Source organism: Lissotriton vulgaris, chromosome 1_1 (genome assembly GCF_964263255.1).
Source record: "Lissotriton vulgaris chromosome 1_1, aLisVul1.2, whole genome shotgun sequence".
NCBI lineage: Eukaryota > Metazoa > Chordata > Amphibia > Caudata > Salamandridae > Lissotriton > Lissotriton vulgaris.
In genome coordinates, this window is record NC_141685.1 from 1,202,277,348 (window position 1) to 1,202,349,436 (window position 72,089).

Genomic DNA, 72,089 nt, shown 5'->3' on the forward strand with positions numbered 1-72,089 from the left:
CGGGGTCCGGCGGAATTTTTTCCCTTTTGATGACTCTTCCATTCTGGACCTTGTCCCACAATCCGTTTGACCTGAAGACACGCTGTCGTGGGGCGCCCCTTTACCGTTTTAGTTGCCATTCCGCACGCTTTTGGTACTCTGTGCCTCTTCCGCCATTCAGCTGTTTACCGCCCGCTCTTGCGACTACAACGTCTCGCTCACCATGTAGTTGAGTTGCTCCCGCTCTTAAGATTTAACCGAACTTTTTGGACTGCTGAAAGCGGTTGTATTCCGACCGCTGGTTGGTGGAGACATTTTGACTATATTCTGGACCTGCATTGTCGCGTAATGCGTCATATGACGCGACGCGTTAGCGCACCCGGAAGTGCTCCGGTGCGCAAGGCGCAGCTTCCCGGAAACGATCCAGAGCGCGCCGCGCAGCGCGTAACGTAAGCATAACAGGTCATGTGACTTGTTAATAAAACTTTTCATTGGTTCATTTTACTTTTGTTTTCCTAATGATGTAAGACTAGGTCATGTGACCTAAAAATAACACTTTTCATTGGATTAAAACATTTTTTTTCCCAAACGATGAAAGCCCCACCTTGTTTCTGGAGGTTTCAGACTGAAGCTGGCGTCACCATGAGAGCACCACCATCTCGTAGCTCCGTCGTGGCCATTCCGCAAGCAATCATGGCAGCCGCTCCCCACCGGAAGCCTGCGGGAGTCGACGGCCCCCAAGACTTTTGTACAATCTTCAAGGCTGAGGGGACGCTTTCGAGAATGGAACCCAAGCCCTGGCAGACAAGCGTCCGAGTTCCAAGGTGTCCCAGGGCCATTTTACTGGACCAGGCCCAAATCCGAAGAGCCGGCCGCCATTTTAAGAGTCAGGTGGTAGCCGCCTATCGCTGCACCGCAAGAGTGGGAGCAACTCAACTACATGGTGAGCGAGACGCTGTAGCCGTAAGAGCGGGCGCTAAACAGCTGAATGGCGGAAAAGGCACAGTGTAGCAAAAGCGGGCGGAATGGCGACTGAAACGATAAAGGGGCGCCCCACTACAGCAGACAAGCCTCCGCCATGTGCTTCAAAACTGCATATGTATCTCGTGATATCAAGGTTGGGCAACCAGTACACAACAAGCAGTTACGAGTCCCATTTACACCGGCACCATTTTGGGCGCGGCCGGGCAGGTCCAGGATCTAGTCAAACATAACATATGAGGCTGACGTCTCTGAAGCAGTTGACGAACAGCAGGACATAGCAAATAAACATGAAGTCTCTAAAGCTGTTAACTCACTGCAGGACAAAACAAGTAAACCTGAAACCTCTGGAATAATTGTCGCTCAAAAGAACAACACACAAAACTCTGTAGAGCCTGAAGAAAAAAAAACAGAAGGGCACTGTAGTTTCAGACACACTTAACACTAATGACTAAACAAAGATATCGTCTGTTTATGAAGCAGTTATCATCTTCACAGAATTGACAAAGAAGTGTGCAGACACCAATGCTATTAAGAAACACAAGGAAATCCTAACGCATCAGCATTCTCGGAAGAGGTTGACACAGATAACATCTTAAGGAACAAAGAAAGACCAGTTCACTCTTGACACCCAGGTGCTGTGTATGTTGCACTATAGTGCTGCATCGAGAAAACGGACAACCCTATTGATGTGGATTTTTCATTATTGATTATTGTAAAGAAATGGCGACTCCCCCCTTTAGCAGATTAGCTAAATGTTTGCGTAATTTAGGCATAAAAGTTATATTATTGTTGTTGTTGTTATCGTTATAGTTCTGGTTAATTTCAAAAAATGGTTAAATATATTTACAGTTTTTGTTGCGTTCGTTATATTTAAAAGTTAATAAAGTTTTAAAATCTAACTTTGTTGGAGTGCTATATATGTTTAAAAAATCGGGTGAATGGGGCCTTGAATCGGGTTATTGTCATGTGTGGGCTTTGCAAGTGTACTGCTACAAGATCGGACATTTCAAACTCAAATGCACGTTCTTTTTCTTACCTTTCCGAAGCATGGAGCACAATAGCAGGCAGAGAAAGGGTGATGCACGTGTTGAACACTGCCTGGCCTGGCAAGTTGCTGGCAGTGCCCCCCCGCCCGCTCCTGAAAGAGGGCACACACACACCGCCGCCCCGAGTACTTCACAAATCTTTAAAAGACCATGCGCTTGTTCATGAGGCTTAAATGGTTTATCACCCCTTCTAGAATCCCTGCATCGACCCTCTGACGTTTCCTGGAAGAATTAGCACGTAACACAATACCAAGCCCTGTCAGCTGAAACCCCCGAGAAATCATGGGGCATATTATCAAGGGGGTTTATTTCCGCTTTTTTGGCTTTAAAAGCCAAAAAAAAAGAAATAAAATTATCTCCCTATTACCAAGCTGTCGCTAACACCAGTTAGTGACAGCTAAAAGGAGATAGCGACCATCTTGGGCCCCGCTTTGCATATCAGTGATATTTATCACTAATGACATGCAAAGTGGGCGTGCCAAGATTTTAGCGACTGGAAACAGTCCCTAACCATCGCTATCTCCTATTACCAACTTTTGGAGATATTCGCGCTAAGCGCGAATATCTCCAAAACCTAACACCTGCCCTGAGCAGTTTTTAGCCATGTTATCCAATGGGAAGTGGATAACATGGCTAAGAGCATTTGCTGGATAATGCATGAATATCGCTGACTTTTCAACGATATTCATGCATTGCGGCCGTTTTTTATCGCATTTGCGATAAACCTTGCTAATAGCAAGGTTTATGTGCGATAAAATTCGCCGATGTGCGGCGATAATTTTTGTCTCTAAACAAGTTAGAGACAAAAATTATCGCTAGTTGTTGGTAATATGACCCCGGATTTTTCCTTGCAGGAATTGGGAGGCGAAAGACTAGCACTGAAATCAGTAGTCTCACGCCTGAATCGGGAGGGTTGGCATGTCTGGATACTCTACAGCTGGGGCCATAAACTACATCCGCAGGGCTAGGTGATAGCCTAGGTCCGGCCTGGACAATCGGACACAGAGGAAGAGGAGTGTCAGAGGGTGCGTTAGTGAATAGGGTGAAAGGGAGGTGTCGGGCGGGCACAGGGTGTGATTCTCAGAGAAAAGCAGCGCAGATGGGGGGAAGTATATGGCCCATGCATGAGAGAGAGAGCGGGGGTGACCAGTGCGTGGGGGAGATGCTTGCGAGGGTGGGGAGCCATGCTGAGGATCGGCGGCGTGCAGAGAGTGGGCCTGGTCAAGGCATCTAAAATGGCTGCCGTGCACGACAAAATTGTGGCATTGGACAAAAATGCAAGATGGCGCAGACAATGTTTATCAATAAGGATTCATTTATAACAAAATATTTACTTGCAGTGACAAAATGGTGGTCAACACTTCCTGATTTCCATCGAATCGAACGTTAACAAACGTCACGCAGCAAAAAAAAAAAAAAAAGCTCACGCACAGAGCAGTTTTTAGCCATGTTATCCAATGGAAGGTGGATAACATGGCTAAGAGCATTTGCTGGATAATGCATGAATATCGCTGACTTTTCAGCGATATTCATGCATTGCGGCCGTTTTTTATCGCATTTGCGATAAACCTTGCTAATAGCAAGGTTTATCTGCGATAAAATTCGCCGATGTGCGGCGATAATTTTTGTCTCTAAACAAGTTAGAGACAAACATTATCGCTAGTTGTTGGTAATATGCCCCCGGATTTTTCCTTGCAGGAATCGGGAGGCGAAAGACTAGCACTGAAATCAGTAGTCTCACGCCTGAATCGGGAGGGTTGGCATGTCTAAATACTCTACAGCTGGGGCCATAAACTACATCCGCAGGGCTAGGTGATAGCCTGGGTCCGGTCTGGACAATCGGACACAGAGGAAGAGGAGTGTCAGAGGGTGCGGTAGTGAATAGGGTGAAAGGGAGGTGTCGGGCGGGCACAGGGTGTGATTCTCAGGGAAGAGCAGCGGAGATTGGGGGAAGTATATGGCCGATGCACGAGAGAGAGAGCGGGGGTGACCAGTGCGTGGGGGAGATGCTTGCGAGGGTGGGGAGCCGTGCTGAGAATCGACGGCGTGCAGAGAGTGGGCCTGGTCAAGGCATCTAAAATGGCTGCCGTGCACGACAAAATTGTGGCATTGTAAAAAAGGCAAGATGGCGCAGACAATGTTTATCAATAAGGATTCATTTATAACAAAATATTTTATCGCAGTGACAAATTGGCGGTCAAGACTTCCTGATTTCCATCGAATCGAACATTAACAGACGTCACGCAGCAAAAAAAAAAAAAAAGCTCACGCACAGCCGCTGGAAGAGATGTATCAACATATATGAGCCTCCTCAGCCACCCTCAGGAAACATAGGGGATTAGGATACGTCTCCCGCACCCCCTTATACCTAGTAATTTAATTAAAACGAAGCACAAAATGGCGAATTCCCGTTTCGCTACCAGTTTGCGGCCCAGTTCGCGGCCCGTGAAGCGCTTCTACCGTGAAAAATCATTTTTTTTTTATTTTCCCCACGGGACCCTTTAATAACCCCAACAACATTCCTAGGGGGTCAAGAGGGGTATACCTTGCCCCCTTTCAATAAATTCCCCCTTCGTTTTTCACCTCTTCTTCTCTCTCGATCCTACCGAGAGATAAGATGGCGGCCGCTCCGGACTGTTTAAAATGTTGACAGACACCGGAGAGCCAATCAGCTTTCTGCGCACAAAGTTCCGTTTCGCGAAAAGTAAGCGAACCGGACCGCAGCCCGGAGCGCTGTTACAGATATATATCTTGTTTTGAACGTTAATTTCTCAAAAACTACTGGAGCACATATATTGAGACCTAGCAAAGGCACATCGGGCTAACAGAAAGAAAGAAGGGTGTTCCTACAGTGGCCGTATCATTCAATAATGTGTGTACATCTCTAAGTGATCAAAGACAGTGACAGAAAGAGGTAAAGTATAAACAAAGTTCATTCAAAAAATATTTATTTGTTCTGTTTTTTATAGATATAAATTCATATAAATACTGTTGTTAATCAAAAATCTTTTTTATAGTGGACAATACATATATTAATTGAAAAAGTTCATAAAGGACACAAAAAAGTCATAAAAACAGCAGCAAATTAGCAGGTCCCCTGAAAAGCAATCATACACAGCAGCTCGCTCACGTGCTAACAATCATTCTACATTCACACCACATACATAGATGGAGAAGGAACTGGATTCCAAATAGCAGGATGACAAAGCTAATGTAATCCAAGGGCACCAAGATGTAATTGTTGGCCCTTGTGGCGGGTCTACGCGCGTTTCGGTGGATCAAGCCACCTTCATCAGGACCTTGTTCATCATATTGTGCAGATATCAGGGGATCAGACAAAAGGGAGAATGGCAATGTGATAGGTCAGCTATCACTAGAACGAGTTCTGTTTCAAAATTTAGAGGTAAAGTCACATCAAGAGCACCGCATCCATCATGCCAAGTCGGATGTAGTATGTGACCCTCAGAGCTTCATCTTAATATTTTGGATACCGTATTCCATGTAGAAAGCGATACGTACGTATTGTTTCCGTTTCGATACAAGTTCTGAAGAGATGCTTTTATTTCATAAAATCAAGGGGAGGGTCTCAGAATATGGCAGTCCACGTAGAGGGTTAACTCCTGTTACTTCCCAGTCTATTTATCAATGAAGATAGTATATCCTATGAGTAGATATTCTGTAGATGAATTGACACTATTCAGCCACCGCAACCCTTAGTATCCGGTGTAATACGACGAAGTGTCTCAGGAACGCGGAGGGACTATCGAAACGGAAACAATACGTACGTATCGCTTTCTACATGGAATACGGTATCCAAAATAGGTCGCCAGTAGGTATATATAGTTAGGATTTTTTCTCTATGGGATTTTTGAAAATTCTATATCTAATAACTTTGGCGTTTGTGGACGGAATTGGCTGAAATTTTCAGGAAAATTGAACATTTTGTTTCTGAGCAGCCCCTCAAGGGGGGGCCGAGAAAAAAGGGGGGTCCCAAAACGCGTTTTTCCCATGTTAATTTCCATAGGGCGGTTGGCCTCACTTTTAGCTCGAACGGCTGAATGGATTTGCACGAAAATTGGCAAAATTGTAGGGACTGTTAGCCCGATGTGCCTTTGCTAGGTCTCAATATATGTGCTCCAGTGGATTATGAGTAATTTAGGTTCAAAGAAAGATATATATCTGGGCGGAGCCTAACCACACATCTGATCTGATTGGCTGTCAGCACTTCATCCAAGAAGTGTTGGCAGCCATCTTGGGACCAATATACATGATAGCACCTCATTAAAAAGCATTGTAGTTAATAGAGGGTTTTAGGACTTTAGTTACATTATAAATCATTTGTTGATGGTACCATACTTGTTTTAGGAATTGTGGTGGGTTCTAAGGTGATTTTACCATGTGAAAAAACCTTCTGCTGTGATATCATGAATATTGTTTGAAAGAAAACTAATATCTCATGATTTTCCCACAGTGGTTTGGAAGGGGATCTATAAGCTAAACTGAAAGCATATTTTCTGTAAATTCACATTATCTTTCTCAGTCATGTGAAAATGAAGTCTGACATTCTTAGTAAAACATGTACATCCAACAAAGACAGAGACTGTCAGTTGATTCCTTTGTGTTCTACTGCAGCCTCCTAGAGTGTTCTAAAGAACAACTAGAGCGCTAACAGTCCTACTTATTACAAAGGTATGGCACACCTGAAGCCATCTTGATTGGAATGAAGTGGTAAGTCTGAAAACACTCAATTTAAAAAGGAACAACATGAGGGGGTTAATTTTGCCATAGAAAGTATGATTAGTGCTTCAGAAAGAAAAATTAGGGATCATTTTGAGTGACTTCTCAAATCCTCTTCTATTTCATTAAAAGAATTCTGACATGCAGACTGAAACATGCACTTTGAATACCAGCAGCAGACGTCCCTGGTGAGCAGTAGCTTTACAACAGTGATCTAATGTGCAACTAGAGTGCTAACATTCAGAATTTATGGCAAATGTGTGACACATCTGAATGCCTTCTTGATGGAACCAAAGTAAACAAGCATTGAAAATGCAATAGATCTCGCCCTCGTTTAAGTTAAAGCCATTCTGTTTGTAATGAGGTGGCTTTTTAGCTTTGCTTTTATTAGTGTTTTTTCAACTTTCATGTAAATAACATGCATCTGTATGCATATAAGTATATGTATGCATGCATTTATGTTTGTATTTATATAGATATACAGTTTATATATGTATGTATATATATATATATATTCACTGAAAAAACCATAGGCTGTAGACCATATATAGTTAGGAATTCGCATTTACAAAACCTTATTTTACTCACACAAAACCATTGAAATTCCATATATAGTTAGTTGCACTAACTATATATCGCGGACCCGCAATCCACTGCTGATGATGTCACATATTACATCATTCATGACATGGTCAGTGACATCACTGATGACATCACTGATGACATCTCAAATGACATCACTGATGACATCACTGATGACAACATCCAGTGACTGTATGTTTCTGTAAAGTTAAAATATGTCTTACATATTGAAGAATGAGTGGATGTATAAGTGTCTGGATGAAGGATTTAGTAGGTGCATGACTGACTGTATGAGTGAGTGATTAAATGTGTCTCACTGAGTGCATGGGTTAGTGACTAAACTGTCTTAATTTGTGCATCATTATGTCTGTTGTTCTGTAAACTGTTGCATGTGTTGATAAGTTGCTATATGAGTAACTATATGGGTTATTGATTGGTTGCCCAAGTATTTGTATGGGATACTGAGTGTGTGTGTGGGTAGCTGGGAGGTGTATGACTCTGTGCATAGATGTGTGAGCAGTTGATTCACTAGATGTATGGTTTCAAAAGTGCATGTGGAAACAGCTGTATGGGCGGTTGACTGTGTGCATGAGTGTATTGGTGAGTGAATGGATATCTCAGTGCTACATGTCAAAGTAAGTACATATGTAAAACACAGTACATGTGAGAGTTGACATATATAAATAACTGTGCATAAGAGCCAGTGAATGTGTGAGTGGTTGTATGGATCATTGTGAACTTGTATCAGGGATTGTATAAGAGAGTAAATATGTGTTAGTATATATTTGAATAAGTAAAGTTTGTATAACTGTATATTTGAGGAAATGGAGGTGTGATTGATTCTTTGCATGACTGACTAGGTGTGTGAGTAACTCCATGGATGAGTGACAGTCTGTGAGTGTCTGTTTACACTGATTGTATCTAAGGTTATATTAGAGTCTGAAGAGGTTCATCGTATTATCACATGAATGATATCATCAGTGATGTGATCAGTAATGTCAAATGAGATGTCATCAGTGATGTCATTTGAGATGTCATCAGTGATGTCATTTGAGATGTCATCAGTGATGTCATCAGTGATGTCACTGACCATGTCATGAATGATGTAATATGTGACATCATCAGCAGTGGATTGCGGGTGCGCGATATATAGTTAGTGCAACTAACTATATATGGAATTTCAATGGTTTTGTGTGAGTAAAATAAGGTTTTGTAAATGCGAATTCCTAACTATATATGGTCTATAACCTATGGTTTTTTCAGTGAATATATATATATATATATATATATATATATATTTTTTTTTAATTTTTTTGTCATAAAAGAGGCGGCACAACCGGATTCCTTATTGAAGCCTTTTAATCAGCGCTTCACCCCACCAATGCGTTTCAGCCACACAAGGCATTAGTCACGGTCAGTTAGTCCTTCTACCATTTCCCTTTAAATACTAGCCCATATTAGCCTTAGGTGGCATTATGGGATATGTAGTTTGAAACAAAATTATATTAAAATTTAAACAATAAAAGAATGACTGGTGTGATTCAACATTTGTGCTGTCATTAGTACATTTGGCTACATGATAATTCACATGGGTAGAATTATTGATTAGAGGTCATTATTAGATTAGTTCCTGATTCCTGTTAGTTCGAGTTTTAGGTATAGTACCCTAAGCAATTTGAACATTTCAGCTGGTACTATCGAAGTCACTCTAGATGTATGTGGAGGTCCTCCCCAAAGTTCATACCTCTCTGGATTTTTGTTCGTAGTCGGATGATGATGCGGGACTCCATTTGTCTTAGTTTTCGAACAGTGTCACCTCCTCTCTCCATTTTTGTTAGCATCTTCAAACCATAAAATCTCATTGTTCTCCAGTCTCCTTCTTGGCAAGCATTTATGTGTTTCGCCGTGGCGTACAGCATGTTTTTGTTCTTCACTGCCCTGATATGTTCCAGGATTCTCTTTTTTAACATGCATTTGGTACTGCCTATGTACTTGATCCTGCATCTGCATTCAATTGCATATACCACATTTTTAGATGTGCAGGTAATTTGTTGGTCAATGTACATTATTTCGCCGTTTGGTTCTTGATGCTTTTCTTACTAGTTCCAATTTTACATGCTTTACAGGTGGAGCATGATTGGAATCCTTTGCGTTGGTCCATTAGCCAGTTTGTTTGTGATTTCATTTGGAAATGGCTTTTCACTAGGAGATCTTGGAGAGAGATGTTCTTCTTATATGTTATTGATGGTTGTTTGCCGACCAGTTCTCCTATATCCGGGTCTCCAGATATGAGATGCCAATATTTTTTCATCTTATTGGCGATGATTCCACTTTCTTTATTATATGTAGTTACAAATCTTGGTGGATCCATTTCAGTGTTTTTTGGGGGGTTTTCTACCAAAATCTCTGCTCTTGTCTTTTTGTCTGCCTTCTTTTTGCATTTCTTTAGGACACGATCTTCGTATCCTCTTGAAGCAAATCTTATCTTGCTTTCTCCCATTTTGATTTCTGCATCTTCAGCTTTAGAACAATTTCTTTTGAGTCTTATGTATTCTCCATATGGTATATTTTGAGAAGCGCTTCGGGTGGAAACTAGTACCATGTAACACGCTATTGGTGGCTGTTTTTTGCGGAACAAGGTGGATTCTATTTTCCCTTTCGAGATGTAAATCTTGGTGTCTAGAAAGTCAATTTGTTTTTTACTTGTAGAGCATGTAAATTGTAGACCGACATTATTGTTGTTGAGTATGGTGAAGTATTTTTGAAATTGTAGGTCTGATCCATGCCATATTATGAACAAATCGTCTATGTAGCATACCCATAGAATTATACGATCCAGATATTGTTGGTTATTGGTGTTCCATGCAATTGTCTTTTCCCACCAGCCCATGGTAGTATTTGCACAGTTTGTTGAAAAAGATATCCCCATGGCAGTTCCACATTCCTGCTTGTATAGTTCTTTGTTAAACAGGAAAACATTGTTCGTTAAACACATATGGAGCATTTTCAAGAGCATGTTTGTACGTTCCAAAGTTGTGATGCTACGTTGTATGCCTTATCGATGTGTATAGCGATACCACATCTATTGTGACTAGAAGATATTCTTCATGGAATGAAGAATATCTTCTAGTCACAATAGATGTGGTATCGCGGCATATGCACATGTAAATACCTACAATTATGATCAGGAGCTGCATGGTGATTGGCTGTCAATACTCCAAACCAGCAGGTAGTGTTGGCAGCCATGTTGTTTGTCAGGAGAGCAAAGTCACAAGAAAACAGTAAAATAAAGTTGAGAAATAAGGAAAGGGGGCAAGGTAGAAAAATTTTGAGCATATAGTCTTGGTCAGGAGGTGGTACATGGATCTCTAGGGTCAATTTTTATTTTTGTAAGAATAAAAAAATGGCGGGGTACTCATGCAGTACTTGTACGCAGTGGAAAAGGTGAAAAAAAAGTAGTAGTCCATTTTATTCATTAGGTCCCGGGGGACAAATTACAGGGGCAATTTTTCTGCATAATGGGGGCTTGTAAGGTGCTCCCAGCACTGGGGAACGGCACTTCTCTGGTTTTATTTTGAAGTATGCGGGGGGGGGGTTACGGTCCTACTCCTCGCTGTCTTCGGGAGCGGCACCCCTCGGGTCTTTTTAAAAAAAAAAAATGTTTTGAGCTCTCCCTTCCACTCTCACCGTACACGTCGCGGGGAACGCCCCCTTTCTCGGGGCAGTGATTTGTAAAATGACCTTCCAGCTCCGGGTACCTGTATTGTCTGGAGTTTTTTATTAATGTTAGGAGGGTGGGCTTGATTATACGTCCTTGTTAATTCCCATAGAAGCCTATGTTCTGGTGTTAACATGGGTTTGTATGGGAAATAACAAGGCCGTATTATGAAGCTCATTATCGCCGTTTTATCAGTAGTTTCCTGCCAATAAAACGGCGATAATTTTTAACACCGGTCCTTGTTGCTGCTCAGAAAAAGAGCAATGGTCCATATAATCAACAAAAGGCGATACATTATCGTCACTTTTATCAGCAGGAAACTGCAGGTAAAGCAGCGATAATGGGTTTGATAATATATCCTTGTGAATTTCCATAGCAGTCCAGTTTAACACAATAACCTGGGCTGACGATAAAACGGTGCAAATGGTCTTGATAATACGCCCTTGTTAATTCTCATAGAAGCCCATGTTCTGGTGTTAACATGGGTTTCTATGGGAATTAACAAGGGCGTATTATCAAGCCCAGACACGGCCCCTGGAGGGAGTTGCGGTGAGACAGGCGGAGCGGGGCAGGGGCAGGGTGAGGGGTGATAAAGAACGGAATCTGGATGATTGTAGGTAAGTAAACAATTAAATTAATAAAACGAATTTCGGGCCACATTATCAACAACATAAAAGCGGCGAGAATGGGCTTGATAATATGCCCTTGTGAATTTCCATAGCAGTCCAGTTTAACACCAGAACCTGGACTGCTATGGGAATTTACAAGGGCCTATTATCAAGCCCATTATTGCCGCTTTATCTGCAGTTTTCTGTCAATAAAAGCGGCAATAATGTATTGCCTTATGTTGTTCATAATATGCTGCTTCGTTCTGTGCCCTGCATGGCATTTTGCGATGCAGGGCGCGTTACGAAATTCGGGCATATTATCAGGGACCGGTGTTAAAATTATCGACGTTTTATCGTATTCGTAGCGTATGCTGAGAATTATTAGCAGTAGAAACTATGGTGCGATCACTCTCTCACTGTCAAATGAGAGTACAGGGCGAGCTATGAGAATAGTTAGAAGTGGTCACTTATTGGAGATCCGATTCAGCTGTGTGTCTAATTGTGCGATGTTAGGCAATGCTTACATGATTACGGTAACTGAGCGTGTGGTTTGATTTAAAAAAAAGTTGTGTTAACTCCTTTGCATGGGAAGATGGATGTTTCCATCTGACTTTTGATTTCGACCTTGAAAGCAGAGTCAACCAAATGAGTCGTATAAGAGTGCTATTGTCTCAAAAAGAGGTCGCTCTTACATCTGCTAGAGAAACATGTGTCCTTCATGTCGCAAACACCCGCATAGAAGTGTATGCTTCGTTAAATACAGACGTGCCCTGGAATTATAGGGAGTTATTTAGAGTAGAGGGTTAGCTTACTTTTTTTAAATTATCAGAATTGGTCTTGTAACTTCTGTAGAAAGTATATTTGGTGTCTTGTCGGTGTTTTTTCATTGTATTTTTTGCAGCATCTTTGGTGAATTGTGCCTAATGGTCACAATAGTTGCCAGTGTAGAATAATTTGTTTACTTAAAAATGGATGCACATCTTGCAGCAGACGACAATATTTCTCGGTTGTTGCTGGTCCGCAAACGAATGCTTAGTTACCATGGCGCGCTACCTCTTGCAACGTTGAGTGCAGTTTATGGATTATCCTTTCGATTCTCCTTTTTCACATGCGTTCAGCCTGTCTTGCCTGAGCTGTGATTTTGACTGGGCCCTGGATTTGTGTCTCAGCAGTACGGTGTCTCCCAACGCGGATTACGACCAGTTGATGAGTCCTTTAGTGGTTCATGATGTGCTCTGTTCTTGCGGCTGGATTATGGCCTTAGCAGCGACACATGGAATAATGGGACGTTGGAACGGTTTTGCAGCTGCGCTTGAGTTCTTGGCACGCAGTTACATTGAAGATGACCCGAGTTTTCCTCCTTTGGTGAAAGAGGCTCCGGTCGTTGAGGAACATGTATGTTCATTCTCACTATTGAATTTGATGGCTGAAATGTTTTCAGATGAGAAAAATGACTTCCTGTTGGAGGCTGTTGCTACATACTGTGCTTACACGCTGTTGGATTAAGACTCTTTGATTTTTCTGCGCATTCTTTATTTTTTAGCTACTGCTTTCTATCAAAGAGCGAATAAGTTAAATTGGAAATGTGAACTTGACTCTGGTTTTTTGTCTTGGAGTGTGCATTTCTAAGTGGCACACATTTATATCATGTGCTTTGATGAAGAAAGGGTGCCGTGCGGCTGAGGCTTTCACTCAAACTCTGTTAAGTTAGCAGGGGTTTATTAGAAGCTTGCACACTATTTTTGCTTTCCTGCTCTGCTTTGCACGTGACACATACTTGTGATATTGTTTAGAGAAGGCTGAGTATTTTGTTTTTATATGAGAATAATTTGGTATGCTAGATTTGTAAAGTGCCACGCTAGTTTTGTGTGTATAGTGAGAGCATGGAACATCAACGTTATCTTGAATACTGTGTCTGTTCAGAATGTTCCTCGGAAGTTCGAGCCATAATACATATGTAGTTGTTTCCACCTTTGATACTTGCGCTTTTCATAATGCAGTGTGAAGGAAAAGTTACACACAGTTAGAAAACATTCATAACTTGATAGTTTGTGGAGCACTGAATGTGATCTATTACTGCTGAGTACCAGAGGTATGGATCTGACCATGTAATCCAATGAGGCTTTCTGTAGTTATAAACTAATCTGTAGGTATATTTTAAATTTGTTTACCTTTAGTATTATAGGATCCATGTCATGAGTGATGTAATATGTGACGTCATCAGCAGTGCATTGCGGGCGCGCGAGTTATAGTTAGCTGGATTAACTATAACGGGGGAAGTTCAATGGTTTTGTATGAGTGATATGTCCAGCTAACTATAACATGTGGGAAACCTATGGTTTTTTCAGTGAATTTGCAAGGTTTTTTAAATGCTAATTCCTAACTATAACGTGTGTGAAACCTATGGTTTTTTCAGTGAATTTGCAAGGTTTTTTAAATGCTAATTCCTAACTATAATGTGTGTGAAACCTATGGTTTTTTCATTGAATTTCATAGGTTTTGTTAAAGATAATTTAAAAATTTACCAATAATTATTTTTTTTTCTTTTTATACTAATTTTTCTTTTTTATAATACATTCTATTTACATATTATTTTTCCCTTCTTAATATTTCACATTTTATAGTTAAATAATTATAAAAAAAGTACAAAAGTAATACATTGAAAAAAAATCTCAAACTTTTTTTTTTTTAAATATGATTACAAGGTCTGCGCACCGTGAGAGCTCCGCAAGCACACCGTTAACTTTCTGTGCTCTTAACCCCGAAAGTTTTTTTTAATTCCAAAAACGTAATATCTACGATTTAATGTACATTTTAAAGGTAGACAATATGTGCTAGAATGAAGAAAATGGGTTTTTAAAACTTTTAAGTACAGTATATTACTTTTTAAAGTAATTACAAATCTCGCGAGGGTACGTTGCACATGCACGCATCGTGAGAGCTCAGTCCGCGCACCGTAAATGCTTCGAGCGCTTACCCCCGAAAGTTTTATAAACCTAAAAACTTTATATCTACGTATTTATTGTACAATGTAAAGGTACCAATTATGTGGAATAAGAAAGAAAAGGTTTATTTTAAACTTTTAAAGACCGTATATTACTTAATTAAAGCAATTACAAATCTCGCGAGGGAGCGTCCCATGTAAGCGGATCGTAAGATGACGTAAGCGCTCCGTAAATAAATCGTAAACGCATCATGAGATTACGTAAGCACTCCGTAAATGCTCCGTGAGAGCAACGTAAGATTACGTCCAACCATGTGACCTTAAAACAAGACATTTTATTGGTTTATAATACTTCCTACTCCAATTGTAGAAAGACCCCTCTCATGTTCATCATTCTTCTTTGGCTTTCAGAGGCTTTCAGAGAAGCAACATCTTTTTTCTACAGCTCCTGGCTTGAGAAAATTGTTTGCAAATAGCTGAACGTGAAAATTCTGAACATTCTTCTTCAGAAGAATTTGTTGAAGAGGACCCCCGCCCAACCAAAAAAAAGGAGTCCATAGTGTGGAAGTTTTTTACCTTCCCAGAAGATTTAAAGAAAGTTAATGCACCGCATGTCACATGCAAAATCTGTCACACGGTATTGTCTAGAGGCAATAAAAACAAAAAGTACTCTTTTGGTACTCATAACATGGAACGCCATGTCAATAATATGCACTCCAACAATTGGGCTAGAGCTGTGGTGCGAAGATCTGATGAGCAGGTCTCTGCTCCAAGTACTTCCACAGCAACAACAGGACCACCACCAATGCCATCTTCCATGGTTGCAAATATCCAGCCGGAACTCAAAAATCTGATGATGCAATGCATACACTGCAATAAATTAATTGCCTTCGGACAACAGTCCATAGAAGTGATTTTGCAAAAAACAAGTTGATTGTTTATTCATGTTGAACAATTGTTTTGGTTAAAAAGTTCATTTTTTTCACCGTTTTTCCAGCAAAAAAAAATACAAAAAAAAGTTATTTTTAGAACTACCTCTACTGGTCAAAAAATGAACTATATTTCTATGTTTGTATGTAAAAGTTTGTCATAGTAAATGTCAAAGTGCAAACCTATAAGGATGAGGTACAGCATCAATCTATAGGGTGTTTACCTATAGTATACTGTAGTACTTCCAAAGCACTGAAATGTAACATATGTATATAAATATGTTACAACTCTATGCTTCAATTTGCACTATTAGTGAAAGTGCGTGAATGAATTTATATGTATTAAGGGCAGTTTTATAATCCCCTTGTGTGTCTTTTACACAACTGTTGCATCACATTTGTGATGCAGCAGTGGTACAAAAGATCCACCATAAAATATGGTTTTTACAATCTGATGTACTTGCAAGGGGCATCATATTGTAAAACAATGCACCAAAAGAAGGCTTGCCTGCATACATGGGGAATGTTCAGATGCAGGAACGCCTCCTAAAAGTGAATAAGTAAAATTTATAATATTTCATTCAGTCACTTTTGGACTTGTACTACGTAAAAATCCTGCACCTGTTTGCAGAAGAAAGCAAAGGGGAGTAAGCGAAAGTCAGTGCAAAAGGGAAGGGGTGTGAGAAACAGACAGGAGGAAGTGGAGTAGGGGAAGTAGAGTGCGAATGAGTGAAGGCTTAGTGACAGTTAAGAAATGGATAAGAGGGTGAGGGGAGGGGAATAAGGGCGAAAACAAAAAATTAAGAGAGAGGGAAAGTGAGTGAGGAAGAAAGGAGCAGTGATAGAAAGAGAGAGGAAAGAAGATTAAGTGTAAGGAAGAGACAGGGAGAGAGAGGGAGAGCAAGGAACTGAGAAAGAGTGAGGCTGTTATTCTGTCACAATAAGAGAGTGATGACAAACTTTTTTTTGTTTCTCATACTTACCTTATAAATAATGAAAACATAGACAGTGATGAGAAAGTATTTTATTTGTTATACTTGCCTTCAAAGAAATAAAAAAAGTAAATTAAATATTTATTATAAATATATCTGTGAAAGACAAGAAAAAAATAAATTATAATATATTGTGAAATATATATTGTATATAAGAGAGAAGGAAGGAGATTAAGAGTCAGGAAAGGGGACTGAGGGATATAGTAGGAGTGAAGGAAACAGAAAGTGAAAGAGAGAAAGAATGAAGCATAGAGAGAGAGAAAGAGAGGGAGAGCGCCAAAGTTTGCCGCCATCTTAGCCCACCAGGAGGAGCTTACATTTACATCAGGGCTCCCGCAGCGTGGGACACACGCAGGCAAAACCTGGGTCAAGGGCAGGCCCATCTGTGCCTATCTTAGCTAGAAAGAGGCTGGGCTGGGCCCCCGCCCCCCTCTTAGTTCTGGTGGACATGCCCAGACTTCTGTTGCAGCTTTTTAAAAATGTACTGTTGCGAACAATATTTTTATCAGCTAAGGACTCTGGGACAACCATTGTACTATGGGTATTTTTTTACTATTTCTACCTTTGTGATTTCCGGAGTACTGGGTAAAGAGTGAATTCTGGGTTTTCTCGTTGAAGCACATATAACTTAGCACTTGTTGCACCTAAATTGATCCAAGGGTATGCAAAAGAGAAAGGTTCAAGATGAGAGTGGGGAAACAACTAAGGGAGGGCCAAAGCAAAACATCAAGAAAAAAGCTAATAAGGCACATAAGGCTATCACTAACAATTGTGTCATTGACCAAAGGTAGAGTTGTGAAGACAGAGACACACAAGGAGAGAGAGAAAAAGAGGGAAAATGAGGGACTGTGAGGGAGTGAGGCAGTTATAGTTACTGAGACACAGAAAGAGACTTACACACAGAAGAAAAAAAGGGGAGTGAGGGAGGGTATAAAGGAAGGGGGGTGAGCAAAAGGGAGTAAGGGACTGAGAGAAAGGGAGTGAGTGAAGGTGAATGAGGGATGATGTTATTAAAAGAGAGTAGGAGGTGAATGAGAAGACACTAAGCAATACACTAACACAAGGGTAGTGATAGAGGAAAATAGGAAAAAGCAATGAGAGACAAACCGGAGAAAGTGGGAGTTGGAAAAGATGATTGAGGGTGAACAGAGAGTAATGATAGTGATAGAAAGACTGTAAAAGTGAATGAAGGGCAGTAAGTGTAGTGGTTGAAGTGGAGGAATAGGACTCAGATTGAATGAAGGGGAGTGACTGTGAGGGAAGGGATATAAATGTAAGGGAAGGGGAGTGATGGAAAACAAAGCATATTGAGAAAGGAAAAATAAATAAGTGACAGACAGAAGGATTTATGGAAAGAGAGAGAAAAGAAAAGGAAGAGTGGCGGACAGAGGGAGACAGTAAAAGAGACAAGCAGAGGAAGAGTGACGGACTGTGAAAAATTAAATCAGTTATAGTGACTGACACAGAGGAACAGACTTACAGATGGATGAAAGAAAGGGGACTGAACGAACGGGAGTGATAAAGTGAAAGAAGTGAAGTGAGTGAAGATCACTCAGGGATGATGTGAAAGAAATACAGTAGGAGGGGGGAAAACAGACTGATAGATACAGCAATACAAGAGTAGTGATGGAGGAAGATAAGAAAACAAGTGAAGGACAGACAGGGGAATGAGACACAATGCACAATGTAAGTGAGGGTGAAGGAAGAGTACTGGTGGTAAAAGAAGGAGTGTAAAGGTGAATGTACGTGAGTAAGTAAAATTAGGAAAGAAGAGTAAGAAGGTGTAAAGGTGAAGGAGTAAGAGAGAAACTGAAGAAAGGATAAAAAGAAAGGCAAGTAACAAAGTGATCAAAAAGTATTTTTTGTTTGTCGTACTTACCTTATATATGTAATATTTGTGGAAGATAATAAACAATAGAGTTATAATGGTTGAGGTTGATATATGCCTTATTTCGATACATAAATATCTTAAAAGCAGTACATACATTAATAAAAAATACATTCTCAAGGCAGACAATAAAATATATTTGTAATTTAAAAAGAATAAAACAATCGAAACTATTACAATAAAGAGTTAAAAAATAATTAAATTGAAATGGAGAGCCTTAAAAAATTTAGTAACACCACAGACAATAGGGGAGGATGTATCAGTCAGCAGGATACGGAGGGCCGCCAAGTGCTGGCGTGTACCTAAAAGTCTACACAATGGTATGAGCCAGCGCCTCCTTGGTGCATAATAGTCCGGGCATTCAAAAAGAATGTGTGCCACCGTCTCCACCCGTGTCGAACACAAAGCACAGAAGGGCGAGGACTGGGAAGATGATTTCCCCCTGGACACAAGGTTGCCTAGAGGTAAGGTACCCACTCTGAACTTAAAGTAGCGAGCCCTGTCCAATGGAATAGAGATGAGGTCCAGATAAGGCTCATATGCCACCACATCTTTGATTCTTAGGAATGCTGCGGTCGAATTGCAGTGTCATGGGTTGCCAATGAGTTTGGAAGATACCCAGTCCCAGTATAGTTTCTTCAGGGTGGCCTTGGGAGGAGCAGATCGAGTAGCCCAAGAATCATCCAGACCCAGCTCCCCCAAGAGACTCTTGACATCCCTCAGCCATTTTATTCGGTGCCATCCCTCCATTGCGATCACCTCAGACAGGCCTGCTGCATATGAGGCTAGCTCAGGGACCCTCCACAAGCGAGCCCACAAGAGCAAGGGCCAGAGTCGCGCCTGGTCCGCGATTGGTCTGCAGCCCAAGTCGAGAAGCACCGGAACTGTGGGTGTGCTCAATGGAAGAGCCATAAGTTCTTTCAGGAATTTACTTTTCGCTTTAGCTAATTCCTCAAGGTTTGAGGTGCCCCACAACTCCGCCCCGTACAGGGCGGCAGTAACCCCTCTGGCTTTGTACATGTCTGTAACTGGGGAAATGTATTGTTTAGAAGATGAGCGATGTTCCCTGAGTAGGACGCCAGCCACCCTTTTGTGGCTGAGCAGCATCTTGTGAATGTGTGGGGTCCAACTCATGGAATTGCTAAGGCGGATCCCCAAATCATCAAACTCACAGACCCTCTCCAGGGGAACAGTATTCAAAATCGGGGGGGCGCCCTAGTTTTTTAGGAGGGTTCATGATCAGGTATTTGGTCTTGTCTACATTGATTGTCAGGCCCCTGAGATAGCAGAACTCCTGGAAGCGGTTGAGGAGCTTTTGGAGACCCTGAGGTGTCTTTGCGCTGAGAAGGGTATCGTCGGCAAAGAGCAGGGTGGGGACCCAAATGCCTGCCAGGGACGGAGCATCTGCTGGTTCTTTGAGCAGGTGCTCTACCACACCATTCACATACAAAGAGAATAGTGTGGGAGCTAACACACATCCCTGGCGGACACCCCTGCACACCGGGATCCTATTGGCTTTCTCCCCATTCGTGCTCTACCGCACCTGTGCATAGATGTCTGTATGAAGTTTAATCAAGAGCGACAGGATGTAGGGGGCAGCCCCAGCCCCTGCAGAACCCTCCATAGCTCCTCCCTGGGTACTAGGTCAAAGGCAGTCTTCAGGTCAATGAAGGCCAAATAAAGACTGCCCTTGCCCAGCACCACTAACTTCCAATACAGGAGCATCAGCCTGAAGGCCTGTTCGATCGTCCCAGTACCTGAACAGAATCCCGCCTGAAAGTCAGACAGTATCTTGTTGTCATCAGCCCATTGGAGGATCCTCCCCAAAATCACCTTCCCGACCACCTTTTGGGAAGAGTCGATGAGACTAATGGGCCTGTAATTAGCGGGGTTGTCCTGACACCCCTTTTTGAATATCGGGACAACCTCCGCCCCCTTCCAGGAATCGGGTACTAGTGCGCCACTCACTATTGCATTTAGTCGCGTTGCGACCAAATGCCCCCATTCCTTGGGATCGGCTCGTAGCAAGTCACCTGGTATCCCATCCGGCACAGCTGCTTTTAATGGGACAAGGGACTTAATTACGGCCTCCACCTCCCTTGCGGTAAAGTCATCTATGACACTAACATTTGCATCATCCCCGAGGAAAAAGACTCACTAAGGTCCCCTTCGGGTTGAGAGTGCAGGGCCTCGAAGTGGGTGTACCAGTTCTGAGCAGGGATATTACACGTATCCAGCGATACATCTGGCCTATTCCTAGTTCTAACCAAGCTCCAGAAACCCCTTGCATCCTTTCCCTTACTTGCTACCGAAAGGTCTTCCCAAAACTTCTCCTCCCACTCCTTTTTCGCTGCCCTTAATGTGTGGGAGTAATCCTTCCTTGCTGTCCTAATTGCTAGTTGGGACTTGGATTTGACTGCCCCTATCTAGGCTTTTTTCATGGTCCTGCATTTTGTCGTAAACCATCCCTGTCTATTCATGGGTTTAGCCCTGTTAGTCGCACCAGAGGAACTACTAGGGGAAATGAAGAGCTTACTTAGGGCCCTAGTTAGGTCACAAAAAATCTGCGTGGCCTCCTCAGGCGCATGAGTCAATGAGCCTAGATTGCTCTGAGCTGCAGCCAGCAATGCCCCTATGGCTGCAACTTTCTCAACAGATAAGACGAGCTTGGCCCACTTCAGTCGTCTCCCACAGTTAGATACACTGACCATCTGAAAGTTGGATGCCGACGGTGGTTGTAACCCAGCCTTGCCCTTGAGCCACTCAGGAGATAAGACAAGAGAGAGAATATTGTGGTCACTCTCAATGGTCTGAATAATCTCCATGTCACTCATAATAGGCCCAATCATACATCTAGAATATATTACATTCTTCTTGACGTATGCTTATGGAGCACCCTAAGTGTGTGCACCAATTGAGTTGGATTTGGAACTCCCATTGACCTCCCTCAGATCAAATTCCATATTGAGTGCATTGATCTGCAACGCCACTTGTGACCACCTTTTAATGGGGGGCAGAGCCAGGGCCGGAATCCCCTTTCTCGAGTCCTCCTCTTCTATGCCTAGCATATCATCAAGGCCTAGGGGCTCGAACGTACAATTTAGATCACCCGCCACCAAAATGCACAATTTTTTTGACTGCTGCCTAAAGAGATCTTCCAAAAGAGCAATGCTGGGCGATTGTACGCCTCCCCTAGTACCTCTAGCATAGATATTGAAGATGTCTAGGAGCAGACATCCCCGAGAATCCTTTAGCGTGATGTTGAGGAGATCAGGTTCTAGGGAGACAGCAACCCAAATGAGGAGACCACCCGAAGGGCGACCCCTCCCTGACAAAGGGGGGACAGCTGGAACAACTTGTACAATATGTTATATGTTTTATTTTGCTGTTCTCAGAATATATTGAATTTAACTAAAAACAGTTACTTCAATACTACTCATCATATGACAGCGGGCAAAAAAACACAATCAAAATGATTATGTTTAAAAAAAAAACATTTCAACACATAATGTCAAAATTATGAAAAAACATATCTTAAATGTTTTCTTCCAAACAACAATTTCCAAAAACAATCACAAACTAATTAAACATTCTTACTTCTTTTTTATACTCTCAAATTAAAGTTATGTATAAACATATATTACCAACATTTACCCGAAATACGCATTTTAATTCACATACTTATCCACATGGCCAAATAGTATATAAAAAAATCTTTTTTTTGAAAAGTACTTAATAGAACTCGTAACCTTCCATTTCACTATCTTCTGAATGATCACCTTCACTCATAATGCCATTTTTAACAGCAGACTAACTTTTATTTACTGCACTAATCTTCCTAGGTTAATTATTTTCCCTAAAATTTTGGTTCTAAAAACACTAGGTAAGAATTTCGTAAGTTGAAAGGCAAACGTTTTCTGAAATTCAATTCAGTATCATTGCAATAAGTCCAGCCTTTTTTACATTTTAAATAAGCTGTATAATGTCCTGATGTTGTAGAAGGACCATCATGAAAAAAAATTGCAACAGTTACAAAAGTTCTTTGTGAAATTGATAATTGAGAAGCCACAGCATTTTTATTTAAAGTTGTCAATTTAGTTCCATCAGGTCTAGATCATTGGAACATTAAAATTACATACTGTCCATATCTTTGTATAAATAATCTTGATAGCATTTCAGCGTTACATTGGGTACAGAACATGTTTTGATTTGCTTCCCTAACTAGATTAATAAAAGACACTGATTTGCAGTCTGGTAAAGTCAAATATATAATCTTTCAGTGTGTACTGTAGTACTACTTGAAAAGGAGCAATTGTCACAGTCATGTTGCCATTTATAAGAAAGGCCAAAAAGATTTTCTACATCTACTCCTTCATCTTGTAAAACAACAAGCATATACATTGTAAATTCCTGACAATCTTGCTGAATATTCTGTGAAAATTGATTTACACCAGAACATATGTCTAAAACATTCCGAATATCAGAAACACTTTCTATTTTTGTTTTATCACTGCTACATTTCTCAAAGACAGAATTCAACAAACAACAAAATCTTTGATCCCGATTTTCAACAATCTTGTAAAGTTTGGAGAAAAAAAACAACAACCACTACATTAGCATAGCAGTTGACACCAGAACTGTTTTCAAACTGAAATCCAACAACATCTTCAAAAGAATCCTTACTGCTTACAATTACTGGTTCATCTACTTTTTTTCTTTTCGCTACAACCTCGCTACCGTTTTTCTCATTTCTTCTTTTTCGACCTACCACACGCTTTTCAAATAAAGGATATTGAGGTAAATTTGGAGCATATTCTCTTCTTAACCTATTATATTCTTTTACACAATCTAGATCTGCACTAATCTTTCTCTCATCAAAATCAATCAAGTATAATCCAGATAAAGTTCTGACTCGAGATAAAGCAACATATGCCATACCCTCCTTGAACACAGAACTTCCAATGTTCACCAAAGCACTATCTACACTTAAAAATTGAAATTTATGAGTAGTCACCGCATATCCCAAACAAACAGGAAACTGTTTTCGGGGGGCATATAAATCTTTGACAAGCAAAAACAGAGCAGACCAATGACTCAATTGTTGTACTTCTTACATTTTATCACATTTGATTTTCAAAAATTCAATTTTATCTCTATTTCGGTAATTCACAAAATCAACAACATGACCCATTGCTCCATTTACCAAACCTCTTTCAACATGTAAATTCCGTCGTAAAATGATACGATAATTTAAACATGCATACAGACTCTTTTCAAAACCAGCAGTTTCAGATATTGTCTTCTCTAAAGAATCCAATTTTGACTTAAACTTTTCCGACAAAATAATAGTAGCTCCTTCATGCTCTATTCTATCAATAGCTTCCAGTTTTATAATTTCTTGATTTTCTAACTTTAACATTTTGTTGTTGAAGACTGAACATTCTTGTAGAGTTGGCATCAAGCATATCACTGATTTATTTTCAGCAATTTTTCTATAAATATTCTCTGGCAGAGTATTTTGGTTTGGAAACATATTTGAAAGTAATCATGCCTGTAAAGCTTCCTTGCTTTGTTCACTTAATGTTCCAATTCTTATATCTTGAGGAATTCTTTTATAATCATCATCCTTTGCCTGACGCATAACACATCATACTCATTCTAAAATGCACAAAAGCAAGCATTACATTTGATACCATGCTTACCTCATCAATAATGAGATGTTTCATTTTTTTGAGGACCCTGGAAACTTCACAACAAGCTTCTCCAGATAGCTTGTGGTATTCTAATTTATTTTCATGCTCTACTGGCAGAATCAACAAACGATGTAAAGTAATCCCTTTAATGTTATGTGCTGCCCACCCAGCTGGAGCGGTAAAAACACAAGAGAGCGATGACTCCGTTCTTTTATGTAGATAAGTTGCAATTTCTTTAATCAGGAAACTTTTTCCAGTTCCGGCTTCTCCACTCACGTACAGGCGGACAGGTTTAAATGACGTAAATGAGCACTCTTTTTTTCTCATGACAAAAACCATGCTCAATCTGCTCTGTCACTTCGTCATATATTTGTTTTTGTTCAACATTTAGTTGTTTCTCCAATTCTTCTAAGTTTACTACATCCTCCTGAGCTTGTTCTATGGCTCTTTCCACCTCATCCATGGCAGGGGCAGCTTCTTATTGGATAATTGGTCCTCCTAGTGGATCCTGACTCAATGAAGCAGAACTCTGACTGTCTTGAGAACTGTCTCTAGCAATCTCTGCTGCAATTGTAGCTTCTTACTGTATTTCGTCATTCAACATTTGCAGATCATTTGTAAAAACAGGACATTCTATGGTATTTTTGGTTGCATTGAATGAATCTTCATAACTGAGAAAATCTCCAAGTAGTTCCTCTTCTGTACGCCATGGCTTAAAGAGTTGCAAAAGAGCTAAATAGTAAAATTCCCTTTTGTCAGGAGTTTTGCAACTCAATTTTCGATGATTAATCAAATGTCCTTTTCTTTGTTTCACCAGACATCCTTCACATCCAATCACAGCATATACTCCTTTATTGATATCTTCTGTAATATTCCTCTTAAAAGTATAGCTTTGCAGTACTTCATAGAGACAATCGTTCTCCAGATGATTACTTCTATTTGGATAGTATGTATCCAACATATTTGTCTTCAAAATTTCTGTACTGTTTGGTTCTTTCGCTGCTAAATACTCAATTTCTTGTACAGATTTCAAAACTCAGTTTTGTGTTGCAGCAAGACCTAGACTCACCCAGATGATTGTCCTAGATTTGGCATATGAACTTGCAGATGATAAGCGATCTGAACATTCATATGCTCCAATTTCTCGATGAGACAACATCTACGAACTGTAGCTGTACAATGTCTTACTTAGGCTCTTATCATGAGAAATTTCTGCCCACATTTCCTTTAGTTCCGTCTTCTCAGATTATGTAATGTAAGACGTTACATATCGAGCCACAGCAATGGTGTTGTCTGCAACATATTGAATATCCATGTTTGCGTTCTAATTTGATAAAATGACTGGGTTATAGTCATTTATGTATTTGGACTCTTCATTTCTTCTTAAGTTGTAGGTATTTTTCGGTGAATTCTTATAACAGTATGTCGCAAAGATGACATTAAATTGTTTACTCTTCCTTTTGATAATACTGGTAGTAGAAATCCAAAACGAAATTTCGTGTAGAACTTGTCCTTAGATTTGAACTTTCGACTAAAGTATTTTCCACAAGGATGGCTTTGAAACCGTAAGACTTGATGTCTTAAATTGTTTTCTTCTGTACTTTTCGGAACAGCACATGTAGAATACTGTTCCATAAAACTCATCACTGTGTCATCCGAATCTGTTCCAAATTTGGGAGCATCTTTGATCCATGGCAGTATATGTATGTGAGGAGCACCTCTTGCTTGATACTCCTTTCTCCAAAAGAAATCAAAAACCTCTCCAAGAGGAGGATTTTTTTTGTTTGTGATAAAAGACATCATAGCTTGAAATCTATGATTGAAATACCTGCATACATTAACTGGATCCAAAGAACACAGATCTCCAGGTGTCTTGAATTCTATATTTTCTATGTTTGCATTTGCCTCTCGAAGAAATTCAAGTAAGTCTTCCCAAGCATACTCAGCACAGCTAAGAGTAAGGAACCATGTAGGAGTTGCTAAGTTTCTTAGCATACATTTCAATTCCCCATGACGACGGAACCAATACTCGTTAGTACCACGCTGAATAGCCATGAGATTAATTAGATGAGATTAATTAGCTGAGAATCCAAAACAGTGTCTTTCTGTTGGACTTTGTCCATAAAGTCCCTTGCCAAAACATTTTGCAGATGTACTCCACTTTTAAGTATAAGGTTCCGTGCATAAGAAAGTCCAGACAAGTCACTTTCAAACAGAAGATGAAACAAATATGGAATGCATTGACGAAACCTTGGATCTTCTGCATATAATCTTGATGTCCGGTATTCAGATGCAGGAATTTGCACAGGTCGGTCATCATATCTTCAACCTACACCTGTTGGAAATAACTGAGAAAAACAACGAGCTTCCAAGCTTTCTTCCCATACACTTATAGGACTTCCTTTTGCTTCTTTCATTTGGAATAACTCAATAGCATTCCCCATTACTTCTTTGGAATACAGAGGATGAATACTATAATGTTCATAAATTTGTTCACTTCTGGACACATCCACTTTTTCAATTTGCGCAGCTGACAAATCACTGTCCTCTTCTACAGTTGATTACTCTTCTCCTACATATACATTTTTGTAGTACTGATTGTTTTTTTACCAAATACAACGTTGCCTTTTTGACTTTCCTAACATCCACTCATTCTTGCCAGATTTTCTTACTCTTTGTAGGAACGCCATTTACTGGAATAACTAGAGGTTCCTCTTCCATTTTCTCTACACCAATTGTGTCAATATTTTTCTTAAAATCTAGAGGCAAATAAACAACTCTTTCCTTTAATCCTCTCTGTAAATCTGGAGGAGGCAATTTCCCTGTCTTAGGCTCCATGTGAACAATAGCCTGAATGGATGCACAGATTGAATCAGAATACACTCATAGGTATTTAAATCCATCAATTCAGAAGGAATCTTTACCAACTCAAGATTATTTTGTACAGCTCTAGCAGGCATTTTATCATTTCATTTATTATAACAATATTTACAAATACGTTGATCAGAACCCAAATCAAAACAATTCTCTACCAACAAATAAGTTGCAAAATCCTTCCACTCATTATTATTTTCCTTTTCACTTTTTACATATAAACCAACTAACCTAGTCTGATTTTTATAATGAGTTCGTCGACAACACACACAACAAAAATTTGGCTTTTCACTTGAAATGACCTTTAACTTAGTAATTTCTTGGTCAACATTTTCTGTACTCCAATTCTGTATATTTTCATCCACATTGCCTTCAATTAGCGTATCAGTTTCTACACTGTCCTCTTTTTCACCAAAATAACTAAACTCAATTTCTTCACAAATGTTCTTTACATCTAATACAGATCCATGCAAAAGAGCACTGTTTAACTGTTTTAGCTTAAGTGCTGGACTTTTTGCATAACACAACTTTCTCACTAATTTCCGCACTTCGTTATGATGCACTGCTAACATCCTAAAATGTTGAATCAGTCTGCAAGGATCTAATTCTTGCAACATATTCATATTTTGTTTGAGTTTTTTCTTAGTATATTTACGTAAGAAATTGTGAAACAAATCAATTGAATCCTCTCGCACACTACAAATACTACTACAATTCCAAGTGTACACCAGAGCCTCAGGACATCTCCCTAAAACTTCATCAGCTAACACCTCTTCTGCATTTCTAGACACAATTTTCTCTTTTTCAATCAGACAGCCGTCCTTCACCTCATATGCTCAACCACTGATGTCAACTGCATGCATCATTAGTCTAAAAGTAAGTCTCTTCATTAAAAAATGGCTCACAACTTGAACTATGCTTCCATTCTCCTGAAAAAACATCACAAAAATTTGTCCTATTAATTACTCTTTTCCACTTACTTTTTGCTTTCAAAACATTGATTGCCTTGTCCAGTGTACGAATTCTATTGATTACTAAAATGTATATATTTTTTTCACTTCAAAAGCCTAATCAACTGTCCTCTCTATACTTTTCTTTTTCTTGTAAAAAGCTGTTTTTCTTTTCTGTTCTAAAACATTTGCCTACGAATGTCAATGAACTGATTTTTGTGTCTATTACTATAGACAATATCATCTCCATGTACATGTCTAACATTTTTTTGAGGGCGCTACTTTTTTTTTTGTAGTTACAGATGATTTCTTTTTATTTGCAACATTATCCACAATTTTTTTACACTTGGTTAATTTCCTCCTAAAATCCTTAGTTGGCTTACCAGGAGCATTCTTCTTTTTCTCTGAATTTTTTTTTCGATAAATCTTCTAATTGTGTTTTCTTGGGCAATAAAGCCTTTTTATATTTTCTTCTTTTAGCATCCTTGGTCGGCATACTGCTTTTTCTTTCAGTAGATAATTACAATCTGTTGTGAAGAAAAAATAACATATTATAGACCACTATCAACATACTACATAGCAATTACATTCAATAAATGATATAAATACTGATTTACTTCATAAGTAAGTTTAAAATACAGCAACTGTGTCTGACCAGAGTAGGAAATCAGGCAGCGAGTAGCGCTGTCTAATACACACCAGCAGCCATATCATAATAGGCCTCTGCAGATGTACATGACAGACTGCAGGTAGAGAATGCAAGCAGAAAGAGAGGGACAGTATAGACAGAAAATAACATAATGCAGGCAGAAACTAAACTGGTACACACAAAGGATAGATGGTACAGGGCAGCAAGCAGGGAGACGGTTGGTGCAGTCAGGGAAAAGATGATACAGAGGGAGGGTGAGATGTTTCAAGCAGACACACATATAGTGCAAGCAAACACACACATAGTACACACAGAGAATAAAATGGTACAACAGAGAAGAAATGCTGGAAACAGTGACACAAATGTTACAACCAGAGGCAAATTCCAACATACACAGGGGGAGATAGTGAAGACAGAAATAAAATGGTACAAGCACAGAGTGTGAAAGTACATTTAGAGAAAGAAAATATTTAACATGGTAGCGCTGTCTAATGCACACCAGCAGTCATATAATAATAGGCCTCTGCAGATGTACATGACAGGGTGCAGGCAGAGGATACAGGCACAAGGAGATGGATAGTGTAGACAGAACGTAAAAAAATGCAGACAGAGACTAAACTGAAACAAGCAGAGAATAGATGGTACATGGCTGCAGGCAGAGAGACATAAGGTGTTCTAAAAAAAAAGATAGTGCACAGAGAGAGCGAGATGCTTTAGGCAGACAAACACATAGTGCAAACAGACACAGACAACATACACACAGAGGATAAAATGGTACAATAGAGAAAACATTCTGGAAATCTGTAACAAATGCTTCATGCAGAAGCACACTGCAGCACATAGAGGGAGGGATACTGAACACAAATATAAAACGGTACAAGCAGTGGGTGCAAAACTACAGCAAGAGAAAGAAAAGATTTAACATGGTAGCACTGTCTAATACACACCAGCAGCCCTATCATAATAGGCCTCTACAAGTATACATCAGAGGGTGCGGGCAGACGGTGCAGACAAAAGAAGACGGATGGTATAGTCAGAAAATAAGATAATACAGAGAGAGGCTGAACTGGTACATGCACAGGATAGATGGTGCACAGCTACAGACACAGAGACTGTTGGTGTAATCAAAAAAAGATGTTGCAGAGAGAGGGTGAGATGTTTCAAATAGACACACAAATAATGCAAAGAAACACAGACATGGAACACACACAGGATAAAATGGGACACCAGAGAAGAAATGCTGGAAACAGTGAGACAAATGCAGACGCAAATAGGAGCACATACAAGGGGAGATAGTAAAGACAAAGATAAAATGGCACAAGCAGAAGGTGCGAAACTACAGTCAGGGAAAGAAAAGATTTAAGAAGGTCATACTTTCTAATACACACCAGCAGCCATATCATAATAGGCCTTTGCAGATGTACATTAGAGAGTGCAGGCAGAGGATGCAGGCAGAGGGAAAGGTATGGTATACACAGAAAATAAGGTAATGCAGGCAGACACTAAACTGGTACAGGCATAGGCGCAGGCAGAGGCAGAAATAGCACAGACAGAGAGTAAAATGGCACAAAAAGAGGGACATATGGCGGAGACCGAGGGAGACATGGTGCTGGCAGAGGGGAGAACATGCAGGCACAGGGGAGAGATGGTGTAGGCGGAGCTGAGATGGGACAGACAGAGGGAGAGATGGCGCAGGCAGAGGGTGAGATAGGGCAGGCAGAGGGAGAGATGGCACACACAAAGAATAAGATGGCACAGACAGAGAGTGAAAAGGTGCAGGCAGAGGGAGAAATGCTGCAAGCACACAGTGACACAGCACAGGCACAGGATGAGATGGTGAAGGCAGAAGGAGAGGGATTGTGCAGTCAGAAAATACATTTCCAATTTACAGCACTATCTCTAAACCAGCATTTAATCCAAGCATGAGAAACAATATATCCTATAAGCAAACAGACACAAACTGTGAGGAGCCACAGGTGACATTATAGAAAAAGGTGCAAATATAATTCTTTAATTTACACAGACACTCAGTGTGATCCTAGTCAAAAATGTTAAAGCCAAACATTTTACCCAAAAAACCTATAACACAATTTTGGTGCAGTCAGAGGGAAGAAATAATGCAGGCGGAGGGCAGATGGCGCAGGCAGAGTGAGAGATGGCACCGGCACAGGGTGATATGACGCAGACAGAGAGTGAGATGGCGCAGGCAGAGAGAGAGATACCACAGGCAGAGAGAGAGATACCACAGGCAGAGGGAGAGATTGCCTGCGTCATGTCACCCTGTGCATGCCGAGGGAAAGATGGCACAGACAGAGAGTGAGATGGCGCAGGCAGAGAGTGAGATGGCGCAGGCAGACAGAGAGATACTACAGGCAGAGAGAGAGATACCACAGGCAGAGGGAGGGATGGCAGGCACAGGGTGACATGACGCAGGAAGAGGGAGAGATGGCGCAGACTGAGAGTGAGATGGTGCAGACAGATGGTGAGATGGCGCAGGCAGAGAGAGAGATACCACAGGCAGAGAGTGGGATACCACAGGCAGAGGGAGGGATGGCAGGCACAGGGTGACATGACGCAGGCAGAGGGAGAGATGGCGCAGACAGAGATTGAGATGGTGCAGACAGACGGTGAGATGGCACAGGCAGAGAGAGAGATACCACAGGCAGAGAGAGAGAGAAACCTCAGGCAGAGGGAGAGATGGCAGGCACAGGGTGACATGACGCAGGCAGTGGGAGAGATGGTGCAGACAGAGAGTGAGATGGCGCAGGCAGAGAGAGAGATATCACAGGCAGAGGGAGAGATGGTGCAGACAAGAGACATGGTGCAGGCAGAGAAGAGACATGGTGCAGGCAGAGAGGGGGAGAAATAATGCAGGCGGAGGGCGGATGACAGAGTGATAGATGGTGCCAGCACAGGATGACATGACGCAGGCAGAGGAAGAGATGGCGCAGACAGAGAGTGAGATGCCACAGGCAGAGAGAGAGATACCACAGGCAGAGGGAGAGATGGTGTAGGCAAAAGAGACATGGTGCAGGCAGAGGGAGGAAATAATGCTGTTGGAGGGCAGACACCACAGGCAGAGGGAGAGATGGCGCAGACAGAGAATGAGATGGCACAGACAGAGAGTGAGATGGTGCAGGCAGAAGGAGAAATGGCGCAAGAAGAGGGTGACACGGCACAGGGTGAGATGGTGCAGGCAGAGAGAGGGATTGTGCACACAGAAAATACATTTCCAATTTACAGCACTATCTCTATACCAGCATTTAATCAAAGCATAAGAAACAATATTAAATAAAGAGTATCCTATAAGCAAACAAATGCAAACTGTGAGGAGACACAGATGACATTATAGAAAAAGGTGCAAATATAATTCTTTAATTTACACAGACACTCAGTGTGATCCTAGTCAAAAATGTTAAAGCCATACATTTTACCAAAAAACATTTAGCACAGTAAATCATTTAAGACACGGAGCACAGCCCATATAAATGACCACTACATTACAATGCAGAAACCTGACTCATTTCCAAAATACATTTCTAATATGCACCATTCGTTTTTTGCCAGCATTACATACAAACATCAGACACAATGCAAAAAGAAACAAGTCCAATATGCTTGTTAATCTTCACCAATACTGTATAAAGCAGTCTATCTATATTAAGTGAATCATTAAGATGGCGTAGGCAGAGAGAGAGAGATGCCACAGGCAGAGGGAGAGATGGTGCAAGCAAAAGAGACATGGTGCAGGCAAAGGGAAGAAATAATGCAGCCGGAGGGCAGAAGGCGCAGGCAGAGGGAGAGATGGCACCGGCACAGGGTGACATGATGCAGGAAGAGGGAGAGATGGGGCAGACAGAGAGTGAGATGGCGCAGGCAGAGAGAGAGATACCACAGGCTGAGGGAGAGATAATGCAGGCATAAGAGACATGATGCAGGCAGAGGGAACAAATAATGCAGGCGGAGGGCAGATGGTGCAGGCAGAGTGAGAGATGGCGCCAGCACACGATAACATGACGCAGGCAGTAGGAGAGATGGCGCAGGCAAAGGGTGAGATGGCGCAGGCAGAGAGAGAGATACCACAGGCAGAAGGAGAAATGGTGCAAGAAGAGGGTGACACGGAAGAGGGTGAGATGGTGCTGGCAGAGAGAGAGGGATTGTGCAGACAGAAAATACATGTCCAATTTACAGCAGTATCTCTATATCAGCATTCAATCAAAACATGAGATTTTTTTTTACAAAAAACAGTACCCTGTAAGCAAACAGATGCAAACTGTGAGGACCCACACGTGACATTTTAGAAAAAGGTGCAAATATAATTCTTTAATTTACACGGACACTCAGTGTGATCCTAGTCAAAAATGTTAAAGCCATACATTTTCATAAAAAACACATAGCACAGTAAATCGTTTAAGACACAGAGCACAACCCATATGAATGACCACTACATTACAATCCAGAAACCTGACTCATTTCCAAAATAAATTTCCAATATGCACCATTCATTTTCTGCCAGCATTACATACAAACATGAGACACAATACACAGTGAAAGGGGGACTCTTCCTAGTAGTGTTGTATAAAGACAAAAAGGGTAAGGGAGAGAGAAAGAGGGAGTAAACATAGTTACCGAAGAGGAGTAAACAAAGAGATAATTACAGTGAGAAAACAGTTATGAGAGTAAGGAAAGGAGAATGAGAGAAAAAGAAGCATATTAAGAGAAAGGTAAAAGGACTAAGTGAAACAAAAAGATTTATTTAAAAAGAGAGGAAAGAAAAAAACACTGTTGTAGAGAAAGGAATACAATGAGAGAGAAGAGACAGTGAAAGAGGGAAAGTTAGTAACTTCCACATTAGAAGACATTTTTATTATTAACTTAAACAGCTCAACATATATCCCCTTTCAAATTAACAACTCACCTTTAGAAATGCTTTGGATGATTTAGAACAGTGGCAATGACACACCAGATTTTCTTAAGCAGAATCTCTGAAATGCACCTCAGACACTGCAACCAAGAAATGGCAATGATTGCCTCTAATTCTTCACACATATCTCTGTCCATAACCAATCAAATTTGTTCCCACAGAAATTCAAAACTAAACTAACATTTAATTGATTCTACATTTCAACACTTTCAAACTCACATAATATTCAACCATCCCCCCTCTGCTCTTTCTGCCTGTTACCATGGTAACACTGCACAGGGCACCTAACTGAGTTCACAGGTGAAAGGTTCATCATACAATGTTGCAAATGTACTCAGCAAGGGTGTTTGACCTCTCAATACACCAGCTTATCCTGTGCAATGTTCCTTTTTTTTTTTTTTTAAATATTTTTATTAAACATTTTTAAGAAGAATTTTTCCGCATATTCCTGTTTATGTTACAGCACACAACAGTTTCACAAGTGATTGTACACATTACAACATTACTCTAGTACATTGTGTCATAAGAAATCCACCAAGCATGTGTACGATATGTACTAAACATTGCAAAAGAGGGGAAAAGAAAAGGTGAATAAAACAAAACAAGAGGAAAAGCGTCTATAGAGTTAAAATAGATGGACGAGTCTTACATATTGGCGTATCCCACTTTCTGTAAATTTTTATTGTGTCAGCCTTCCATCGTCTGTCCTGGATTTAGCGTACTATTTTTCCAACTTGTGATAGGCTGCCATATCCTTTTACCTAATAACTTAGCTCTCCTACCTTTCCTGTCATAGATTGCCTTTTCTAGGTTATACATAGAAAGAAGGCTTGCAATCCAAACTTTAAATGGGGGGGGAGCCTTGTCCAACCAAGTTCTTGCTATGCATATGCGAAACACCACAAGTGAGACAAAAATAAACTCTACTGGCAAAACATCTGGCATATCCCCCACCCCCAGAATAATTAGTTTGTCTGTGAGCTTTATCTTGATCTTAAGTGATTTATCCAAAAACTCTTCAATAGCCTTTTTCAAGGTGAACAATTGAGGACATTGTGAAAACATATGTACGATGTCTGCCTCAGTTGAGTCACAGCGGGGGCATGTTATTCCAGTTGTGCCGCCCCACTGGGCGATTCTGGCCGGGGTATGATATAATGAAAACACGGTCTTAAAATGTTGTGATTGCAAGGTAGCTGAGCATAGCACTGTTCTGCCCAGATCCAGAGATAACTGAAAGCTTTCTAGCCCTGACCCCAGTTTTGCAATGTTCCTTTCAATGACCTTTGCTCAACCATTTGCATTACATCTTTCAAAAAACAGAAAATGCAAACTAGCTTTGAATGTTCAAGTTTCAGAAACCACCAATCACTTATTTTATTTCAAGTGCACTAAATCTCATCCACTTTTTTTTCTAAACTCCTGCTTCTCAAACTGCCATTTCATTTCCAGAGCCCATATGAGTAGAACCAAATCTGCCTTCAAGATGCTTAGAGTATAGATTGTAGGACACCGTTTTATTTTCTGGAGTGAAAGGTATGCAGCAAATAGATGCTTTCTCAACCTTGATTTACCAAATGTGGACATTATGTGGATTGGCCAGAGAGGATTGAGATGTCACCAATTGATGCCATTGGTAAAATCCTTTTTGCATCTGCCTCACCCTGACCTCATAATTGTGCACTTTGGTGGAGATGACCTAGTCACTTTGACTGGGGTAGGTCTGGATATGCTATTAAAGAACACCTTTGGACAATTGATGTCACTTTTTCCACAAATGGCCTTTGTATATTCAAATATAACCCAAAGGCAGAAATGGAAATGGTCCAATCTATTTTGTCGGCAAATTGAAAAAGCAAGGACACATATGAATAAATCTGTTTCTGCTTTCCTCAGAGAATAGGGTTCTATATTAAGCATGGGCGGAAAATCCGTTTCGCTCGCGGATTTTGCGGATTTTCGGTAAATTCGCAATCCGCGAGATTCGCGAATCTCCCGCAAAATCCGCAAATCCGCGAGCAGCGGATTTTGCTCGCACTGCTCGCACTGTTCGCGTGAGTTCGCGGCTTCCCAGTACAACTTCGCGCCCCGCGAATAAGTGCAACATTGCAGAAATACGATCTTAGCAAAATTGAAACTACTTACCAGGTTCAAAAGTTCAGGCTCATCATTAGTAGCCATTTCCTGTAGTGCTTCCTGAGAAGCCCCTCCAGAGTTCAGTTGCCAGTTGCAACTATTATGTGACCCTGCTCTGAACCTCAGAATAGTTACACATATGCCACAAAGGTCCTGAATTACAGCTAAGGGAGACAAGCAGGAGCCAGGCTGGAAGTTCAAATCCATTAATCACCCTAATTCATTATTGTCAGTTGGGGCAGGGCAGGTGTTGTAACTAATTTTGCAACAATGAAAGCACTTAGCAAGTGCAAAAGATCACTAACCAGGAAGCACTAAGGAAGCAGGTGCCAGCTAAAAAAATATTCTGTGACACATTAATCAGCCCCAAATTAATTCAGGTCACTTGAGGCAGGGAAGGTGTGCTTGCGTTGCCACAATAATGTACACTGACTGGACAACCAGAGGGTGCTGTGATGAAACAGAGGGTGGCATGGGTGGGCCAGAGGGTGGCATGAGTAGTCAGAGAGTGGCAGTGGTGACAGAGAGTGGCAGTGATGAAGAAGAGTGTCCCAAACAGGCTGGACACGTAGAAACAACAAGTTCGCGAAACTTGCGACCCGACAGGTAAGTTCGCAATTTGCGAAAGTGTACAAAACCCTCGCGAACTGGCAGAAACCCGCGCAAACACAAAAAAAATCCGCAAATTCGCGAGAATTCACTGATTTTGCGGATTGCGAGTTCGCAAATCCGCAAAATTCGCGAACGCGAGATTCGCAAAATTCGCCCATGCTTATTCTATATACCACAACAACTTGCGTTACAACATGCAAGGCATCTATAGGAGAGATGGTGTACATTTCACAGATGAGGGGAACAAAGTCTTCCTCTGTAACATGAGACTCTGCATCGGTACTTACTTGTAGGTACAAAAAAACACAATGAACACAAGAGCTCTTTTTAGAGCCAACTAACATCTAAACACTCAAATTTGATTTTTAACTGTATTTTTTTTATTAATTTTTAGCGAGGTCCGCACACCGAGCACTCACTGTGCACTCTTCGAGCACTCACCGTGCGCGCACCTTTCGAATTTATGTTTTTTTTAAATATTTTTTTTTTAACCTTTGGAGTCCTTCAGGGACCCTCTGAGAAGGCCTAGGGGGTCAGGGACACTCTACCCTGCCCCCTTTTCACGTTTTCAACTTTTATTTTTCACTCTGTTCCGAAAACACAAAATGGGGGAGATAGGGTTCGCTCTCCGAGCACTCACCATGCACTCTACGAGCACTCACCGTGCGCGGACCTAGCAATTTTTTTTCTATTTTTTTAAATAAACATTTTTTTTAACCTTTGAAGTCCTTCAGAGAAGAGCAGTGAGGGGATGGAGAGAGTTACAAAACTGGCCACTACCTCATAAATTACATTTAAAAAAGTATAATTTCTCAAACAATTTTTAATTACTAAACATAAATGTAATCTTCTGAATTTTCGAAATTTAAAGGAACTTCTAACATTAAATCATCAGGAATTTACTCATCGAAAGCCTCCAAAAAAGAATCCTGGAACTCAATAAACTGCAAACATTCAATTAATTCATAATCCAAAGATTGATCTTAAAAATCCCCCATGCCATCTCCTCCATCAAAAAGGTCTTCATCGTGAGTGCTGTCATCAACAGGAACATTCAAGTCCTCAATAAAAGTCCCAGAAATTTAAAAACTGATGTCAACTGACTCCTCATTCAGATCCATCATTGCTGTTAGGGTAGTATAAAAAGATGGAGAGAGAAAGACAGTGAGAGTAAGAAGCTTCCACATTAAAAAACATTATTCTTATTAACTTAAAGTGTACAACATAGTTCCCCTTACAAATTAACAGCTCACCTTTTAGAATTCTGTAGAAAATTTAGTACTGTGTGAATCTCACAACAGAAATTGAAAACCAAAAATTCCTCACAAATGTACCTCAGACACTACAAACACAAAATGGCTGTGTTTCCATCTCATTTTTCACACATATCATCGTACATAACCAATCAAATGACTTCACACACAAATTCAAAACCAAAGTAACATTTTAATTGGTTCAAAATGGCAACACTTTCAAACTTGCATAATATCCAACCTACCCCCACTACTCTCTGCCTGTTAACATAGTAACTCTCCACAAAACACCTATCTGAACCTGTCTTTTTTTCTCAAAACCAAAGTAACATTTTAATTGGTTCTTAATTTTTAGGAATTTCAAACTCACATGATATCCAACCTACCCCCACTGCTCTCTGCCTGTTACTATAGTAACTCTCCTCAAAACACCTATCTGAACCTGTCTTTTTTTGCATACGTCCGCGCACCGTGCGCCACCCCGCGATTATCGGGGTCCTTTAGCCTAGGGGGTCAAGGAGTCTCTACCCTGCACCCTTTCCAGGTTCTAGACTTTTGTTTTCAGCTAGCTTCTGCCTCAGAGACAAGATGGCGGCCAGCACTTCATGATTTCCACTGACTGGAATGTTGACAGACGTCCAACAGCCAATCAAAATTCTGCTTGCACACGCTAGGGTCCGCTCACGGGTGCGCGCACGGTGTCCCACCCATAGATATATATATTTTTCAAATTTGGATTTTCTCAAAAACTACTGGAAGGATGTACAACATTTTACCAAAAGGGGGTACTGCGTACCAGACCCTATCATTTTGCCAAGTTTGGTGTAATTTCGTTCAGCAGTTTGGGCTGTAGTCGTGTCTAAATGTCCTATGGAAAATTGCATGGGGGAAACACGTTTTGGAACCCCCCTTTTTTCTCGGCCACCGCTTGACAAATCCCCCTCGAGACTTTCAGGGAAGGAGCAGAGTGTAACGGGCCAAAACTTTGGAAAATTACCCGCAAATTCCCCAATCGACGGCAAAGTTATAGTTAACTGAACTAACTATAACGGGGGAATTTCAATGGTTTTGTATGAGTGAAATGTCCAGCTAACTATAACATGTGTGAAATCTATAGTTTTTTTGGTGAATTTCTAAGGTTTTTTAATGCTAATTTTGAACTATAACGTGTGTGAAACCTATGTTTTTTTCAGTGAATTTCTAAGGTTTTTTAAATGCTAATTTTTAACTATAACGTGGCTGAAACCTATGGTTTTTTCAGTGAATTTCAACGGTTTTGTAAATGATAATTTTTAAATGTGTTAATTGTTATATTTTTTATAAGGATTTACCACATTATTTTAAATGTTTTTTTTTAGATATTTTATTTTTGAAATTACATTACATATTTTTTATATTATTTGAAAAATATTTGTTTTTAAAAAATATTAAAATTGTAAATATTTTTTTAATGTATATATATTTGATATATCAGGCAATGATATCCTATGGAAGGAAATTCAAGTGACTGGTAAGTACAGTTAAATTAACTTTTTAGGAATAAAATTGAGCTGAACGATGCAGCACTGAGGTCTCTCCTGATAACAGCTGAGTAAATCGGAATTCGTAGTTTGGCTGATTTTAGAGGAATTTTTTTAAGTTCCAAAACTCCACACTTTGACTGGGTTCCCTTGAAAATTCTTCAATGTTAGCCTATGGAAGGATATTCAATTTACTGTAAGTATGGTTAGAATTACTTTTCAGGATCAGTAGTGCTCTCAAAGATGCAGCACTGACGTTTCTTGTGATAGCAGGTGAGTGAATTGGAATTCATAGTACGGCAGAATTAACAGGAATATTTTGCTCAATAGTGAAGGAAGGGGGCGAGGCCTGAGGTAACGTGTGCAAACACACCCTATGGTGCGTTTTAGATTGGGGAATGAATTCCTATTCAACCCTGAGGTCCCCTGTGGACCAACTAGCCCACCAGGTACGTACAGTATGCGCCAGGCAGCTGTGTTGCAAAGAGGTGTTCAAAGGGCACGCCCCCTTTTTACAACATTCTTTAACACAGCTCCGTGGCACCTACTGGAGATACCTGTTGGACTAGTTGCCCCCTAGGGGACCTCAGGATTGAATAGGAATTAATTCCCCAACTTAAAACGCGCCTCAGGGCATGTTTGCACTCACATCAAATCAAGGCCTGCCCCTACCTACACCACTGTGCAAACACGCCAGGTAGAGTGTTCTAAGTTGGGGGATTAAGTTCCCTTGCATACTGGGGGTCCCTGGAGGCCAACTAGCCCACCAGAGAGCCTCCAACATGCGACAGAGAGGTGTAAAATATTTACTTTGCCCAGGAGTGGTGGGGGATTTGGTCTACCCCCTGGGGGGGTAATTTGAAAAAAAGGAGACTGTTTTGTACCCTGCGATTTGTTGGGGAAAAAAATTGGCCTTGGGGGTCCTTGTGGGACCCCCTGAGCACGCCTAGGGTGTCAGGGTGTTTCTACCCTGCCCCTTTTTGCCTTCTACCCATTTGTTTTTCTGCTTTCTTGTGCCTCGGTCTACCGAGCACAAGATGGCTGCCAACCCTTCCTGGTTTGCAGTGTTCACAGCCAATGAGCATGCAGCTCGTGCTCGGAAAGGTACGCGTACGTACGAGTACCGCACGCGTACCGTAAGCGCATATACATATACTTATGATTCTACTTATGATTTTCTTAGGAACTACTGAACGGATTTACACCATTTAATAGAAAGCGTGATCTGCGAACCGAACTCTACCTCTCTGCCAAATTTGGTGTCAGTCCATTCAGCCTTTCGGGCTGTAGCCCTGGCTAAAGGTCCCATGGAAAATTGCATGGGAAAAACACGTTTTGGGACCCCCCTTTTTCTGAGCCCCCACTTCACGAATCACCCCCAAACTTTCAGGGAAGGAGCAGAGCGGAGCAGGTAATTTACTTGAAGAAATTCGTAAAGATTCATCCATGGGCACCAAAGTTACTCCAAATAGAATGTTGCGGATTTCATATGGAAACTAGGTTTTAACTATAACTACCTACTGAATATATATATATGTATATATATATGTGTTGATAAAGTGGACCAGGCTTATCCGGTGGCTCGCCACTTTGCGGAGGCTCACAAGCTGGACCGCAGTAAACTTCAATACTTCGGTCTGGACATTGTGCCTCCCAATATACGTGGTGGTGACCGACTTCGTAGGTTAAGGAGACTGGAATCTAGATACATCATAGATCTTTCAACAAAACATCCGAAAGGTCTTAACAGTGGGGAGGAGATGGCTTTTCATTTGGGGAAATAAAGTAGGTCAAACCCCCAACAACAATAATATTAAGAAGATCCAATATGTCATATCAGTCTGTATATAGCTGTGATAAGACCTATCTGAGTGACCTTGCATCTCCAATAAAGAGGCCTTAGACCAGCACATGAGAAGGTTCCTTAGTTATAACAGAAGAGTTGAAATTTGTCAGGTGAAGGACATTGCTATGTGTATATATATTGTTCAGGTTTCAGTGTGAGATATGTCTTTCCTTTATTCCATGATGACACCTTGAGATTGAGAATTTGTATTGGGTTCAAATGATATATGAAATTCCCTTTATTGACAATGTGTCTTTGAAGATAAGGTAATCTAATTTAGATATCTGTGATTTGTGTATATCTGAATTACCTGAAAGTAAGCCACTAGAAATTGTAATTTTTTTAATCTCACTAGCAAAAACTGAAATATGATTTATTTGTATATTTTTTAGGTGATTGTTGGACAATTATTCTATAGATATTAATTGTTATATCCATAATTACAGATGATTTATTATATGGATTTTGTAAAATTGTATTACCTGCCGCCTCACAAACAGCATCTAGCCTTATGAACCCTCCAGTTTTATTTATAAGTAACTTCAAAATGACTGTTACCTAATTTGAAGTCTTATCATTTGATGGACTGTATCGATTTGTTTGATAAGGGACATTAGCCGATCTACGGCTTGATTATCTTTTCCATTTATGGAATATGTATATTAAATATACCATAATCAGAATAGGGCAATTGCCCATCTATGGGCTAAATATCTACCAAATGCATAATAATGACTTGCGTTAATAACACAGTCAACACTGTAAGATTGCCGCCCCTATTTCGTTTATGGTGTAAGTCCCTTTTCTTTGTTGATGTCCCAAATGATGTGGGTTTGGCATAATGATGTTTTATAAAACATGTTGACACTAAACGCAGTGTAACACACACTGACGAAGGCAGCACGCCGAAACGCGTCTGTGTGTGCCCCTCCGCTGAATAAAATCTAGCGTGTTGGAAACCTTTCACCCTTCGAGTGCTGTCTCATCCTTTTGTTGGAGTTCTAAGAGGATTCGGAGCGTTATATATATACACCTTTAATGATATGATAACTGAGGACCTGAAGGCTTTGCAAATTAATACTTCTAGAAAAAATAAAAGGTTAAAATATATGGAAAAACAGTATTTTAAACTAATGAAAAAACTGCGGAACAATTCTAATTTGATCATCAACAAGGCAGATAAGGGAGGCAATATTGTTATCTGGCCAAAAGATCAATATTTGACAGAAGCTGATTGCCACCTTTCAAACCCCTCCTGTTACAGAAAAGTGAACGTGGGGGAAGTACGTAACCTGAAGGAAAGAATCCACAAAGAACTTAATCAATGGAAGAGGGAAGGCCTTTTAACTAAGCAAGAACTGGGGTATCTGAAAGTCGATCATCCCTTGACCCCTACCATGTACTTAATACCCAAGATACACAAACAAGTGTCTCCGGTCCCAGGCCGACCTATTATCTCGGCCCAAGGGAGCATCATGGAACCTATGTCAAAATATGTTGATTTCTTTTTGCAGAATTTTGTTGTCAGTTTACCCTCCTACATCAAGGACACTGGGCACTTTTTGTCTAAACTCAAAGAGGTGGAATGGAAAGAGGGATACATTTTGGTTGCCCTTGATATTAGCTCCCTTTACACCAGCATTGAGCATGCAGATGGTCTGAACGCTGTACAGTATTACCTCAGTCAGCGTAACCTGATATATAAAAACCATAACGAAATGTTAGTCACAATGATTAGGTTGTGTCTCATGAATAATTACTTCTTATTCAACAAAGAGATTTATCAACAACTAAGAGGAGTAGCCATGGGGGCATGCTTCTCCCCAACCTATGCATGCTTGCACGTAGGGTGGTGGGAGGAGCATGTCCTCAGGCATCTCCCTGAATTCGCCAATAATATCGTCCATTACTGGAGATTTATTGACGACATCTGCATGATTTGGAGAGGGGATGAGAGGTCTGCCACTGATTTTGTCAATAGCATCAATGTTAACAACCTGAATCTTTCTTTCACTAGCCAAATTAGTAAAAAGAATATCCAGTTCTTGGATGTGGAAATTTACATTAGGCATAACACTCTAGCCACCAGACTCCATCGAAAAAATACTGCTGGCAATTCTATTCTGCACGCGTCTAGCGCACACCCCAAACACCTCATTAAAAGTATACCGTATGGGGAGTTTATAAGGATGCGCAGAATTTGCAGCCTTGAGTCTGACTTGAATACCTGCCAGGAAGAGGCTATTCAAAGATTTGTAAAACGTGGTTATACCATGGATAATCTTATTGAGGCTAGAGAAAAGGCTAACAGAGTCAGCATTGATGGAGTGAGAGAAGATGATTTGGAGATTGTCATGGTTAATGTAGAGAAGGCCCCTAAACATGACATCAATACGGTCAGTTTAATTACTACCTTTAACACTGAAGAGAGAAAGATTAGGGGTATCTTGAAGAAGCATTGGCCTATTCTTCACACTGACATTAGTCTATCTCCTCTACTACCCTCTGAACCCTCCATTATATTCAGGAGAGGACCCTCTATGAGAGACTATTTGGTAAGAACCAGCCCAGAAGTGAGCAATAGCATAGTTAGAATTTCTAATAAAAAGGGTTTTCACAAATGCATTTCATGCAGAACATGCAAGTTCGGGGTAAACATGGAGGAATTTCAATCCCCCTTTTATCCCTTACCCACACCTATTAAAGAGCTGTATACATGCCGTACAGATCACGCTGTATATGTGTTGGAATGTAAATGCAAACTCAAATATGTGGGAAGCACCAAGTTACAGGTGTTTAACCGCATTTTGCAACATCTGAGGGCAATAGTGAATTCTGACTCCAACTATCCTGTTGCCCGGCATTTTGAACTTGTACATGCTAAGAATTTGAACCATCTAACCTACTTTGTTATTGACTCTGTCCCTAAAAACATCCGGGGAGGGGATCGTGAAAAGGCTTTACGACAATTAGAGAGCAAGTACATTGTCCTCTTGAATACCCGAATACCCAATGGGCTTAACAGGGGGGAAGATTTACAAGTTTTTCTGTAATTTCACCTTTGAATCAACCCTATTGCTCTTTTGATCGCATTAATTTTTGTCAATAATTTTTATTTTTCCTCTGTTATTTGTGGAAACCGTTATTTAATTGATGACCCATTTGTTCGGTAGAACTGTATGAATTACAATAAGCTTTGCTACATTAATCTGATCTATTTACTTTTGGTCTAGGCATTTAAACTTTATTTAGTCACTATGGCTATAGTGAACTTTACGCATCAGCAGTAATGCTTAAATGTTTTTAACTGTGAAGGGTATCTTTACACTTGCGAAGGTACATGGGATTCATGACATCAACGTGTCATGACTGATTGCTTTCTTAGCATATATGTACTTTTTGCAAAATCTTTATGCACTATTAGCACTTGAGCACTTTTCTTATGATAACATAAATTGGAGGTCGTGTGTAAAGTTTTTTGGACATGTTTTGACATAATTGTGCATCGATGTATTGACGGTCATAATAATTGAAATCATTCTATTTCTCATTTGGCTTTGATGTATATATCTGTAAATAAGATTGTCAATTATTGCACTAGCACTTTATTTTTCATGATATTGTAAAGTCCACTTGAGTATTCGTATTTTTGTACATATGCACAAAACGGAAGTATTTTTTCTATGTCCTTGACCCCCTCAAATTCATTGTTATCATTTCTACCTTTATGTTTGACACAGTATTTAAAGACCCCCATTGGTAATTTGAGGCCATGTGATCAAGGCCGTTTTGTGACGGCCGAAACGCGTCATGCCGATGGCGAGGAAAAATAAAGCCACTTCTTAAATCTTACCTTGGAGTTTTGGTGATCTGTTCCACGGTGGTGCGAGGAGACGCACTGCAGGACCCTGTGTTTTGATATATATATATATATATATATTCAAACATGCAGGTTTACCCCCATCAGAGTTCAGCCACCGGAAGAAAACTAGTTCAAAACATGTTTTTATTGAAGACTTACCAGCAGGTAAAAATAACGAGTCTCAGGCAACAGAAGGATCTTCGCCAAACGCGTTTCAGGATTCCCTCTTCCCTTCATCAGAGGTGGTTTTGACAAGTGAGCGCTGCAAGGAAAGGTGCGCATTTAAGTTGCACATCAACTGCCTCTGTGGGCGTAGCTGGCCTCACGGCCTCTGGTAAGTGTAGTGCGCCTCAGTGTTCACAAGTGGGTATGCTCTCTCACTTGCACTGCATAAGCAAGTCTTAAGCCCATGTGGGTTTGTGCTAACGACTGCCAAAATACCTGCCATGCTTTCCAGTCTTCAACTTTAACATCCAGCTGACACCTATTATAGGAGAGTAGGATCTGCTTCGTATGGTTACCCCCACTTTTTGCAGTATTTCACTGGTTTTTCGACTTTGGTCCTAATTAGGAGGTCCACAGCCAAACTACAGCCTAGCTGTTCTCTCTCTAAATTGATACCATGTACTTTAGGTACATACCAGATTGGTTACTGGGTTACCCTTGTGAGTCCATGTATATGGTACCTTAGGCACCCAGGGCATAGTTATCCCAGGGGCGTACCAGGGGCTGAAGCATATATTATGCCACCCCTGGGAAGCCTTCCAAAGTGACACCACAGGTCTGCACTTGCAGCTTGGGTAAGGTGGTGTAAGCACCCCTTACTGGCCTTGACAATCCTGAAGGCAGAAAGCTTGGTTTTGTGTGAGAGGGTGCCCTAGCATGAGCTGAGCCTCTCTGCAGCTTTCGGAAATATCTCCTTATTGCTGTTCTATGATATAGCCATACCATATACTCTTATGTGTATTATAATCTATACGGTTAATGCTAAATTTGGTTTGGCTTTATCAAAACATGTTGTGTTTGGTGTCAAACACTTTGGAATACTACCCCCCTGCCAGTTCTGGCGGCCGGGGTAGCATTCCACCCTTCTAGAGGGAGAAGACATGTACACACTGCTAAACCCGGTTAAAGTTAAACAAAGCCCCAGCATCACAAAATGGATGCTGCTGCTACAGACACGAGTCTGACCTTCTGCTGCTGGATGAAACTCAGGCAGGGGGGCCTGGACAGTAGGTTTCCTGCCAGGCTTTACTGTATTGGGCAGGGTGGGTTGCATTTAGTGAATGCTTTTCAGACACTGCCTTGGGCAGACAAGGTGCTCCATGCGTTTCCCGGTTCAAACTAGTTGCTAGGGCACTCTGCCCCAGCTCTGGTGTGAAACTGGACAAAGGGGAAGAGTGTAACCACCCCCACCCCAGGTCCTCCCATAGGTGGGACCCTAGAGTTAGTCCAACCCCTTCACCTAGTATACGTATAGGAACCCAGTCACTGAGATGAAATCTTGGACCTTCGACATTCCATATCGACTGGAAGACGGAAGAAATCTCCCTTGGGGTCAAGGAGTGACCTCCCTGTTCAAACAGGCACCAAAGAGCATCTTGATGGTCTGCATTTTCACGGCTCCCGCCGGATCGCTAAGAATCTGTGACACAGGACATGGACTTCCAGACATCTCAGAGGCTGACAAGAGTACCCAGCAACGCTGAGACCTGTAGCTGACGCGAGAGATTTGGAACCAGAACTCTTGGACATCCTGCAATTTTGCAACTGCATCTACTTCCCGAATTTTCCCGAAGTTGTGCATTAGGCTATTTGTTGCCCTTACCCCGAGCACCTTTTGCACCACAGCTGAGAGGCCTACACTCCACGAGTGTTCCGTGGGCCTGTTTTTTTTTTTTTGTGTCCTCATACATGCCACCAGAAAATATCAACTCTAGATTGGATCTCTCTGAGCCTCTTGCACACAAAGTCCTGGATTCCACCCCTGAAATGTGTGCGAGGTATACAGAGTTCACCCAGAGGTAGGTTGTTTCCTTTGTCCAACTCCCAATCGCCACATTTCCTGGGAGGACCGGACCACGAACCTCTGGCATAATCATTGGACGTCAGTTATTTATCGGCCCAAACTTTTAACGCTGACCACACCTTAATGGCACTCTCTTAGTGTGCCTGTTTTCTTCACCCCACCTCGAGACTCCTTCACGATCCCTGGTCTGTTGGCTAGTGGGTCACCACAAATGTAAGTACTTTGTTTCTTGAGTTTTCCTGGTTTTACAGATGTGCTCTGACTCCTCTCTAAAGAATGGGTCCCTCAGACCTTGCTGTTCTGCAACAAACCTAATCTGATCATCCTGCGTGGGTTGCTGTTGCCAAGGCTTGAAGAGTCCAATCCAGATTCTGACGCTGCAGCACTCCACATCTTTTGTGGGACAGCTTGAATCCAGCTACTGGTTGTCGTCCACGCCTCCCGGTCCTCGTGGCTGAAGAGTCCAGCTTCACCTACTACACTTGAAAGCACCCAACATCGGCTGGCATCTTCCTGTCACCATCCTGGTCACTGGCTAGACACCCAGACTCTGTCCCCTCTGCTTTGAGGTTCTTCACATCTCCGATCCACCCGGACACTTTTCCTCTGGTCACCTGCAGCACTTCTTCGCAGCTCTCCATTGGAATCAACGACGAAACCTGACACCAAAAGACACCTATGCACCCGGCTTCCCTGGGTGAGGTAACACAAGTACTCCGGTGCTCCCATGGGTCTTGACTCTTGAAGTGTCTAAGTCTAAAAGGGTTCCATCGTAGTTCACCCCTAAGTGTCCTTAATCTTTAAAATTGTAACTTGTTCGTTCTCCCAAGAAAGTCAATGGTGATTTGCGGCTGTGTTCAGACACTGCACGCATCCCCCGTGGGTCTCCTGCATCCCTAACTTGGGGGGTTCCTGGTTGCCCCAGCGAATATACGGGCCCTAGGCCTGATTTCTATCCCTCACATGGTTCTTATACCACTATTTTAGTATATGGTTTGTGAGGCCCCTAGGGCAAAACGTATACTGTGCAATGTATTGTATGCTAATTAGGTTCCTTGTATTGTACTTTCGCCTCTAGCCTCATAAAGAGACTAGAGGGGTGTGTTTAGAATTAATACATATATATTGTATATACCTTATGTGGTGTACTTTCATTTGATCATTCAAGAGATTATAGACTGGTAAAACTTGCTGCTTTACATTCCTTCAAGACTTAGCCTGAAGGCTGCTCTCCACAGCTACCACTAGTGTAGCTTTCTATAAAGGTTGTCTTAAACCTACCATCAATAAGGGTCGTTTGGACTGGTGCAAGGTACCCACTAGAATAGTGGACATCATATGCCAGTCCAACTTCTCACATTGGTGTGCAGCGTGTGGAATTCAAGCTTGCATTGTTTTACCAGATAATCTTGAGAATATCATTTGAAAAAGCACTAAAGATACTATAGGTACATATAATACAAGCTTAAATACAATAAGTTCTACTGAATTTAGAAGTTGTAGGTGGTAAGGGGTTAGCACACCCTGACTACAACTACTAGGGAGGATTAGTAGGAAACCAAGTAGTGTAGGTAGGTGCACACACCACACCTCACTAGTCATGTTTTCAAAGGATGGATCCAGTGGGTCTATTCAAGATGTCAGTCAAGTGCAGACATTCCCACAAGGATAGACATTGGTACTGGGGTGGACACATCTGAGGAAGAGAACCCTGGTGGGTTGCCCCACCAGGACTCTTACAATGATGACAACCAGGAAGTAGATGATGATCTAGACCTGGGGAATACAGGTCTACCTGGAGATGAGCAGGGCCAAAATGGGCCTCCCTTTGTTCTCTCAGGTAGGGATAGTGTTATGCCAAGAAGGAATAAGTCTCCCTCAGTGGAGTCTAATCATTCTGGTACATCACTAGGGTCCTCTCCCTCTTCTCATAAGAGGGGTACCTCACGCGAAAAGAGGGAACATGAAGCTAGGATGAAAGAAGCCAAGCTTAAAATAAGGAGACAAGAAGTAGCCTTAGCAAAAGAGACCCTAGCTTTTGAAAGAGAGAGAAAAAAGATGGAACTAGAGTCCCATGGTGGCAGCAATATCCCTAGTGATAGGGATAGGTCCAATGACCATAGAAACCTAAGCAAGATTGTCCCTCCCCATCAGACTGGGGATGGCATTCACAAGTGGATTACTGCACCGGAGAGGGCCTGCAAAGTACAGCACGTACCCCAGGGGCAGTGGGCAGCAATCTTGTGGCTCTTCTTTACAGACAAAGGTAGAGACAAGATCCTTACTGTAAGAGAAGAGGATGCTGATAAATACAATGTCCTGAAGAGTACTCTGATAGATGGGCTTGGCTTTACCACTGAACAATATGGGCTGCAGTTCAGAGACACCCAGACGACACAGACTCAGGACTGGACTGACTTTGTAGATTGTGCTACTAAGGCTCTGGAGGGTTGGTTACTGGGCAGTAAAGTGTGTGACTATACAGGATTGTATAATCTAATCATGAGAGAACATATTCTTAATAACTGTCAGAACCAGCTGTTGCATCAGCACCTGATTGACTCCGATCTGACCTCTTCCCAAGAATTGGGAAAGAAGGCAGACAAATGGGTCAGAACCATGGTGAAGCAGAAGGCACAGAACAAAGGTGGTGACCAAAAGAAACAAGATCAAAAGGGTGGGGAGAAATGTAAAGACCAGAAGTCTTCACAAGGTCCCCAAAAAGCTTCTAATGGTGGGGATCACCAATCTAAGAAGTAAGAAGGCCCAAAGAAACCATGGTGTAAAGTTTGTAAGAATAATATTCACTGGACTAGTGATTGCACCAAAAAGGAGACAGCTCCAGCCACCATTGCCCATAAGGAAACTGCTCCCCCAGTTCAGCTCCAATTGGTGGTTCCCAACAGAAGGGTGTAGTAGGCTTCCCGGTTCCGGGTCATGCAAGAAGTGTGATTGAGAGAGACACGAGAGAGACGCGGGCCTCGGGTCTCTGAGAACGGCGAAACGCCGAATCGCCACAGGTGTCTGAGAACGCCGAGTCAGGAGGGGAAAACCGCCGAAAGACGAAAATCCGAAAAGCGGAAAGCAGAAAGCCAAAAGTCAGGGTTTGCCGCAAAAAGCCACCGAGAAGGACACTGAAAGGACCCGGTAAGGCGGCAAGGTGGCAGAGCCCTAATTTGTCTAATTTGTCTAATTTGCCCGATTAAGCCCGAGTAAGCCTGAGTACACAGCGTGAGTTAGAGACACGACACGCGATGCGGGCGGGCGGCTGAGCTGTGCAGGGAGAGCCATGTCGAGGAAATCCGAAGGAAAGGACGCGGTAAAAGCGGCCGAGATCTGAGGGATTGGACCTAACCCCACCCAACCTGTTTGATTTAACTGGACCTGTTCCGACCCATTCCGACTCGATTCTGGATGCGGTACCTGTCTCGGGGGGGGCCCGTTTCCAGTTTCTAGTAATTTAGAGTTACAGGGTGAGTCACGCCGAGGATGAGCGGTGTCTCGCATTGAGTAGAGGAGGAGCGGGGAATCTTTTTGCCCATCAAAAACCCAAGCCTTAGCAGAGGAGGAGCGGGGGTACTTTTTGCACATCAAAAACCCAAGGAGCAAGTTGCAGAGAGGCGTCAGGGAAGATAGAGTGGCAGAGCGGAGTGGAGCGCTACATGCTGCTGAAGAGACACGGCTGAGTGGTTGCATTTGAGCTGCGAGCAAACTGAGTCGTGCAGTGGCTGCTCCTGATGGTAGTTGAAGCAAGCTGTGGTTACAGCGGAAAAGAAAGGAACTGAACAGTCGGTGGCGATTGACAAAAAAAGGGGGGCATTACAAGCTTGTGTCTGATTTTAAGTTTGGCTGAAGGAGTGAGGTGAGGTCTATAATATTGGAGGTCAGCCTTACTCTGTTTGGTTTGCTTTGTCATTTCCTGTTAGTAGTTAATCATTTTTTTTGGCATCTCCAGCCAGGAGACGGTTGACAATGAGATCGGGCTGTCAGCGTGGGGCACTGCCAAAATTAAAACAACACCAGAAATCTGAAGAGTCGATAAATGTGGGGTCCCAATCTAAGTATTGTCAAAAAAATGAGGGGGGCAGTGGAGCTAGTGTTGTTAATGTTTCGTTAAAGGAGCATTTGAATGAGTCAGCTGAGTTGGTCGCTACCTCCATAACCTCCATTACCTCCGTAACCCCCAGTAAGGCCCATAAGAATTCAAATCTTGACGCTCAACCATCTATCAAGAGTTTCTTTTTTAAGTATCATCAAAACCAGACTCAAAGACAAAAAGGAAATACAATTAAAAATATTGAGCCTGTCAGTGATTGTGGAACATCCCCATTATTATGAACATCACTTTGTGTAAAAAGTGTTCAGACATGTGAAATATTAGAGCCCAAAATCTCTTCAAAAATAGTAAATTCGTACGAAGTTGCTAGTATTCCAGAGAGGAGTATAAAAAGTGTACCTCCTTGCGTAGTAATGGAGTCTAAAAGCTCTTCAGAAATAGTTAATTCATACGAAGTTGCTGGCTCTCAGGAGAGGAGTTTAAAGATGGAAAAGGTCGTAAAGGAAGTAATGTCTAAAGGCCGTTTGGTACCCTCTGGTCAGCTGCAGACACAAGTTCAAATTCATTCACATAACACTGTGGTACATCCTACAGAGTTAGTTCCGATTGATGATTTATTGATTACTAGACAGAAGGAGTCCTGTAAAAGAACAGCTGAGAGCGTAAAAGCTTCCGGATCGGTAATTGATATTTCCTCCTGTTGAATCCATATTGTGAGTGACGAGGCTTTTGTGACAGACGCTATAGTTTTTTTTTTTTTGTAAATATATTTTTATTGCAGGAATTAGTAATAGTTACATATTGGTCAGTAATAAGGCAGGCGGTGTTGATAACACCGACGATGAAATAACAGTGTTACACGGCCATTTAGCCCACAACCCGGGGGTCGGGCGGCAATTTATGTTGAAACGATGATTCGGGGCCAGCGGCCTTCTAAATATGACCAGGTATAAGTTAAGGTTTTACTTCTGCTTTTCCAAACAAAGAACACCCCCTCCCTACCCCTTCCAACTAATAAACACTCCCAGAGGTCCTATGTCCAATCAGAAAGTTCAATAATCAAACAGTACTATAGGAAGCTAATGATGCTCCCTTCGTCCTCTATCCCCCGCCCCCCTCCCACCCCCGCCATCGATGTCCTGGTCAATGTGCTAAGAGCGTGTGGTAGGAGACATTACGCATCCTAACTGGAATACCGTGCCATTGTTGCACTACGGGGATGCAGGCTGCTCATCCGCCTCACTGTCAGTGTCGCTGGGTGTGCTGTGATCACGCAGGGCCTGCACCAATGTCTCCCAAGCCTGTGCTGACTCCAGTGCCTTCTCATTCTGCTGCCGCCTCGCTAGCTGGTATCGCAGGGTGCTCTCTCCCTCAGCCCACTTAAGAAATTCATTGTGCCATTTTGTGCCCGTTGGACCAACTCGTGCCTTCCAGTGTCAAGTTATTTCCCGTTTCACCAGGAGTAACCCCATGTCGATAAATTTGCTGGTGACTTTGTTTTTGGGAGTGTGAGGAAACCAGTAAAGATCCCCACCGCAATGTCAAATTGTAGGGACCGCTCTGTTACCCTATTAAGGGTATCCCCTATCAACGTCCAATATGAGGACAGAGCGGAGCAGGACCACAGCATATGAATAAGGTCAGCCCCTATCATCCGGCACCTAGGACAGGCCGTCGTATCAGAGGCGAAGTCTCTGAATCTTCTCCGGGGTCAGATAGGCGTGGTGTAATATGTAAAAGTGGACCAACTGAAACCGAGCGTTTCGTGTGCTCTTCAAGGCCCGGCACATCAGCTGGGCCCACGTGGTCTCCGGGATGTCCTTCCCTATGTCCGTCTCCCACCAAGTCATAAGTGTGTCCAACGGAGGCAACCGCTCGTTGACCATCCTGGAGTACAAGCACGTTACCGCTTTGACCGATCGCTGCCATCATAACATATTGACACGCCGCTGACATCTGTGGTTCCTCAAAACCATTCTGCCAGTGCGTTTGGAGTGCCCTCGTGACTGCCGCATGGAGCAAAAAGTCGCCCCGGGGGATGTCGAAGCAGTCCAGAAGCGCCTGGAAAGACAGTAACACTCCATCTTCATAAAGGTCACCTATGATCTGTATGCCCGCGTCCTCCCAAGCCCGCAGTTGTGACCAATCGCCTCCATGCGGTAATGCAGTGAGCATCCCGAGAGGGATTTCCGTGGCGTACGGGTGGTTCATTCCCGACTTGCGTTGCGCCCGGTTCCAGCACGATCTAATAGTGCGTTCCTCCAATGTGAGGTCCCTCAGGGCCAGCCTTTGTTGCAGCGCAATATAGGATAGAACATGTCTGGGAATGCCCAGCCCCGCTCCTCCTCTGGTCCTTGAAACTCCCGCGCTATCTCCTGGGTGTAGGTCTGCAGTTGGGCGGCCAAGTAGTAAGCTTCAAAGTCGGGTACAGCTAGCCCTCCCTCCGCTTTAGGTCTCATTAGGGTCCTAAGCGCAACTCTGCGGCGGCCCGATCCCCAGAGGAATGCCACTAGCAGTGATCACAAATTCCGGAAGACTGCCGGTGGGATCCAGATCGGAAGCGTCTGGAAATAATATAGCAGTCGAGGAAGTGCCACCCTCTTCAGCAATGCTATACGTCCTGCCACCGATAGGGGCGTGGTGTCCCAGAAGGACATGCTACCCTTCAGTGCCCGGACGCATCGGGAAATGTTGCCCTCCAGGATGTCAGCAGGGCTGTGATACACGTAAACCCCCAGATATTTGAGGCAGCTAGGCACCCACCTGATCTCTCTAGGGGTTTTGGGTTGGGGCTCTCCCCTGCGAACCGGGAACAAACAAGTATATCGAAAAACCTTTATTTCGGTAAGAATATTACCATAAAAGACAGTCACGTTACACATATGTTAAAATGATTTGTACAATGAATATAAAACGCATAAAAATGCATAAAAACATTACTGAAAGAAACCTGCATGTAATACAACAGAACCATATTCAGCCTACAGTTTAGAGATATTTCCTTCTGGTGAACCAAAGGGCGCCCAGGTATTTGGCCATTGCAAATACAATTTGGTGGGACATATCAGTTTTTAAAACTCTGTAAGCCTGCATGCACTTGTAGAATCCCAAGTTCCTGCATAGGGGGAGAATCCAGTGCCTGCGAATCCCCTGGTAAGCAGGACAAAAGAAGAGAATGTGGAGCTCGCTTTCATCGGTAGTTCTGCAAGCAGGGCATGTACTGCTGGGATCATGGTTCCATTTGGCCGTAAAAGATTTAATTGGAAGAGAGCCATGCCTCCACTGAAGATATAATTTTCTCAGTATATTGGGATAAATTTTATCTAGAGTCAGTTCCATATTGTAGTTCGCTTTATGGGAGAAAAAGGACTCTGTCAAGGACCCAGGATCTAGATGGTTGAGAGTCTGTGAGAGTTTAAGTTCTCGATAGGACCTGGCTAGATCTTTTTTAGAGAGGGTTTGGCACTCGTTCTGGGGGTCGGACCACATGCCTGAAAAACCTGCAGCCACCAGTTCAAGCTTAATGTGGGAGAGCCATTTGATTTTTCCGGCACCTGGTGTGGCTAGGATCTCTCGTAAACCTTCTCTGTAGCTATCCAACTCAGGGGTTGACCATAGTCTACGCCAAAAAGCCAGTGGGCGTAGAGCTAGCTCCTCATTAAGTGGTCGTAAGCCAAGGTCCATCCTCAGCGGGACGAGAGGGGTGCTCGATGGTAACCCTACAAGGTTACGAATGAATCTGTTTTCCACCATCAGTAGTTTGGATGTATTTACGTGGCCCCAGAGTTCAGATCCATAGAGGGCGGCCCCCTTGGCCTGGGATTTGTAGATCTGTAGTGGGGGGCCAATCGGCCTGACCGAGGATTTATTATTTGCCATGAGCTTCATTACACCTCCCGAGTGCTGGGTCAGTTTCAGTGCCGCTTTTTCCAGGTGGGAGCTCCAGGTAAATTTATCATTCACAATGATTCCTAGGTATTCAAAGGTTTTTACCCTTTCTAGTTTGGTGTGTAAGATGCTGGGACGGAAATGAAATTTCTGTGGTGGGTTGAAGACCATGAATTTAGTCTTTGTTGCGTTAATTTCTAACCCATGGGTTCCACAGAAGTCCACAAAGCCATCAAGGGTACACTGAATACCTTTTGCCGACTTTGATAAAAGCAGTGTATCGTCGGCGAACATGATGGCTGGCACCCTCTCGGAGGCCAATTTCGGTGCATCGGAGTTGGTTACACCTGCTAAATGGGCAATTACCCCATTGACGTAGAGGCAAAACAGGGTTGGTGCGAGGACACAACCCTGCCTCACCCCCCTGCCAACGGGGAACTTCGCAGACAATTCTCCCATCCTGCCACATCTAACCTGGGCGTAGTTTTTAGAGTGGAGGCGTATTATCATTTTCAGGAGACCATCAGGGACCCCCAAATTGTCAAGGACCTCCCACAACTTGTTCCTTGGTACCAGGTCGAACGCTGCCCTTAGGTCCACAAATACCGTGTAGAGGCTGCCACCCTCCAGTAGTACTGTTTTCCAGTGTATCATGGACAGACGAAAGACCTGGTCCACTGTGGAGACCTTTTCCCTGAAACCTGCCTGGAAGGGACTCAAGATGTTATAGTCCCTGATCCACTCATGTAGGCGGTTTAGCAAAAGTTTCGAAAAGAGTTTCTGGGAAACATCAATTAGGCTTATGGGCCTATAGTTTGCAGGGAGCAGGGGCGAACCCTTTTTGAAAATTGGCACGATTTCAGCCCCTGGCCAGGTGGATGGAATTGGCAGGCCCTTCAGGATAGCATTAAATAGTACCCCTAGATAGGGGGCCCAAACACTGGGTTCATGTTTGTAGAGATCTCCTGGTAGCCTGTCTAGGCCCGGCGCCTTACCAGCAGACAGGGAGGAGATTGCCAGTGTGATTTCTTCTACAGTGAAGCCCTCGATCCCAGTTGTCCAGTTTGTAGCGACAGAGGACTCTCCACCATGTTTGCTACTTCCCTTGTCGCTGTTATGTGGGAGATATAGGTTTTTGAAATGTTCCTCCCAGACGGAAGGTGCAATACAAGCCTCGACAGCTGCAAGTGGTTCGGGCGAGCCATGCCTAACAATTTGCCAGAATGTCCGCGAATCTTGGCAGGCGAGGGCGGCTGTTATCTTTGACCAGTTCTCCTCGTCCCATTCTATTTTTGCGGTGTGGAGGGCGGATTTATAAGAAAGACGTTTCTCCCTGATTTCGGCTGGGGATTCTCGGGCTTTCAATGATTCGAGAAGGAGAGTTTTCGCTTGTCTGCAGGAGGAGTTGTACCAAGTCGCTCTTCTCTTTTTGGGCTTGCGAAGCCTGGCCACTGGGTTCAGTATATCTGCAAGGTTGATACATAGCTCTGAGTGGATGTTCCCGAGTGCAGCCAAGTGAACCTGAGGGTCCAGGCTACTCATGGTGTTAGTCTCTGATTCGCCCCCCAGTGAGTTCAGACAGCACTCTACTTCTTCCAGGGCAGGTGCGATTAGAGCATAGAGTCTTTCAATGTTGGATGGATTTTCCAGCAGTTTGGTCCATTTGATTTTGCGTCTGTTGCTAGTTAGCACTAGGTCGGACTGGGATGGTGCATTGGAATCTACCTTTTCTAGCTGACGATAGGGGGTCTCGAACTTTAGTGTGAGCAGATTGTGGTCACTATCATATCTAGGGATGATTCTAAAGTCTTTCACCCTCTTCCAGTCTCTGGTAGGTATCATTATATAATCAATCCTTGATTCGTGTCCCAGCCTGTTAAAGGTGTTTTTAGGGGGAATATCACCCTCCATCCGGCCATTGCATGCCCTAAGAGAGTGACTGAGTGTGAGGGACATTATCTGAATGGCAAGGGGGGAGCATGTCTTTGTGACTACATCTGCCAAGGAGGGAATATCCCATAGTTCATCCTCCTCGGCAGATATACCTTCCACATAGGCGGCGAGTGGTTCGAATTGATTGTTAAAGTCGCCACCTATTATTAGAGGGGAGGAAAAGTTGTGTGTATCGAGAAAGTATGCTAGGTCTTCCACTGTACTCGATATTGCAGCAACCCCAACTGGCCTTGAATAAAAGTTTATCACTACCAGTTTCCCTCCGCATGGCCAATCTAGGGAGACACATTGGAAGTCACAAGAGTTGGTTTCCATGGGTGTGGCCCTACATGCCAGGTGGGACCCCACCCAGGTTGAAAGGCCTCCTGAGGGGCGGCCTTTGCCCCCCCATTTTGCTTCAATACTAAAGGTCGCAAATCCCTGGGGGCTGGGTTGTTCTCTGGCCCAAGTTTCTTGTAAGAGGCAGATGTCATAGCTCTCTACTAAGTCTCTCCAGTCAGGGGTGTCTAGTTTGTTTGCTAGCCCAGCCACGTTCCAGGATAGAATAGAGAGTGTACCGTGAGTCTCTGTTGTACTTCTGATGTTTGATGTTCCCCGGTGCCCTAATGCTACTAATTTCCCACACTGATTGGGTGGGGCAGTATGAAATAAAGCACTGTTTGGTGTGTGGCTCTGTGGAATGGGGAGTTTAATATTCAACCCCTGGTTGAAGTCAGCAATTTCACCCATAGCAGAGCAATTGGTATATCTAACTGCCCCTAGACTAAGGTCACTTGACACTGTGTGTAGTAGTGTTGATGGGAGAGAGCCGATCGTAGGTGTGTCTAAAGTACTGGTTGACGGTGCATTGTCTGGAGAGTGGGTGTGATTGCTAGTTTGAATGGGTGGGGGAGGTGTAATGTTTGCTGGATGTGTAAGTCAGTCCACCTCCTCAAGACACCCATATCTATTGGAGGTCGGGATCCCATTCCAACCTCCAAGGGTATCTGCCCACCAGTTACTTTGTGCTCCCCAAGTGTGTTTCCTCGACTGCATCCTGCTCCAGTTCCCCCCCTGAGCTATTGGGGGACGTGGTGGGTAGAAAAAGGTGAGTGGTCTTGCTATTATTGTTGTAGATGAGCTATGGTTGGTCCATGAGTAAATGGCATGAGCAGTGTTAGAGTCCTCAAAGGTGAGTATCACACAATCTCCGGGGGAGGTCTTTTGTGTAGTCCCTACCCAAGGTACCCTCCGTACCATGAGGATTTTGCTCCTTAGATAGTTGGGGATTGGTTTGTTGGTTTCCAACCAGTGGATCACCTTGTTCTTGAGAGAGTCAAAGTTTTCGTGCTGATTATATACCAGTTCAGTTACCCCAGTTAGCACCACAACGTAGGGGCTAACCTCTGGGGGGAGATCTACAAATCCCCTTGATCGAATGAAACTGGTACTAGCTCTCTGCGATGTTATAGGATTAGTGCTCTGGCCATTGTGTCTTACATTAGGGTGCTCGGTCGGGGCAGATGTGCTTAGGGCAGGTGCGGCTGAGGTGGATGGTATTGCCCCACTAGGAGGATTGATGACACTGGCCTTGGTTCGGGGTTTGGGTGTTGGTTTGACCTTGGGTATAGTATTAGAAGTGTTAAGGGAAGAGCATGCGGCAGTTGGAAGTATGTTAGTCGAACCTGGTCTCTTAGCTTTGGGGGGAGGCCGCGAGATTACTGCTGCTTCGGTGGTAGAGTCCAAATTTACGGCTGGGGGAAGGTTTCTAGTTGTACATGTGGAATTAGAATTCTGCATAGTGACAGTTGCCAGGTTTATTATACTTTTTTCGATTTCTAGTAGCTGTGTCTCTAAGTGTGTGAATCTCTTTTCTATTGGGGTGAGTAGTTTTTTTAATGTTTCCCAGACAATAGTGAGAAATTCAACATCCTTCCCTTTGATGGAGCATAGGGGGATTCCTGCAGCATCGCTTTCTATGGTGAGATCGTTGTTTTCCTGTATAATTACTGTATGAAGGGAGGTGCCTTCTCTGCATGTTGCTAGAGTTGAGGATTGCAGTGTTGGCGATTTATCAAGGGGAGGTGCCTTGGTTGGTAGCTGTGCCTTCGCTACTTTTGCCTTTTTTCTAGAGTATGCCGAAGTAGGGTTGCGTTTCCTTTTATTATGTGTGTGCTTTTGTGCTTTGAATAGGCTACCATCCTTTTCTTGTAGGGCAGGGGAGGGTTCAAATGTTGAGGGAACACCCTCGGCACAGCCTTCCTTTTGATCTACATTCTCGCCCAGTTGGGTAAATGGGGGGGAGATTGATTTGTCTAAGTGGTTCCCCTGTGATAAGGGTAATCTTGCTACTTTTGTATCGTGAATATCAGCATTGGTAACAATCAGGGTGGGTGTAGGACCTAGCGGACGTTCTGGACTTTTTGCCCAGGCAAACAAGTCTTCGCCCAGTTCACCCTGAGGCCCGACACCTCACCGAAGGTAGTGAGCACTGAGTCAGCCCCGGCCAATGCCTCTCAAGCATCCTCCAGGAAAAGCAACAGGTCGTCAGCGTAGAGGGAAATGTACTGGCGCCCTCACAAGGTCCGTAGTCCTCTATAATGGGCTCCGATGCGAATCGATAGTGCTAGGGGTTCCACTGCGAGCGCAAATAGCAGCGGGGATAGTGAGCAGCCCTGTGTCGTGCCTCGTTCCACTTGGTACTGTTGGGAAATCAGCGGGCCTGATCTCACCCTAGCCATCGCCGAGGCATATAGCACCGTAGTCGAGCTCAAGAACCCCTCCCCTAGTCCAAAACAAGCAAGGACCCTACGGAGGTATTCCCACTCTAAGCTATCAAAGTCCTTCTCCAGGTTGATTGATAGGATCATGGGTTGGGGGGCCTCACCACGGTCCTCCTCCAGCAGGCGGAACAAACGACGTATGTTCATTGTGGTGTTACGCGTAGGGATGAAGCCCGCCTGGTCCTTATGCACTAGGGAGCACATGTGGCCCAGCAATCCTGAGGCCAGGATGCTACTTAAGATCTTATAATCGACCGTAAGCATCGAGAGCGGCCTGTACGACGCCGGGTCGTTGCCCTCCTTATCGGGTTTGAGCAAGGGGACCACTAGAGCCTCACGCATCGAACCCGGGAGGCACCCCAGACACTTCGCCTCTCTATAGACTATCAAAAGCCACGGGGCCAGGAGGTCAATAAAGGTGGAGTAAAACTCTACTTGAAGTCCGTCCAGGCCTGGGGTTTTGTTCCTTGCCATCTTTTTTATGGCGCTGCGGATCTCCCCCAGCTCCACGTCTCTCCCCAGTTCTTTCACCTGTTCATGCTCCAGAGCGGGGATAGGTAAATCCTGTAGAAAAAAATCAATGTGGGTAGTGTCCGGTGACATCCTACTTCGGTGTAGACTTTCATAGTAGCTCAGAAAGCAATTGATGATTTCGGGTTGGGTATAGACCTCTACGCCCTCCGCGTCCCGCATAGCCACCGTGGGAGAGGTTCACCTCGTGGGGTTGGCCAGCCAAGCCAGAAGCGCTCCCGATTTATCACCCTCAGCAAGCGACCTGGGCAGAAAAGCCTTGTAATCGAAACTACGCAGCCGTACAACTTCAACAGCTACAGCTTCCTTCGCCGCCACAGTCTGTTGTTGAAGTTCCGGGCGGCCGGGGCGGAGGAGCTCCAACTCACGGAGTTTCCGATCAGCCCTACTAAGATCTTCCAGTAGGACCCGTCGCATCCCCACCTTCTTTGTTATGCAATAGCCCCTGATTACCACTTTAAATGCATCCCATTCTGTGGCCCTTGCAGCAGTCGTTCCCTCGTTCTCCGACAAGTACGCGGTGATCCTGTCCTCCAGTTCCGTCCGGAACACCAGGTCTTCAAGCATCTTGGGGCGGAGCCTCCAAGTCGGAACACAGGGTGTTCCCAGTAGCCACCTAAAGTCAGCCAGTAGAGGGTTATGGTCGGATATATTCCTCGCCAGATACTCAGATCTCATTGCCGTTGAAACTAGTTCTGCCGATCCCAGAAACCCATCCAACTGCACATGCAGTTTGTGCATGCCGGAGAAGTGGGAATAGTCACGGGCGCAGGGCGCTTGGCTCTCCAGATATCCGTCAGTCCCCATTTAGTCTACCATTCCAGTCTCCCTTTAGCCATCCGGTGGGTTGGGGAGTCCAGAAGGGGAGGATGAGATCTGTCGAGATAAATGTCCACCACTGAGTTGAAGTCCCCCCGATCAAGAGAGGCCCCGATAGATAGTGGGCCAGAGAGCCCGACAGCGCTGCAAAGAAGGCCAGTTGGTCCACGTTAGGCGCATAGATGCTGCATATGTTCAGGTCCTTTCCCCCTTGTTTACCAGCTATGGCCACAAACCTCCCCTCCGGATCCACTGTGTGTTTAGTTACCTGCAGGGGAACACCGGCCCGCACCCAGATCAGCGCGCCCCGAGCATAAGCTGAGTATGTGGTGTTGTATAACTGCCCTCTCCACCTACGCTGCAACGCCAGCCCCTCTGTCTTTGTTAAGTGTGTCTCTTGTAATAGCGCAATCTGCACTCCTCTACGCACCAAGTAAGCGTGGAACTTATGTCGCCTGGACATGGAATGCAACCAGCGCACATTCCAGGTTATGCACTTTAGTGTGGAAAGATCAGCCATTGTCCCATGGTACCTCCTCAAGCCTCCTCCAGCAATGCTCAACTTCCGGTAAATACAGTGAATGCCCCGCACCGACGGCGTACCTCCCCCCCCACAATAACAAAACAACCCCCCAACACATCCCCTCTCCCTCCCTCCCCAGAACAGGTCCCAAATAGTGCCATCTAGTTCCCATCCAAACTGTGCCCACAAAAGAACCCAAAACTATCCTGACGGTAGCCACCGCAGGTATGCCTTAAGGGCAAAAAGGGGGGTCGGGCGTTGATAGGGGGTCTCCGCACCTCAAAGCTACCAAAGTGCGATCGAGCCCTAAGTTATGAGGGCTAAATGAAGGGCTTGTCACCAACTCACCCCACGGTCAGTCACCCAGCAGTTCCCACATAGTCTCAACCCCCCCATCGCCCCCCCATTGAAACCAGCTCACCCGGGATCACCCTTGGCCATCAAGCAGGTCCTCCGCTGTCTCTGGAGTTATCACCGGGAGGTTCACACTGTCAGCCTCTGAGTCCTCCGTGTCCGTGTGACCCCCACCTCTGCCCGGCTCCGAATCTTCAGTTATAGGTCCACCCTGGGAGCTTGACAAACTGGACACCATCTCCAGCACCCCTCGCCGTTCCGCCGCAGTCTCCACTTTCGAGGGTTGGCCAGGTCTGCCTCGGCGATTCCGGATCCTCTTAGACCTCCGTTGTAGGCCTACCTCTGAGGTAGTCGAGAGGGAGGACCCAGGGCCATCCTTGCCAGCTATGTATAGTTCAAGCCAATTGCATGCGTCGTCCGGGGTATCAAAGAATTTGGTGGTGCCATCCAGGATGATGCGGAGCCTCGCTGGAAAAAGCAAGGAATATTGGATGCCCCGCTCCTCAGTTCTCGCTTGATCGCCAAAAAGGAGGCTCGTATCCGCTGGGTCTCATAAGTGTAATCCGTAATAATGTTCACCCGGCTATTTGCCACCTGGTATGGACCATTTTGTATGGCGGCATTGAGGAGTAGATCCCTGTCGCAGAAATGCAGGAGCTGCGCCACCACCGGGCGTGGGGGTAGGCCCTGCTGCGGCGGCCGAGCCGGCACCCGGTGCGCCTGCTCTAGGGTGTAAAAGGAGGAAAGCCCCTCAGGTGCCACCACAGTTCTAAGTCAATCCTCCAAGTAGGCCACCATGTCCCCACCTTCGATTTTCTCCGGCAGGCCCACCACACGAATGTTATTTCTTCTATTGCGCCCTTCCGCATCCTCCTCTCCAGAGCATCTATGCGGGTCAGAGCGTCCTTCATGGCGGCAGCCAAAGTTTTTAGCGCCGATCCCAAGATTCCCACCGAACTCTCCACTTCTTTGACCCTGTCCGAGAGCTTACGGTGGTTCGCTCTAAGCAAGACCAGACTCGTCGCGACCTGGGCAATGTCTTGCTGAAGGGCCGACCGCGTATCCGTGATCGCCGCCAGGATCTGATCGAGTTGGAGCTGGATGTGTGGACTCCCCGACCTCTCCGGGTCTAACCAATCTTCTTTATCAGGCGCCTCCACGTCTGATGCGGCCTGGGAGCCACCCTTAGTGCTCTTCGGTTTCACCATGATGGCCGTGGTCTCCAGCGGTGGGCCCGAAGGCCGTCCAGTCAAGAGGAGGGTCAATCAATCTGTCCTTGATGAACTGTCTCCCCCACTAGGCCGCAGTGGCAATGGGCCGGGCGAAGGTCGACAGCACGTCCCCTGGAAGCAAAAGGGCCGGAGGGGGGGGAGAATGGTCACTGTCAGGCAGTAGTGCGCAGCCGGGGTCTTTTTCCTCCACAAGATGCGGTCACCTGCAACATCAATTGCAGACCTTTCGGACCACCAATTTCGGCCTATGTAGATTTTGTGTCTAGGCCGATCTCCGCCAGCCACTCTCGCTGTCCTCCGGTATCCGGCCAGGGCTCAGAACTCTGCCAGGTTGGTTCGAATAGGCCCACTCGATACCGATTCCCAGGACCAAGATGGTGGCGATCGGCGTCGTCCTGAGGAAGGCGAGGTGTCGGGCCGCTCCCTCTTCCCTCCGTGACTGTACGTCATGTTCAGGGCTCGACTGAGGGATGGAGAAAGTGTCGCCGGAGTCGCCCTGGGTCCACAGGCTACTTCAGGACCACGGAGATGGAGCGGGCGCCATCTTGAGCTCCGCGCCACTCGCCTCGTAGACTCTCGTTCACCTCGATCGGGCCTCACTGCAGGTCCCCAAAGTCGCCCCCCGGTTCAGCACCCACATCACTCAACGATCTGGGGGTCGGGGTGCCTGTATCGCCCGGGGATCAGCATTAATGGCGGCTCGATCGCGGAGCTGAGCGCTCAAACGACCTCCACCATCGGCGCCCAAGCCACGCCCGACACAGACGCTATAGTTGACGAGTTAAACTATAAGAGGGGTTTGGGTAGAATAAATCCGGTTTCGGACAAATTAGTTTTCAAGTCCAAATGAACAATTGGAGAAAATGGGTAAAGCACAACCTTTTAATTTGGACCAGTATAATTCTAGAGAATAGCTTTACTATTAATAAATCATTATTGGTTCCAGGTGCGGTTAGAAGGCACAATGTTCCCAATGTAAATGAGCAATGTAAATCCACTAATATAGTTGATTTATCTTTATTAACTAAATTTGAAAGGAACTTTCAGGCCAGATCGGATGATTTGGAAAATAATGTCACCAGTCCTGAGCGTGGTATATGGGATTGCCTATTACGTACCATGGATTCAATCACTTATGCTCTTAACTTCCATTCAGATAAGCTAGATATTCAGGTGGACATTTTAAACACACTAGCAACACATGTAGTAGGAATCGATGCAAAGCTTCTGCAATTAACCAAATTGATCTCTTAGGTACAAGCAGACAAAGAGAGTCAGCTAATAACCTGTACTTGTGCACAACTGATAGATAAAATCACTGATTTACCTTTAATTGTCAGCTCAATGGTGCACAAAGTAAAACTGTTGTCAGGCAGAAAAGTCCAAGGCTGTGAAGAACCAAGTAATCTATTGTCAGGCGGTAAAGAACAAGGCTGTGAAGACGCATGTAAATTATTGGGTAAAAAAAATGCCTTAATCAGACCGGTTATAGTTGGGTCGTTGAATAAAGATAGTTCTACTTTAAGCGGAAATGAAGTTGATAGTAGAAATAAAATAATTTTGGATAGGAATGACCAGCTTGTAAATGAGGCTAATAACTTGCAATTTCTGAATATTCCCAGGCTGCGACTTCTAGTATAAAAAACAAGGACCATTTGATAGTTGATGAAAATATTAGTGTTTACTCTGAGCCCACTCAAACCCCGAGTGTGATAAAAAAATCTGAGGCGAAAAAAACCTGCCCCATAGTAAGCAAGGTAATACGAGTTATTCCAGATCCTGTGATTTTGTCAAAACGGGCAGGAAAAAGGTTAAGGAAGACCCATAATAAAACATCACAGGAAAAAAGACTCCTTAGTGAGATAGTAAGTAATAATCTTAAAACATCTACTAATCTTGAATGAAAGGCCCTCTTTCCTTTTTTTGGATCAATGAAAGATTATATAGCTGACTCAAAGGATAAACAAATCAGTCAAGATATTAGCAGTGTGATGAAGGAGGAGCCTAAATCAAATGCAGGGCGAAAAGTTCAGTCTCAAATAAACTTGGAGGCTGCAGGGCCAGTTCAGTCTAGATATGATTCAGTTATCCATTATGGAAATCAAAATATCTCTATTCAGAAAAGTGTTAACTCCATTCAATTAATTGTAGGGCCTAAAGTTCAGCCTCAAATAAACTTAGGGGCTGCAGGGTCCACCGTGTCTAGAGATGAATTGATGGTCCAACATGAAAACCAAAATATATCCAAACAGAAAGGTGTAAATCCTATTCACCTTCAAAGTAATAGGAAAGAACAGGCTGATTGACCCTGTATTCAGGACAAAAAGCTGTTGGAACATACTGAATTAAATAATTTGACGATTTCGGTATTGGCGTCTAGTACTGCGGAGATGGTATCAGTTGATTCGAGTTTCAAGAATGATATAGATGGGTCCGATTTGTTGTCTGACAAGAGAAAAGTAGTTTTTTGTCCCCAATATTGCACAAGAGGCACTTATGACATTTTGAATCGTGGAAATATTTTTAAATTATTAAATGCAATTCCAGATCTCAAGGATGTAGTATCAGAAGATCTGGATTTTGTGGAGTTTAAGAAAGATAGTGGTAACATCTACAGGGAGATAACGATTACAACTTAGCTAAGCGATGATATTGTTAGTAAAATATTTGCTAATGCTGACAAATTTGAAAACTGGGGTAGTAAGGTATGGAGATTTCAAGATTCGCAATATCCAACTCTGTTAATCCCAATCAAGTCATCATGCAGTCCGGTTGTAAAGAAGGACGACTTAAAAATAATTTAAGGAGCTCACGTCAGAGTTTTGAAAGGTGCCTCCAGCCCATCAACAGAGCTAACTGTGGCAGCTCCTGATTTTAATGGAGCATGACAACCAGGTTCATGAATCTGTGAGGAGTTAAACGTAGTCTCCGATCCTGTTGAGGATTGTCGTTGGCTCCCGTCAATATTGACAAGTGCAGATTCAGTTAAGGTAGATTGATGCCGGCCCTCTTTAGACAAAGACCCAAACTCTTTTAAACTCTGTTCTTGGAATACGAACGGTTTCAAATCAATTATTTAGGATGTGAAAGTTGTAGGTTTTTAAAAAACCTTTGATATGCTAATTTTGCAAGAAACATGGAATATCCGAGCCGCTGATTGGCTATTTTGAATATTTGAATGTGGCATCACTTGAGGCCTTTTTTTGGCAGGCCAAGTGGTGGTCTCTCTATATATGTTTCTTTAAATTTTGATGTTGAACATTTCGAGATTGTTTTTCAGGTAAAATGGATACAGTACTTCACATTAATTGCTAGACAATCACTTATTTTATTAAATGTTTATTTAAGTTTGAGAAAAAAAATGTCAGATCCTTGCACCTTACTCATTTGTGGGAAATGGTGAAAGTGCTATATTATGATCATATGGATTCAATGATTATCATTTCCGGGGATTTTAATACTCATCTTGTTTCGTATGAAAAGCGGGCAAAACATTCAGAACTCCTGTCCCAATGGATTAATTGTGAGTTTATAAAATATAATCTAATGATTATGCATAATGTAGATCACATACCGACTTTTAATAAAACTGGTAGCACCTCTATAATTGATTATACAATACTTTCAGAGAAACTTTTTGATTTAGTCCAAAGTTTCAAGGTAGTCCCAAGGATTGAGAGTGATTACAACCCCCAACTTATCTCTTTTAACTTTCCTTTTGATTACTTGCCTGAATTCAGGATTTTTAGAATTAATTCTACCCCTTTTAATCTTAAAAGGCTGATATGGAACAATAAAACTGAGAAAGATATCTTGGAATTTCTTTCTCGTTTAATTTTGGATGCTCAAGTAGCTAACATAGAAGGGAAGTCCATGGTTGCTCTCTGGCCCTGCCTATGTGATGCTCTTTTTGATAAATTCTCTAATCAGAAACTCACTGGGGGTATTACCTTAAATCCCAAGAACCCAGGGTGGTTTTCTCATCACTTACTATATCTTAAAAGAAGTCTTAACAGAATAATAAGATCATTGTATAGGAAAGCAAAAGGGACATCTTATTTTTTGATGTCCCTTAAAATTAGAGATTTGAAAAAGGGCTATAGGAACGAAATTTGGAGGGCCAAACAAGCATACTATGAAGATACATGCTGAAAATTACATTATGCATGTAAGTCTAAAGACTCTCGGCTATTCTGGTGTATTATTAATAACCTTGAAAATTGCAATTTTAGAAGTAATAGTGCCAATATTGATGAATCAAGTTGGGTAAACTTTTTTAATAATTTGAAAACAGTTCTTCAATGCCCACAGAACGATGATGATAAATGCAGTCAACATCATTGTCATATCGAGGCAGTAGATGGGGGACCTCACTCTAGTGGTTGTGATTCCCTATGTTCCCCTGACATGGAACCATAGTCGGTTGATATAATAAAAAAGTACTGAACAAGATTAGATCTAACGGAGCGCCTGGCCCTAATGGAATTCCAAATGCCATTTTTAAAGTTAAGATAAAGAATTGGCCAGAGTTATTAACGCTCCTGTTTAATGATGTGCTTAAATCCGGTTGTATCCAAGAATCATGTCAGGGAAGCATTATTCAGCCAATTTATAAAAGTGGCCCCCAGGATAATCCTGCAAATTATCGCTTAATAACACTTACCGATGTTGATGCGAAAATATTTGCAAGTTGTTTGCTAGATGAACTGGAAACGTTGGTTATAAGAGAAGAACTGATACCAAATTTACAAACTGGTTTTAGAAAGGGAGAATCGACTCTCACTAACTTGATTTTTTGACATTATTAGGCGAAAGAGCCAAACATAGGAAACAAAAATTGTACATCTGTTTCATAGATTTAAAAGCTGCTTTTGATTCTGTCCCAGAAATATTCTTTGGTTGAAGTTAAGTAATTGGGGTATATCTGAAACACTTTTAAAAATGAATACATTATTATACTCCAACACTTGGGTACAGATCAAAATAGGTGATGGTAGATATACGACCCGTCGCCTTGAAACTAATGTCTGCTTGAAACAAGGATGTGTTTTGGCTCCCTGCCTTTTTAACCTTTTTATGTCTGACCTCCCAGCCCATTTTAATGATGTTAATTCACACTCCCCTTCAGTGTTGGGTAAAGAGATCAAATATTTAAAATATGCAGTCAACACTATCTTACTAAGCCAAACTGTTATAGGGTTAAAAAGATTAATAAATTCCTTTAACATATATGTCACAAAAAATGGTTTAACAACACAAAAAAACCAAAAAAAAATTCTGTTGGAAAGGTCAAACTGGGAGTAAAGGAATGAAATATTAACGGTTTGTCTGTAGAATGTGTAAAATCATACAAATATCTGGGAATCACATTTGACGATGGTTTGTCATTTGGGCAGCATTTTAATAACCTTGAGGCGATGGTTTGTCATTTAGGCATCATTTTAATAACCTAGAGGCTAAAGGTACTTCACTTGCCTTTGCCTTTAGAAAACTGAGGGATAAGTTATCATGCCCTAATTACGATCACTTGCTGAAGGTCATGAGAACAAAGATAATTCTCTCCTTGGACTACGGTTCTATAATCTTTTGAGGCAAGGATGCGAAACTGCTTGATGACATAGAAATAAGAACGTATAAACAGTTTTCAAGATTCCCAGATATATCGCCCGTGCCAATTTAAGACTGGAATTTGGTCTAAGGAAACAGTTATTGGTTCGACAATCAACCTATCTAAAAACTTTATTGGCTCTATCTCGAGCTGAAGTGGGTACGTTAGCAAATGTGTGCTGGCTTGAGATTTCAAAGGGTGAATATTCGAGTACTTGGCAGGATTATCTATCTGAGTGTTTATGCAATTTTGAATGCCCAAACTTAGTTGATGAAGTGAGGAATAAAACCGTTTATAAAAAATCAATTAACCAAACCGTTGCTTTGTTGTCTGAAATAATGGATAAAGATGAACTGAGGAAAAATATTCACTTCTGGTCTATAGCTAACTATTTTGAAAAATTGGTTGCCCTACCTTATTTGCTTTTTCATTTAAAACCTCTGATTAAAAATAAATGTATGCTATTAAGGTTTGGGATAGTTCCAACTAAAGACAGAATCCCCAAATGGGAGAAAAAATTGTCTTTGAATATTTGTAGGCTTTGTGGGCTGTGTGATGAAACCTTACAGCACATTGTAACTTTATGTCCAACAATGTTACAGGAGCAGAAGACTGTTTTGAAGCCTATTTTTTAATGAGTTGGGAGTTAGAATGTGTAGGACTGCAATTATATTTTGTTTAAGAGGTGTCAATATTCGCATTAAACACCAATTTGTTAAGTTTATCTTTATAGTTGAAAATAAATTACGTAGAGTAGACATCTTAAGTAAATGATAAATCCGTTATGGTAATGACATAATGATTTCTACTGTTTTTAGGGAGTTTGAGGACTATTTTATTGTATTTTTAATTCATTCTTAATCTGTGTAATTGTTGCTGCCCGCACAAGTTTTTTTAACTTATGTAGTTTACCTGTTATAATGTTGTCTTTTAAAGGTAATTCCATAATTGTGGTTGACAATTTATGTATAATCAAATTCTGTTATCTTAGAGGTTAGCACATGTGCACTTTATTTCCGGTAGGAGCATTGTATATTATACATTAATTTTAACTAAATTAGTCATCTGTAACTTTTTGCTGCTAGCATAAGGCACTTTAGCTTTGGTGCTGAAAATCCGGTGCACTTTTTCTTCCGCTGCCATTTGGTATTAACAAATCGTAAAAATTGGCATTAATTGCACTTTTGCTTTTGCTGCTAATTGTTATTGAAAAATTGTTAATATGTGCTGCTAGCATAAGGCACTTTAGTTTTGGTACTGTAAGCACAATGCACTTTATCTGGTTGGTGCAAATTATTATTGACAAATTGGAAAAAACGGTTAATATTCGCTGCTAGTATAATGCACTAGTCTTGGTGCTGTATGCAAAATGCACCTTATCTATTGTTGATCAATTCATGCTAGGCTTAGGCTGAGGATAGTACTTCGATTATAAAAACTGATTGTATCTGTATATGTTCACTCAGATTTTGTTTCAGATATGCACTTTCTTTTGTAATGATTTTAATTAATCGACAAATAATATACTTACTAGTAGGGTTGACCCTGGGATCTGAGATGGACTCTGGCCTAGTCAGAGTGCCAACTCAAGCTGATTTAATCTGTGATGGAGGCATGGCTATGACCTCCTCTGTGAGTCCCAGTAACCTGGGCAAGTACAGCAAAACTCCTTTAATTAATGAGGAAAAGGGTCAGGCCTACAGGGACACAGGGGCAAGTGTCACAATGGTGATACGCAACTTTGTGGACTCTGGACAAGTCATACTTGGTGAGACTTACCAAGTGACCAATGCTAGCAACGTCAGTACGACTCATAGTATGGTAGTTGTTAATTTCTCCTGGGGAGGGGTAACTGGCCTTAAGAAGGTTGTGATCAGTGCAGAACTCCCTGTTGAATGCCTGCTTGGCAATGACCTAGAGACTTCAGCCTAGTCTGAAGTGGAGTTTAGGACACATGCAGAAATGTTAGGAATCTCAGCACATGTCCTTGCAGTGACTAGGTCACAGGTCAAAACGTCTCACACTGGACAGGCACTGGATTCTGGAATAATGGACCCGTTGCCTACCAAGAAAAGGAGCAGTAGGGTTAAGGCAGTGCCTTCCCCCCTGACTCAGAGTGAGGATCAGTCTTCTGAGGAAACTGATTGTGAGCCTAAAGAATGAACCGCCCCAGAAGAGTTTGAGCCTGATCATGTTGAGTTCTTAGGGACAGGGGGCCCTTCCAGGGCAGATCTGAGTCAGGCGCAGTTGTACTGCCCTTCTCTTGAACCCCTCAGACAGCAAGCTGCTGCTGAGGCTGCTGGAAATGCTTTGGCACCCATAAAGTCTATTGGGATGATCGACTCCTGTATTCAGAGAGTAGAGACCCAAGCCAGGTGCTTCCAGGAGGTTGGTCCTACCTTTGGCATTCAGGGGCTTCCTATTGACACTGGCCCATGATAGTCCCTTAGCAGGACCCCTTGGCCAGAACAAGACTTGGGACAGAATTGTCCCTCACTTTCACTGGCCCCACATGTCTGCAGACACAAAGGAGTTTTGTTTCTCCTGTATAACCTGCCAAGCCAGTGGCAAAGCAGGTGACACTACAAAGGACCCCCCTATACCTCTACCTTTGGTGGGGGTTCCCTTTGAACGGGTACGGATTGACATTGTTGGGTCAATGGATCCAAAACGGCATCTGGGCACAGGTTTATCTTGGTGGTAGTGGATCATACCACCAGGAACCCCGAAGTTATTCCTCTTAGGACCACTACAGCACCTGTTGTGGCTAGAGCCCTCTTTGGAGGTTTCTCAAGAGTGGGTTTCCCTAAGGAGGTAGTAGCAGACCGAAGTGCAAACTTTATGTCTAGCTACTTAACTGCAATGTGGAAGGAGTGTGGAGTGAACTACAAGTTCAACACACCCTATCATCCACAGTGCAATGTTCTAGTTCAAAGATTTAACAAAGACCTTAAAGGGTATGATTAAGGGTCTCCCAGAAAAGCTCAGGTGGAGATGGTATATCCTGCTACCCTGCCCTTTGTTGACATACAGGGAGGTTCCACAGAAGGGGGTTGGCTACAGCCCATTTGAACTTCTGTTTGGGCACCCTGTCAGAGGCCCACTTTGTCTGGTGTAGAAGGGATGGGAGTTACCACCAAACCCCCTAAACAGGATATTGTGGACTATGTACTTGGTCTCCGGACCAGGATGGCTGAGTACATGAAAAAGGCAATTAAAAACCTTGAGGCTAGCCAGGAATTACAGAAAGCCTGGCAAGCCCAAAAGGCTGTACTGACTGTTTACCAGCCAGGACAGAAAGTGTGGGTATTGGAGCCTGTGGCTGCAGCAGCTCTCCAAGATAAGTGGAGTGACCCCACACTATTGTTGAACAGAAGGGAGAGGTTACCTATTTGGTAGATCTTGGACCTCCCAGGAGCCCCCATAGGGTGCTTCATGTGAACAGACTAAAACCATATGTTGACAGGGCTGACATGGGTTTGCTCATGGCTACTGATAAAGGACAGGAGGAAGAGAGTGACCCTCTCCCAGACCTGCTCTCTCAGAACCCTGATGATGGATCAGTCGATGGAGTAGCCTTGGCAGGCAGCCTCACTGATCAGCAGCA